Source organism: Miscanthus floridulus, chromosome 16 (assembly GCF_019320115.1).
Source record: "Miscanthus floridulus cultivar M001 chromosome 16, ASM1932011v1, whole genome shotgun sequence".
Lineage (NCBI taxonomy): Eukaryota > Viridiplantae > Streptophyta > Magnoliopsida > Poales > Poaceae > Miscanthus > Miscanthus floridulus.
The window spans coordinates 107,091,894-107,152,841 of NC_089595.1; the positions used below are offsets into that span (position 1 = coordinate 107,091,894).

Consider the following 60,948-nt stretch of genomic DNA (forward strand, 5'->3'; position numbering starts at 1 on the left):
TGTCGCCCGAGGCGTCGCTGTGCAGCCGAGGCAGTTTTTTAGTTTGTTTTCAGAGATTGGGTGAGAGGGAGCTTGTGGATCCCGGCGTCGGTGCGCGCCGTGGGATCGAGTGAGGGAGTCAGTCAAGGGTTTTGGACGAGACAGAGCTCACTAATGCGCGTCGTGGGATCGGGTGAGGCAGTTAGTTTCGGACGAGACAGAGCTCACTGATCTTGACGTCGATGCGCGCCGTGGGATCGGGAGAGACAGTTAGTTTCAGATGAGACAGAGCTCACTAATCCTGGCGTCGATGTGCGCCATGGGATCAGGTGAGGCAGTTAGTTTCGGACAAGACAGAGCTCACTGATCCTGGCGTCGATGCGCGCCGTGGGATCGGGTGAGGCAGTTAGTTTTGGACGAGACAGAGCTCACTAATCCTGGCGTCGATACGCGCCGTGGGATCGGGTGAGGCAGTAGTTTCGGACAAGACAGATCTCACTGGTCCTGGCATCGATGCGCGCTGTGGGATCGAGTGAGGGAGTCTGTGTTTAGACAAGACAGAGCTCGCTGATCCTGGCGTCGATGCGCGCCGTGGGATCGAGTGAGTTGGAGTCATGTTTTGGACGAGCTAGAGCTCGCTGATGCTGGCGTCGATGCGCGCCATGGGATCGAGCGAGTCGGAGTCGTGTTTTGGACAAGCCAGAGCTCGCTGATCCTGGCGTCGATGCGCGCCGTGGGATCGAGCGAGTCGGAGTCGTGTTTGGACGAGCCAGAGCTCGTTGATGCTGGCGTCGATGCGTGCCGTGGGATCGAGCGAGTCAGAGTCGTGTTTTGGACGAGCCAGAGCTCGTTGATGCTAGCGTCGATGCGCGTCGTGGGATGGAGCGAGTCGGAGTCATGTTTTGGATGAGACAGAGCTCACTGATCCTAGCATCGATGCGCGCCGTGGGATCGAGTGAGGGAGTTAGTTTGGTCGTGAGAGAGCTCACTGATCCGGGCGTCGATGCGCGCCGTGGGATTAGGTGAGGGGGTTAGTTTGGACAAACCCTGGCGTCGGTGCATGCCGTGGTTTCTAAATAGTTAGTTTAGGGGTCGGACAAGACCAAGACCGTGGGTCCTGGTGTCGGTGCGCATCGTGGGACCAAGCGGGTCGGAGTCGTGGATCTTGGCCTCGGCGCAGCCTGGGCAGCCGAGGTAGTTAGTTTAGTTAGTTTTCACGCGAGTTCGGAGTCGCGGTCCCTGGATTTTTGGAGCGCGGTCGGAAGTGAAGCCGTTACGCGAGTTCAGAGTCGCGGTCTCTGGATTTTTGGAGCGCAGTCGGAAGTGAAGCCGTTACGTGAGTTCGGAGTCACGGTCCCTGGTTTTTTGGAGCGCAGTCAAAGCGTAGTTAGTTAGTTAAAGATCGGACAAGGCGGTGCTCATGGATCCTGGCGTCGGTGCACGCCGCGGGACCGGGCGAGTCGGAGTCATGGATCTAGTGAGTTCGAGGTCGCTGTCCTTGGCATTTGTCTTGAGCCCCCGAGCCCTGTCGGGCCTTCGTGGGGGTCGACGTGAGTTGTGTGCGTTACCCCATCCGGTTCCTCACAACCGGAGGGGCTGAGTTTCGTCGCTTGTCCCGATCGCTCGGGCTCAAAGACTAGCTCGGTGAGTTCGCTAACGGGTGTGATCGAGTGGAATCCGGGTCCATCATTCAATGGGGTCGGCATAGCCCTCTTGTGACATTCCACTACTCCTTTACCTGCAACCCGGCAGATGCCTAGGTCGTTCCGGAGACCGACCCGGGTGGCCTAACGGCCTCCCCTTGATGGAGATTCTATGGGCCTGGCGAGAGGTTTAGGATCGAACGAGAAGGTTGAGATGACCCGGTCTGCCGAACCGGACGAGGGCCGCACGGTGCTCATCTATGGTTTTCTCCCCTAGCTCTGTTGGTCACTCATGTCGAATGAGGCAACCACCGCTTCGTGACACAACACGGAGCGTTCTGATGCATTTCGCTGCACGTGCGATGCTTAGTTCCCGAGCCCCCGAGCGGTTCAGGGCCTGAATCGTCCGGGAGGCATGGGCGTATGGAATGAATGTGCGTATGGATGTATGAAATGATTGTAAGGAAATAGAGGGGGTTGGTAGTGCTCACCTTGATGGTTTAAGTGATGGGGTTCGGAGAGCTTCAGTCGAAAATGTCCGACTGGGACCTGCGCTCGTCAATCGTGGGTGAGCCCTTGTGTGAACAGTTTTTGTATTAATGAACACATGCTCACCTTGATGACCTGAGTGACGGGGTTCAGAGAGCTTCAGTCGAAAATGTCCGACCGGGACCTTGATGACCTGAGTGATGGGGTTCGGAGAGCTTCAGTCGGAAATGTCCGACCAGGACCCGCGCTCGTCGTTCGTGACGGAGTCAGCATGGCCTACATGGGGCGTCCCTTCGCTTCCTACCCGTTGCACTTGACGAAGCCGAGGGAGCAGAACCGAGCGGATTCCTTGCGGTCGCAGTAGTATTTGCAGTAGTAGAAAATGTAAAAGTTAAGTTTTGGGGGAGCCCCGTGTAAATATTATGGTGTGTTTAATGACTACCGTCGGTTTTGTTTTCTGTGATGGAATTGCTCTGTTCGGGGGAGCATGTTCCCTTTTGCTCCTTAGTTTTCCCTTAGCATAATTTTGTTTTTTATTCTTTCTTTCTCGTACCTGCCCGTTTGTCCCGTAGGCCGCGACCTTGGGAGCCTGGGGCGTGGCCCGCGAGGCTCGGCTGCTCATAACCGTAGGGAAAGGCGGGGTGCGATCGGTTGAAATGTTTTTAAAGCAAAGCTACGTAAAGCAAAACTAAGGAACAAACTATCCCGTTGGTTGGGTAGGAAGGAATTCCACCATAGGTAAACAAAACAGGGAGGTAGTCATTAAGCATAATGATAGTAGTGTACCCTAGTGGAGCCCTCGAGCGCCCCGGGCCAAAAAGTGTTCGGGTCGGGGCGCTTTTGTAGGAGCATATACTAAGTAAATAATGGTAAGATTGAAGCTTTAGGAAAAACGACATAGCTGTTCCAGTAGTTCGGTGAGATGGGCATTGTTGTCGTCCTTCGGTCGGTAGGCGTCCGATCGGATCACTTCAACCTTCAGTCGTCTAGATCCTCGCCTGCTGCGCCCCCTTCTTTGGTCGTTGCTTCCTCGCCTTTTTCTTCCTTTGGCCTGCCAGCTTACCTCAGCAGGCGCTTGAGGAGCCGGCAGTCCTTGTAGAGGTGTTTGACGGGGTAGTCGTGATTGGTGCACGGGCTCTCCATGAGATCGTGGAAGTGGCCCGAAGGATCTTGCTGGGGCTACGTGCCCGTGTGATCGGTCGCAGCGTCCGACGCGAAGTTGGCCGGTCAACGGCGATCCTTTCTATTCTTTTTTTCCTCTGCGTGGAGGGGCCCTCGTCTTGACCCTGGCGCTTAGCCTTACCTTTGCCACAGCCTCTGTTGAAGCATGGTGGGAACGACGCTTGCTGGAGGTGTTGGACAAAGGTCCGTGGTCCTAGGCCATCAGGGCTGGGACTCTGGTCGCTGCTGCGTCTGTCTTGGTTCGGTCCGAGCCACGCGAATACAGGCGGTCGGTGCGGAGCGATCGCTGAGTCAAGACGAGGTGCCAGTGCAGCCTCCTGTGCCACACTCGGCGATTGTAGCGGCGATCGGGTGGAGCAACCCGTCTGCCGCGTTCTCGTTCCCCTGGCAGAGAGCGAGGACGTGTGTCGGCGTTGTGATATGGAGCACTCTGCTTGTTGAATGGCGGTGGTCTCCACTAGTGCCCAGAGGTTTTGGTGGATCGCCTGTTCATGAGGGTCGTTTGGCTCGGACAGGCCGCGTAGAAGCATTGCTGCGGCGGCGATGTTCTGGTTCACCTGAGCGAAGTGCGGGGGATCGTCCCCCCTATCCATGGTGTTGTGCTGGACCTGACGGGTACGCCCCCAGGCGCCGCTCGCCGGTCTATGCGCGCGGGGCGCAGTGTGGTGCGTCGGGCGTGCCGGCGCAGTTGGTGGCTGATGCAGCCGCCGTTGTCGTAGTTCATCCCTGTGCTCAAGTGTGAGCTCAGGGGTCTCCGTGTGAGGTCCCAGAGGGGCATGGGTCTGGAAGGACTCTGTTACCCCTAGCGGCTATTCCAGAGCGTCCGCCATAGCGTACTCCTGGGACGAACAGTGGCTAGGCGCCACGTGGCCGATGCTAGAGCCGTCACTCCCGACGTCGTCATCCATGATGTCGAGGAAATAGGTGGGAGCATAGCTCGCCATCCCCATGAACTTAGACGTGAGAGGGTGCGACGCCAGCATCTTTTGGAGTCCCTGGGCGTATGCGTCCACGGAAGACGCGAGGCCATAGGGGAACTTGTCGTACGGCGATTGCGTTGGGGACAACGGGGTTCCACCGGGTAATCGGCGGAAGATAAAGAATAGTAAGTAAATAACAGCATGTATATTACTCACAGCGGGGTTTGAGCAGAGAGTTTGCTCGGAAAGAAGCGCAAATGTCACGTCGTCGAAGCCATGCGTCCCGGAGTTGATGGAGGGCGCTCCTCCGACGGGTGCCAGGACGTGAGCCTCCTCACGGAGATGTAGCACGCCGAGCCGGTCGGCGATGAAGTTCAGGCTTCCGAAGAGGAAGGCCTAGGATGGCTCGAAGATGGGTGGAACCCGCATCCTAGCGGGTGAGAGTACGGGAAACTCCAGCGAGCCGAAGTGAATCGTATCGTGGCGGAAAAGTGGGCCATCCGATGACCAAAAAGTGTTGAACGTACAGCGTCTTCCCCACGGACGGCGCCAACTGTCGGTGCAGAAAGTGACCAACTAGTGAATATTTGTAGTTTTGCTGTACGTTGTGATCAGAGGTGGCCTAGCACTCAATGACATAGGATTTATACTGGTTCGGGCAACGTGCCCTATGTCGAGTCAGGGTCGGTCGGTGACTTTATTCCTGAGCCTAGGTGCTCGAAGTTTGCAGTGGGGTTACAAACGAGAAGGAGAAAGATAGGGTGTGCAAGAGGTCCGGTCGGCTCTAGTCAGAAGGGCCGAGAGTAACAGGAACTTCGCTATGAGCTAAGTGTTCAAGCGGGTGCTTGAGGTCCGAACCTAGCGGTTCTGTGGTTGTGAGCTATCAATCTAAGGAACTCTGATCAACTGGTCTCTGTCCCCCTTTGTTGAAGGAAGCGCACCCCCTTTTATAGATGAAGGGGACGGCTTTACAAGTAAGAGGGAAATGGTGCGTATGCTACCAAGCCTTGTTGTCCACGCCTACTGAGTCTTGTTGCCCACCCCGTCGGGTACCAGATAATGGTAGGCGCCTACAACACTGTTGATGTCACTGTAGAATGTCATATGCATACGGGAGGTCGTGCTGCCTTTTTCAGGGATGGTGGACGTCGGTACCTGCAAATACTGTTCGATGCCTAGAGGCATGTGAGGAGTCTCACTATGTTCACCCGATACGGTAAATCCTGGCGCCCATACCGCTATTGATGCCCAGAGGCACGTGGAGGGCTTTACCGTATGGGAGTTTTAGCGGCCCCTACAATACTGTAGAGGGAGATGTCGGCGTCTACAATATTGTTTGTGTCAGGTGGCCACAGAGTACTGTTCCATGCAGGGTATGGTCCCTAGTATAGTGGTTTTGACTTGTGAGCCTTGCCTTGCCTTTCTCCACACGTCTTCTGGTTCCTACCGAATGGGCGTCCCCGGTCAGATGGCTCCAGTCGGCTCTAAGTGTGCCGGTCGGAGAAGAGCGGTGAGCAGGGTTCCTACGAGCCTCGGTCGGAGGGACATGGGGTTGGAGTCGGAAGTAGCGCTTTGGGCTAGGCCTTTCGATCGAAGAGGGCATCCAGAGGCGGCTGGAGGTCGAAGCGAGTGCTTCGATCGGAGTGGTGGGCCCAAGGGGTCGACGAGCGGGTGCCGCTCCTTTCGGTCCAGACCTTCTGGTCGGCGACTGGGTCGTCCTTCTGGCCTGTTTTATTTAAACTCTTGGGCCGAGCCTGGCGCGGAAGCCGATCCTCGAGGGACCCCGGGTTTATGAACCCGACAATATTGTATCTTAGTTCTTGGTGAGTCATACTCCAGTGATATGAAAGCAAGCTGAAAGGTATAGAGTTTTTTGTTGTATCGATAACTGGTAACTTAACTTGCTCCACAACCTACCAAAAAGATAATCATAAATACCCTCATTCACATTTAGATGTTCGACGTGATCCATGCACACCTTTACATGTATCGGTGATCCTTAGACAATCACCTTTAAAGTTTAGATACATCACAATTGGAATTAATGCGGCTACATATATGGATGATAGCACTTCTAACTATGAGGTTATAGAAGGCGGGTGCTATAGTTCTTGCTAGGTCATGAATAGAAGTGGTTGATTACAATATGGGAACAAGTATTTGAGCACCAAATGCAATAGATAAACACATCATTTTTGTAAGTGGCAATGACGTAGGTCCACACACACCCCAAAAAAGTGAATCAACACATAGACGGAAAACCAGAGTGAGAAAGTTGGTTGGAAGTGTATTCTATTTCTCAGTGAGTCCAACACTCCAGCTCTAGTGATATAAAAGCAAGCCAAAAACTTGGGCTTTGTTGTATTCATGTATTGATAACTATCGACTTAACTTGCTTTACAACCTACCAAAAAGATAAACATCGCAGATACCCTTATTCATCTTTAGATGTTCCACGTCATCCATGCTCCTTCACCTCTACCTAATGATTTTTAGACAATCCACTATAAATTTTAGATTCATTGTGATTAGAATTGGTGCGGCTACACATATGGTGATAGCACTTATATTGTAAGCTTATAAAAGGCAGGTACTATAGTTCTTATTGGGGCACAAATAGAGTGATTCATTACAATAGGAGTATTAGTGTTCGAGCATCTGATGCAATAGATAAACAAATTATTTTTGTGAGTAGCAATAAGGTGGGCTGGCTCAACACCCACATGGAAGCTATGAGTGATTGGATGGAATTGTGTATTTTAGTTCTGGATGAGTCCAAGGGATATGACAGTGAGCCGAAAGCTAGAGCGTTTCCCTTGCATTGATAACCGACAGCTTAACTTGCTTTGTAGCCTACCAAAACAAGATAAACACCACATATGCCTTTATTCTCCTTAAGATGTTCGACGTTGAAGCGACCGTGACGCCTAAGAGGGGGGGTGAATTAGGCAACTTAAAAATTCTAACTCCTTTGACTATGGCTTCTTTTGCTAACCCTAACAAAACCTATGCAATAAATAAACTATCTAGATGTGCAACTATAGTTTTGCTAGTGTGTTGCTATCTCTACCGCAAACGTAGTAAAGTAATCAATGTAAATGCGGAAGCTAAAGAGCAAGGTAGAGATATGCAAACTCCCGTCGACGACTCTGGCATTTTTACCGAGGTATCAAGAAGCGCGCAAGCTTCCCCCTAGTCCTCATTGGAGCCCCTTGTAAGGAATCCCTCGCAAGGGCCAAGCTCCTGGTCGGGTAATTCTGTGGATAGCCTTGGGCCTTCCCCACGTGCAAGTGGGTCTCCGATGTGCCTCTCGGCAAGCCTCTCCCGGATGCTCCCCGCCGTCTTCACTATCAAGCTTCCGGCCGAAACGCCGCGGGCCTTGTTCCCTCTGGTATACGATGGCAGCCACACCACAAACATGGTTGGTGTGATCTCGCAAGACTTCAAGCCCCTCCGATATACAACACTTGTGCTCGCAAGCACAGGGTGGCAAGAGGTATGCAAACTTCACTAAACACTAGGCAAACACCTAGAGCAAGCGCATAAGCGGTGGTCTAATCAACCTAAGCACTTCGCAAAGCACTTATACTAATCACCTAATAAAACACTAAGCACTATGCATGTGGAGATCACTAAAATGGTGTATCAACACCCTTGGAATGTTTCCTCAGCTCCACACAGTCAAATGGCCGGTTGGGGGTTGTATTTATAAGCCCCACTGAGAAAGTAGTCGTTGGGGTCGAACTCCCGCAAAACTGCTACTGACCGGACGCTGAATCGTCCTGACCGGACGCGTCCGGTCGTCCCGACCGTTGAGCCGGCAATATACTGATTGGACGCTGGCCAGCGTCCGGTCGGCTGCCACCGGACGCGTCCGATTACAGATTTGTTGCTCTGGAACCTTACTGTACTCGATCAGACGCTATTGTCCTGTGTCCGGTCGGTTGCCGCCAGCGTCCGGTCCAGTGTCCGGTAGCCTGTCTGTCGAGCCACTTGCCTAGCTTCTGGTCGCAGCGTCCGGTCCTGCATCCGGTCACCACAGTGAGCTCATTTCTTCGCGATCTTGCATACAGCTTGGTTCCAATCTTCATGCTTGGACTTGGCTTGATCTTTTGGGTCTTCTCTTGTGCTTCAAAGGTCTTGCTTGAGGTGTTGATCATTGGATCATCACGTCGCCTTCGTCCAAGTTACGTCTTGCACCCTATTGAACTACAAAACAAACACTTGCAAATTCATTAGTCCAATTTGGTTATGTTGGTCATCAAACACCAAAATCCAAAGTAAATGGGCCAAGGATCTATTTTCCTTACAATCTCCCCCTTTTTGGTGATTGATGCCAACACGACCAAAGCAAGCAAATAATAAGAATTTAGAAGATAAAAACTACCTACTTGCTAGGATGCAATGCAAAGGGCAAGGTTATATGATACTAATTGATAGATACCAATTGAAACTTTACTTAAAAGCTTGTCTTGCCCTTGCAAATGTCCCCATGTGATATTATGGATTAAAGCCTAGCTTTCTTAAAAAAATTCTCCCATTACTTAGACTAATCCATAATTCACTTTCCTCCCTTTCTTGGACCATTACCACTTGGAGACATCAACTTGATGCTTGCCTTTGGTTCTTCAAATTCTCCCCCTTTGGCATCAAACACCGAAAAGGAAGACATTAGTAGCACAAGGGAGGGTCAAATTTCATGATCCTTTGTATATAGAGTGAAATGGATCACAAAATTTGACTCTCACATTATATAGACTAAGCCCCCCCTAAATATATGCATACATATGGTAGGAAGTGAAGCATATGCATAATTAGCAATTTATTATACAAGAGAGTTTAATCTATATAAAATATGGAGAAAGCATATAAATATGGAATGAAATCAACATGATGATGCTAATTGAAGAATAATGCTTTCCTCTAGGGACTCCATTTTCCTTGCAATGAGACTACTACACACAAGATAATCTTGAAAAAGTGTTAGTCTCAAAGCATCCAACTTGTAGATTAAGCTCCCCCTAAATTTGTGCACACAAGTGTTGAATACTTGTAAAATTTGTGCACATTGATTTAAGTATCAAAATACCACTTGAAAGATGATATTTGGGAGAGATTATCTATAATTTGGACTTTGGCACATATTAGATAAATAATTATAATACAAGCTACGTGTCGTGCTCCTAAATAATTTTACACCATGTAGGTTTGCTCCAAGGGTTGATAATGAAACCGAGCAAGCCTACCATATGATATACCTATTGAATGCATGACAGAAGATTAAACATGTAAATGCATAGGCATGAAAAATAACTAGATGCTTTAAGAGTATATCAATTGAAAAATAATACTAATTGAAATAAATACTAATTGAAAGTAATGACATCTAGTTACCTAACATGGGAAGGGGAAATTGGGTCCATAGTATTCACTAACCTACTTGGCAATGACTTTGTCCATCATGATGCACCCCATGAAATGCACCCAAACTTTGCCAAGTCTCTAAATTCCCCGTAGTCCGACGGACTTCTCACTTCCCTTTCAGAATCCAAACCTTCTTGGTGCTCTTCATGTTGGAAATGATTTCCTTTGGCACCCAAAAGCATTTGACTCTATTGTTGGCTTGCTTGTTCACCTTGATGGCCACCACCTTGTCATTTTTCTTCTTCTTCAAGAGATAAGGTGTGGAGGCCTTCTTGTCCACCTTGTTGGTGTAGGTGTTGGAGAGCTTGCTTATTTACTTTTTCTCCTTCTTCTTTGCTCCTTCCCCATTCTTCACCTTGCACTCATAGGACTTGTGACCTTCCTTGTGGCACACGTAACAAACAACGGTTTGTCCTTCATCAAGCTTCTTCACTCCTTTGACGGTGTTATCTTGATGAAGTTGGATTTGCTTCGCCTTGCCTTTCACTTGAGTCAAGTCCTTAGTGAGACGAGCTACTTCTTGCTTGAGTTGCTTATTCTCCTTTGCAACCTCTTGTGTGCATGTATCTACAACAACTTTCTCAACACAAACTTGGTTGCACAAAGGTGAGTCTAAACATAAATCATTACAAGAAGTAGAGGCATCCTTTTTAGACATGTTAGAGATAGAACTTTTCTTTTTAGATGCCTTGGTGGGGGTTGTGCTAACGGCTTCAAGATTAGTAACTTTATTAGTTAGCTCATCACAATGTTTGCACATGGTTTCCATTTTTGCAAGCAAACTATTATATGCTTCTTGTGAGCTAGCTAACTTTTCTTTTAATTTTTTATTTTTCTTTAAAAGTTGCTCATCATTGATTGTGCATGCATTTGTTGTTGCACTAGTCTCAAGTTTCTTAATTTTAGTAGATAGTTCAACATTGAGATTAGCAAAATTCTCATATTGTTCAAGCAAGGTTTTGTATGCTTTTTGTGAACTATCTAGCTTTTCTTTTAAACTTTTGAGCTTCTTTTGTTGACTAGTGCAAGCTTTAGCATAATTAAGATTTTCTTGCACAAGTTTATGATAAGAAGGCATATCATCATCACTATCACTCTCACTAGAGGAAGAGTTTTTGTTACCTCGTGCCATAAGGCACACACGAGAAGAGCTTGATGATGATTGCTTGCGGCCTCGCCTTTTGTGATGGGGTTCTTCTTCACTTGAAGAATTATCCCATGATCTTATTGATGTGAGGGCTTGGTTCTTGCATGCCTTCTTCTTTGTCTTGGGTGTGGGCTTGTTTGGACAAACTTCCACAAAGTGCCCCAACTCACCGCATCCATAGTATCCTTTCTTTCTTTGCTTATTTCTTTGATTTGTGAAAACTAAATCTTGAATTTAGATGGGCACACCCTTGACATTGAGCCTTTGGATCATCTTCTCCACCTTGTTGATCACTTTGATTGATTCTTCATCAAGATCGAATGTGGAGGAGGAAGATTGATCATCATCACTTGAATCTTCATTATCATCATCGTCCTCATCTTCGTCTTCATCTTCACTTGAGGAACTTGAGCTTGAGCTAGTCTCAACTTGCTTGCCCTTCATCTTCTTTTTCTCACTACAAGCGAGAGCTTTGCCTTTGCTTGATGAAGAAGCTTCTTCTTGACCCATCTTACGTGACATTTCAAATGCCACTAACTTGCCAATGGCTATGCCCGGGGTCATGTTGCTCAAGTCCTCCATGTTGTGAAGGATGGTAATGATGCTTGCATATTTCTTTTGTGGTAGCACGGAGATGATCTTTCTCATGATGTCCGCATCATCTAGCTTTAATAATTCTATAGAATGGAGCTCATTGATAATTAGATTCAATCGAGAATACATATCACGAACAAGCTCATCATCATTCATAGCAAAGGAATCATAATTTTGCTTAGCTAGATAATGTTTTTGCTCACGGACATTACTTGTGCCGTCATGGAGCTCTTGGAGTTTTAACCAAATTTCATGTGCCGTATTTAAGGTGAATACTTGGTTAAATACATCCATGCTAAATAATTCAAACAAGCAATTCTTAGCTCTAGCATTAAAATATATTTCTTTTTCGTCACTCTTTGTGGGCTTTTCGGGATTCTTAATGGGTTTCATCCCGTCACGAGTGACTCTCCATACACCTAAATCAACTGCCTCAAAGTGGCAAGCCATTCTTGCTTTATAGTAAAGGAAGTTAGTGCCATCAAATTGTGGAGGCCTAGCGGTATCCATCCCAAGCACTCTACAATAGCGTCGGCTTAACGGCGGTTAAGCCAAAGGTCCAAATATGAGCCAACATGCTCTGATACCAATTGAAGGGACCGTGACGCCTAAGAGGGGGGGTGAATTAGGCAACTTAAAAATTCTAACTCCTTTGACTATGGCTTCTTTTGCTAACCCTAGCAAAATCTATGCAATAGATAAACTATCTAGATGTGCAACTATGGTTTTGCTAGTGTGTTGCTATCTCTACCGTAAACATAGTAAAGTAATCAATGTAAATGCGGAAGCTAAAGAGCAAGGTAGAGATATGCAAACTCCCATCGATGACTCCAGTATTTTTACCGAGGTATCGAGAAGCGCGCAAGCTTCTCTCTAGTCCTCGTTGGAGCCCCTCATAAGGAATCCCTCGCAAGGGCCAAGCTCCTGGTCGGGTAACTCCGTGGATAGCCTTGGGCCTTCTCCACGCGCAAGTGGGTCTCCGATGTGCCTCTCGGCAAGCCTCTCCCGGATGCTTCCCGCCGTCTTCACTATCAAGCTTCCGGCCGAAACGCCACAGACCTTGTTCCCTCTGGTACACGGTGGCGACCACACCACAAACGCGGTTGGTGTGATCTCGCAAGACTTCAAGCCCCTCCGATGTACAACACTTGTGCTCGCAAGCACGGGGTGGCAAGAGGAATGCAAACCTCACTAAACACTAGGCAAACACCTAGAGCAAGCGCATAAGCGGTGGTCTAATCAATCTAAGCACTTCGCAAAAGCACTTATACTAATCACCTAATAAAACACTAAGCACTATGCATGTGGAGATCACTAAAATGATGTATCAACACCTTTGGTATGTTTCGTCAGCTCCACACAGTCAAATGGCCGGTTGAGGGTTGTATTTATAAGCCCCACTGAGAAAGTAGCCGTTGGGGTCAAACTCCTGCAAAACTGCTACTGACCGGACGCTGAAACGTCCTGACCGGACGCATCCGGTCGTCCCGACCGTTGAGCCGGCAATATACTGATCGGACGCTGGCCAGCGTCCGGTCGGCTGCCACCGGACGCGTCCGATCGCAGATTTGCCGCTCTGGAACCTTACTATACTCGATCGGACGCTGCTGTCCTGTGTCCGGTCGGTTGCCGCCAGCGTCCGGTCGCCTGTCTGCCGAGCCACTTGCCCAGCGTCCGGTCGCAGCGTCCGGTCGCTTGACCAGCGTCCGGTCCTGCATCCGATCACCACAGTGAGCTCATTTCTTCGCGATCTTGCATACGGCTTGGTTCCAATCTTCATGCTTGGACTTGGCTTGATCTTTTGGGTCTTCTCTTGTGCTTCAAAGGTCTTGCTTGAGGTGTTGATCATTGGATCATCACGTCGTCTTCGTCCACGTTACGTCTTGCACCCTATTGAACTATAAAACAAACACTTGCAAATTCATTAGTCCAATTTAGTTATGTTGGTCATCAAACATCAAAATCTAAAATAAATGGACCAAGGATCCATTTTCCTTACAGACGTGATTTGCTCCTTCGCCTCTACCCAATAACGATCCTTAGACAAACCCCTTTAAGTTTTGGATTCATAACGATTGGATTTATACGGCTACAAATCTAGGTGATAGCACTTCTGATTGCGAGACTATAGAACATGGGTGCCATAGTTGTTGTTGGGGGCACTGATAGAAATAGTTGACTATAGTAGGGCCACAAGCATTCAAGCACTTGACTTAATAGATAAATAAATCGTTTTGTGAGTAATAGTGGTTGAAATGCTCACGGAAGACGAGTAAAAAAGTTGGTTGGAATAATATTGTATTTTATTTCTCGATGAGTACTACTTGTGACATGAAAGCAAGCCAAAAGATGGAATGTTTTTTGTTGTATTGACAACCGACAACTTAGCTTGCTTCAGTACCAAAAAAGATAAACATCACAGATACCCTCGATCACATTTGGACGTTCGATGTGATGCACACTCCTTCACCTCTATCGAATGATTCTTAGACAATCCCATTAAGGGCATGTTCGGTTGTAAGGGATTAATTTCCCCCGTGGAACCAATCCACACAGCTGTAGGTGGGGAGATCGTTGAGGTGCAAGGCGCCTTTGTGGGGATTCGTTCCTCTACAGGTAGCCTCCGCACGTTCTGCTGCATGTAGCCTCCACAAGGATTCATTCCACGACTCTAGAGGCCTGGCTGGATTCCAGGCGAGGTGAAGGGGTTTCTGCTGCATGTGGCCTCCACAGGATCCTCGAGTGGGCTAAGAGTGCACACGTTTTAGGAAGGAACGGGGATTGAATCTAGTTCTGGGTACGTCCACAACCGAACAAGCCCTAAAGGTTTAGTACATCACAATTGGAATTAGTGCGGCTACGCATACAGGTGGTATATGAGTTTATAGAAGATCGTGTGTTATAGTTCTGACAAGGGAACGGGTAGAAGTGATTGGTTACAATGGGGAACAAATATTCAAGCACCCAATGCAATACATAAACAAATCATTTTTGTTAGTGGCAATGATATGTGTCCACACACCGTGAAGCAGTGGCTCAACATGCTCACGGAAGCCAAAACGAATGCCATAGATACCTTCAAAAATCTAAGTAAATATTAAAAATCAAGCACACCATTTTGCTTGAAATGGTACCGTAGCTTTTGTAGTTTTAGTTTCAAAACTACAAAAGCTACGGTTAAATTCTTCCAACGTTATATTTGAGGTTTCAGTTAACCTAATTTTTCTTATATTGATCCAAAATGAAGGATCTATGGACCTCCCAGAAACCTATATTTTTTCAAGTAGATGCTAAAAATAAAAGAAATCTTGTAATTTTTCAAGTAGATGCTAAAAGTCAATGACGACCCATTTTGCTTGGATCTAGCAGCATAGTTCATAGTTTTAAGATTTTGAAATTGTTCATAGCTCGGTTAAATTGTTTAGCCCCAAAATGTTTTCCAAAAAGCATGGAAAATCCATCTAAATTCTTGGTCTGAAAAAGTAGTGCTCAAGTAAAGTCCAAAGCCCCTTAACAAAACACATGCTTAAAAATTAGGTTTTAATGTGAAATCAGATTTAAAAGAGTTCAAACAAACTCAAAGTTTTCATGGATCAAACCATAATGTGTAGTGTTCTTGCAACAAGTGTGTGAACGCAATGTCAGCTCTGTATTTGATCCAGCGTGGTACCTTCGTGTGAGTGGTTTGTGGCCGAGGCCCATGTCCGAATTGCAATTAGTTTCTTCCGTTATGATGGCCCAAAAAGTACGTGTATTACGTAACGGGCCCCTTTACACAAGCTGCGGCCTGTTGGCTGGAATGCTAGGATCCAGTGTTGGGCCTTGACAAGAACTCAGATCGAACTATTCTCCGTTTGTCAATTGTAATCTAAAAAGAATTTGTCATTTGTCAATCGAAGTGGTGAGTGGTCAGCGAGCTGCAAAAACCTGACGAAATGAATGCAGGTATTTTGACTATTTGATGACATGGGGCTTGCAATTGCAATGCCAATCAGTATGCAGTTTGGACAATAATGCATGTGCATACACCCTGACACCAGCTGACCAGCTCCAAATCCATACCACACAATTCGGACATCCAGACACGACCAGGTTAGAGGCTTGCGGCGTCGCCCTCCAAACCAAACGCTAGCCTAACCACCATGCACGCACGTCGCCGTGAAGCTACTCATCGTGCGCGCCGGGCGAGCGAGCGCTCTCGCCCTCGCACTAGCATCGCAAGCAGGCAACTGCCTTTTTACTCCGGACCGGTAGCTTTTCTCTTTTCGTAGGCGAGGAATCCAGTTGCCCCCTCGCCTCCTATGCACCGCCGCGGCCGCCTCCGTCCAACCCTGTCGCCTCCTAGGCGATCTTCTTCCTGGCGACCCCATGATGTCAAGCAGCTGCTCCTCCACCGCGCGTATCTTCCGGGCGACCCCATTATGTCAAGCAGTCGCTCCTCCACCGTGCGTACCCGCTGGCTCACGGCAGCAAGGCCAACGGCAACGCCACCGCTGTCAGGGACAAGAGGGTCGGGTCCTTCAGTACTTTCTTCACCATCAACGATGCGCGCATCCCAGCCCGTGCAGACGGAGGTGCGCCGCCTCTGCCAGACCAGGTCTCGTCGGAGCCCGCGTCCACCGGATCCATCGAGCAAGGCCGCAGAATCCAGGTATGGTTGAGACACTCCCAAATCTTCCTATTGGATCGATTTATTTATTCCGTCTCCTTGCAGGATGCAGATCGAGAGAAGGTTTATCTGTGCCCTTATCCGATGCCTATGAATATGGATCTAAGTTGGCATATGTGGTTACTCCTTCCACCAATTAAATCCTTTGACTCGGAGGCGGAGGCATGCATCTGCTCACATCTGATGCTGGACCAGCGAAAAGATGCATCAATGCTTTTGTATTCATTACCAGACTCTATTCGTGTTCATCAATGTTCAGGTACAGTGCCTGGCGCTGTATTGTCTGTTTGCATGCGTGACTACTGCACGAATTTTCAGATATGAATTAATATTAATATATGAAGCGTATTCCTAATATACATGCAAAAATGCATATACCTTAATGCTAAGTTGCTTATATTATTGGTATTACGTATTTCTGTCACCGTTCCAGGTGTTGGTCTCACCATCTGTTTTCATGGTGTGCTGCATTACATGATTTCTGGTCACCATCAGGAGTGGTCCGTGGATGTCGTCTCTACAATGCTAGCAAGCAAAATGGCCTATTTAATTTAAATGTTCACTAAATACTATTAGCTTCTTGTCATATACCGGCCGACCGTAAATACTAATATATTTTTTTGAGTATATGCACATACTCTCCTAGATAGAGTATGTGCTCATACTCTGCCGCCATATATACCAGCTATATAACCTTGTGTTGTATATGTATCAATGCACCTCTGAGTATGTGTACCGTGTACGTACTCTGGTACTCATACTAATATATACGTGCTCCTGAGTCAACATGTATGTACTCATACTCCCTACAAACATGTATGGTTTCATACTCCTTATAAACATATGAAGCAGTGGCTCTCGGTGTTCCCGGTGCGATCGTGCATCACCGTGCGGGGGTGTGTGGCAGTCCGCAGGTGTGGCAGACCGCAGGTGCAGGCGGCTGCTGGCTGCATCATCGCGGCCAGGCACTCGCATGCAAGTACATTTGTTCTTCGTTGATATTTGACAATTTTGATTATGGTTTCAAAAGAGCAGCTCTGTTGGAGGCATACCAACAGAATATACCATCTATCCATATCTTGAGATATGCTACAGTTATGCAGATGCAAATAGTTATGAAGGCATGAAGCAAGAAATATTTATCAGAATGATGTCAGCATCTGGACCAGTAGGATTCTTGTGTCACCCGTCTGAGAGGTAAACCACTACTATTTTTTCTTTATTTTGTCATATCAATATGATGCACACATTATTTTAGCAAATTATAGACTAGGCATAACATTTCTAGAGAGGCCGGGCAATAAAAATTAGCAGCAAGGACTGGAGCTTTATTCTATGCTGCATGGCCATCTCATTAGTTTCTTCTAGATGCCGCAAAATTGTATTATTTACTGAAAAGGAAAGAGCTTTCCTATGTCTGTGGCAAAAAAAAAAATGAATGGTTGCTGAGGATATTGGAGTTGGACCTGTTTGTTTTCCGATATTATAGTTATTTTTTCAATTCTTCTTCTGTAGAGGAAAGATTTTTCCTATGTCTCTAGCAAAAAAAAAATGTATCTAGCCTGTTGTTTGAATGGGTGCTCAGGTGATTGGAGTTGGACCTGTTTGTTTTTAGATATTATAGTAATTTTTTCAATTTTCTTCTTCATTTGCAGTGCAATTTTAAGGCAGAATTTCTCTCCTTATTAAGCTCACAAAAAATGGTGCTCATTTTTTTTATAACTAGAAAAAAGGTGTTCATTGAAACCAGAGAGAATTTGAAAGAAGAGTAGCTATGATGGGTGGAGAGAATTTCGTTGTTCCTGCACATTGCTAAAACTTTTAAGGTAGCAAGTAAACATTTAGTTTCTTTGATTAACCTGGTTGTCTGTTACAGTTATAACACTAGCTTTACAACAGTCAATAATAATGATTGACAGACGCGTATGACAATTCTTATTTTGTGTTTTATGATTCAAAACCCACATGTGATTCATTTGTAATGCTCTGTTCTTTCCTATGATTCTTCACCTGATAAATTTCTAAACGCCAAGTAGTTAAACATTATTTGGTTTATCACTTTAGGGATGCCAATTTTGCTCCCCTTTTTATCCCAGGTTAACAATGCTATCGAAATGTTTGAGAGAATGGCGCATCATGGTGCCTGCGGTTGCGAGAAGAACACAAGAGACAGTGCCGACATCCTGGTCGCTCTGCCACATGACTTCTTCAAAGAGGTGAGCTTCTTTGAAACAAAAAGAAATAGAAGAAAGCAAAACTGTTTTTTTACTAATATTCAAGGTGCACGCTTAATGTTCACTATCTTCAAGGTGCTTCCCTTTTCTTACTAGAAAAAAAATTGTTTATGCTTTGATTTCATTAGGTTTCAGAGCTGAAAAGGACCAGGGAGTCCCCACTAAGCACAGTTTTGAGAATGAATTTTTGGCAAGAATTTTAATTTTCTATAGGGATAACAAAATATTGCCTTCGATTTGCTCTTAACAATTGTAAATGTGTAGCCAAATGACATTTTGGTTGGCTTATGTTTATATGAATAATTCTTATTCGAAGTTGTATTTCTTCATATTACAGGACTATTGTTTACAAAGTGCCAACTTAAGGGTTACTACTATGCAGACCTAGGTCATGAAAACTTTGAGTTATATGGCTCTAGTAAATACAAAACTTTGACACTCTTACACAAAAATTGTCATGATCATAGTCGGCGGATTGGAACCAATAATGGCAAGATTGTAGTAAGAAGATACGCTCCCATGCAGGCATCAAACTTCGTCAAACAAACTACAAGTTTTCATAGCCATCGACTTCTTTGTCCATCAACAATCAAAGAAAATCACTATATGGCATCGTCAAGCAGATGATGAGAGTGAGTCTAGAGGTAAGGTCATTGATCGAGAAAACATATGATGGAATTCACTATGATGATGAAGAGTTTGTAAAAAATGACATTGCTGTCCTTGTGTTTTTTATAATTTTTTTCATAAACACATGCGGAATATACATGTATACTAACAACTTCCACTCAAACAAATACGGAGTATACACTAACGGCAGGGACAGTAGAACTGGCGCTCCACTGGCACTTCAACATAGTTCTAAATGATCAAAAAAATGTTGGTTTCAAATAAACGTGGAAATACTAAAATAAGATGATAACGGCAAGCAAGCTAAAAAATAGCAAATAAAAACGACAGATGTTTTCTAGGCACGTACGTGCCGCATGTGCATTTTAACTGGTCCTGGTAAAAACACGGCCCCTTTCCGCTGGCTTTTCTCTTTTCGTAGGCGAGGAACACGCAACGAGAGCGAGCGAGAGCCCCGGACGGTCCCCAGGCGGCTTACTGTGAGCCTGAAGAAAACGCGAGAACCTCACGGCCCCCAGGCCTGTTGCACGTCCAACGTCGCCTTTAATCCCCCTGACAGAGTGACAGGAACCTCACGGCGGCGCGCATGGCCCAGGCGCGCGCCAGGTGTGAGACGGAGCGCGGCAGCGGCTGGGCATCAACGCCTTCCTCCCTCCCGCGCGTCGCCGTGGGCGCCGTGCGTCCGGCATCGGCGCTGGGGGGAGCACAGGTGTGCGCCCGTAGAAAATGCGAAAAGGAGGTGACGGCCATGGCCCGTCGCTTTCTTGGAACGCGCAAGCTACAACGATGCCATTGACGTCGAGGGGAAGTGGAAGGCGCCAAGGCGGGGGCGTCTTTTTCGCGCTGCAGGGACAAGCAAAGGGACATTGGAGGAGATTGGACATCCCCCGCCTGGTGGTGCCTGCATCCAGCATCCTTCTTTACCCTTACCTGGCCCACGCACAGTGTCGAATGAGCACGAGAAACAATGGATGGTGGTGGGCACGGTGATGACACCGCAGACAGTTGTGACGAAGAAGCAAAAGAGAACGTGTGGTATCTCGGAATCAATGTTGGACGCTCACATTGCATTGCCTCGTTCTTTTTTTTTTCTTCTTCCTTCCAGTGAACTCTGAATCTACTGCCTCGAGACGATCGACCACATGCGCGCACTCGGCTCGGCAGTTGCAGTTGTTTCTCACCAGTCACAAGATACCTTGCTCTTTCTTTCGACAGAGGGAGATGATTGATGGATGCTCCAGCTGAGTGAGATTCCTGAACCTCCCCATCTCCTCATAACCTCATCAGTTGACGCACGTAGGCCCCGTTCGCTTCGCTGAAAAAATAAACCGAAATATTATTCCGGCTGATTTATTGTGAGAGAAAAATACTGTTCCGGCTAAAAAAATAAGTTGAAAAGTACGAATTATACAAGTGAACAGGGCTGTCGGCGGCAGGCCGTACCGTGACGAAGATTCAGCACTAACGCACACTCTGTCACAGACCGACAGACGACAGAAAAAGATCGGCTGCTTCAGTTGGTTGCAACGTGATTTATCGATGGATCCCGTACGATGTCCTGGTCCTGCCGTTGGCGTTCAATTATCCTCGGCTAATCACGCTTGACTTACCAATTAAGCCAGCGCGACGCACGGCGGCCCTGACCACGATTTGCAAACCGATGCGTCATCTCAAAATCATCCGTTTTCCTGGCCGTGGTGGTCCATCGAGCTAGAAGCCTAGAACAAAACCGGAGACCCGCGCGCGCGCATCATCATTCCGGAGGGAGAAATCGCTGCCTGGCCTGCACCTGCATTGCGTCGTCCGTGGTGCCACGCCCACACGGTCCAAACGGGTCGGTCAGTTTGCTGTTCTCGGATTCCCCCAGCACAGGCATTCCCCCCGGGCCCGTCACCTTTCGTGCGCCCATGCAAAGTTTCAACCCCCTTTTCCCCCTTCCTAGCTACCAGGGTCCGGGACGACCATATCGGCATCCTCTCAGTCACAGTACGTTTGACGAATTATACCCAGCAGGTGCAGGCAGCAGGGCCGAGTGACCGACGTGCACCGTGCACGGGTTCCCTGCGGCGTCGCGCACGGCCGGCGACGTCTGCCTGCGCGGTACGATGAACCGGGCGAGCTCCATGGCGCGTCGGAGGCACGAGATCAACGCGGTCCATTCCGGAGAGGCGGAGACGGACTCATTTCAACGGAGGCAGATCGAGGAGGAGGTGAAGGTGGCCAAGACTGAAGAGCTCAGCTCACTGCAGAACAAGTGCAGCTAGAACAGACCAGTGTGAGGAGAATCGTCGGAGTAGCTAGCTAGCTGCCGACACTTCACCTGGTCAACCCTTTCGAATGAGCCACGCGGGCCCCGCCACCGCGCCGGGCATCGTCAAAAAAAAAGCAGGGGCGGGACGCAGAAGCTTCCGGCCTGAGCCTGCCTGGCGTATCTATCGGGCGAGCCATGGATGGGATGGACCCGATCGTCCTCGTCCCCCATGTAGGAAAGCAACGTGTGATCATTTCTCGCCCCCTGGCTGTAGCTGCTCATCATCAGGATTCAGGATGCGTGTGTGCGTAGAACAGAACGGAGCTGCCCGTGGCTGCCGCAGTCAGTGGCAGTGGCAGTGCCCTGACACTGACAGCGCGCGGCCGGCACGATCGACAGCGCACGCCCGACCCTTGTCCATGCACGCAGACAAGGCATCTGGGGCATGACTGCATGAGCAGCAGCAGCAGCAGCAGCAGGACGGATCGGACAAACGGATGTCTGTGCGCGTGCGTGCGTGCCAAGGCCCCTGCACAGCTGCAACGCAGCAGAGTCTATCCACTCTGCATGGTCTGCAGGGAAACTGCACACTGCAGTGGCACCATCCTTCGCAAAAGAAACACGTCTGCAGTGTTACGTTATGGCATATTGGCAACTGCATGGCCTCACTCGAGTCGACGCCCAACTCCTGTGCCTGACGCAATGGCCAACAACTGCTACTGATGACTGACGCACTGGCGCTCCGTTTGTGCGTTGCTGAGTCACCAGGCGCGGTTCTTAATTGCGTTTAATTTGCAGCTCTGAAAAAAAAAAAAACTACAGCGACAGCTTCGATCAGATCAGACAGGTTCTCTTCTCCTCCTCCTCCTCCCCCCATGAACTAACTGATGATGAAGGAAGCGGCGGTCCACATCAGGGAAAGATTTCATGGGAAGCAACCGACATGCATGCAACGCAACTACGCAAGGCTCGATCGGTCGCCATGCACCTCACAGCGTTCCCTTAGAATATTGGTTGCGCGAGCAAAGTGTGTGGCTGATGGGATAACATGATCTGGGCGAGATTGTTTGAGGTGGTTGCGCCTTTTTCACTGGGGAGTAATAATGCCTCCGATGGAGCCTGACGTCTACGGCGGCCGGCCGGCGACTCGGACTTCTAGATCGAGGTGGCATCCTGCGATCAATCGCCACAGCGAAAATTGCGCCTTTTTCACTGGGGAGTAAGTGCTTGTTTAGTTTCAAAAAGTTTCCCAAAAAGTGTTAAAGTAGCCATCATATCGAATTTTGCGATACGTGTATAGAGCATTAAATATAGACGAAAAAAACCAATTACACAGTTTGGTTGGAAATTGCGAGACGAACGTTTTGAGCCTAATTAATCCATGATTGAACACTAATTGCCAAATAAAAACGAAAATGGTATAGTAGCTAAATTCCTAAAATTCGCAAACTAAACACGCACTAATAATACCTCCGATGGAGCCTGACGTGACGGCGGCAGGCCGGCGACTCGGACTTCTTGATCGAGGTGGCATCCTGCGATCAATCGCCACAGCGAAAATTGCGCCTTTTTCACTGGGGAGTAATAATGCCTCCGATGGAGCCTGACGTCTACGGCCTCTGTTCAAGAAAGAATACGACTGTAGGATTAATTTGGTCAAGTTTATGATAAATAGTATTAATATTTATGTCTTCAAATAAATTTATTATAAAAATATATCATATAACGAATTCAATAATAGTTATTTTGTATAATAAATGTTATTACTTTTTTATATAAATTTAGTTAAAATTTAAATTGTTTGGCTCCTCAGAAGCGAGAATTACATTCTTTTGTGAACGGACTCTCATGGATCGCTTGGGGAAGGAAAAGAACACTGTGCAAGGAACCGGAGCTTCATCCACGCTCGATCGACAACGGGCCGGCCGGCCGGGCTCTGAACAAAAGAAACCGTGCTGTGCTGTTCATCTTCTTTTTCACTATTTGTTTTTCTGACGATGAAAGGCACTGCGATTCTGCTTCCTTGTCTCTTATAAAATTGTTGTTGGAAAGAAGAAAAAAAAAAGGAATCTCCAATCTCCATGCATATATCGTGATTGCTTGCTTGCAGTTTACATTAGGTCATTAGCTACGCCTATAGGGTCTGTACTACTAATAAGTTATGCCCAGCTGTACTGTCAGTGAAATAGTGGCGCAGTATGAAAATCTGCTCGGGTACTGTTGTACAGATATTCATTTTTATTTAGCAATTAGTATTACTAATTAGGCTCAAAACGTTCGTCTCGTGATTTTCAATCAAACTGTGCAATTAGTTTTTTTCATCTACATTTAATGCTCCATGTACGTATCACAAGATTCGATGTAATGGGCCGTAACACTTTTGGGAAAACTTTTTGGAACTAAACAAGGCCACAATCGTCAAGATTCTGAGAACAGGAGCTTCAACAGTTGGGCAAATCAATCGACTGAATGATTTGTCGGTAAGGTCGATTCGATCATAAAGTATATCACCCCTGAATTGATTCCCCTTCTAGATTGACTGCCTATATGGAATAAAATACGGTCTATCTGACAAGCCAAAAGTAGCAGCTATCAGCTGCTACCCCCATCACTGAGCCCTTGTTTAGTTCCACCCTAACTTCCAAAAAGTTGCTACAGTATATGTCACATCGAATGTTTGCGGCCCGTGCATAGAGCATTAAATATAGACGAAAAGAAAAACTAATTGCACAGTTTGGTGGAAAATTGCGAGACGAACGTTTTGAGCCTAATTAGTCCATGTTTGAACACTATTTGCCAAATAAAAACAAACGTGCTACAGTAGCCCCAAAATCCAAATTCCTACCACTAAACACAGCCTGAAAAAGATTGTGCAGGCTAAATAGTAATTCTGATTTCTGAACAAAATCGTTAGTTAAGTGTATAGTATAGACATAGACACATATATAAAATGCCAGTAACCTTGCAACTATAGGCCACATATATACATGCTTTCTTAGGTTAGTATAGGTTTTACACAGTAACTAATTTCAATTACTATATTCACTTTTAATTAACTAAGAAATAAAAAATGGACATTGTCGTTTGCCGTACCTTGGCAGAAACAAGAATTAATGAAGTGATTTTTATCTTCGAAGAAAAAAATTCTAGGGCCTTGTTCACTTTGCAAATTTTTTGAACCCGATGAATAGTACCACTTTCGTCTTATTTGGCAAATATTGTCTAATCGTGGACCAACTAGGCTCAAAAGATTCATCTCGTGATTTCCAACTAAACTGTGTAATTAGTTATTTTTTTACCTACATTTAATACTCCATGCAAGCGGCTAAAAATTGATGTGATGAAGAGAGTGAAAAAACTTGGAATTTGGATGGCATCTAAACAAGGCCTAGGGATAATTCTAGCCTTCGTAAGAAAAGGGCAGGCTAATTAAATTAGGTGGGCTAGCTATTAGTACACGGTTTGGTTTTGCATGGCTTGAACGAACGCTACCCGGCCGGCCATTGTACCGAACGGCTTAATCATGCAGGTTACTCACGCAAGGCAAGTGCACATCACGCTATCTGTTGTGATGGCAACGGCATGGCACTGCACACCAACCTCCGTCGCCGTGGACTCATAAACAACCAACATGTGGCTGCTCATATTTCTAGTTTTATATCATTGCGAATTTGATATATGTACTATATATTATATATGCGACCCCAAGTATTAGTTTGCATAACTTCAAAGAGGAGCCAACATGATGCATGCTGCTCCCCTCCCTTTTTATATGCTTTCCTTTTTCACCTTCTCTCTTTCCTTTCTAGAGGAGGCAAGTCAAGATCAGGGCCTCGAGTAAGATTCTAGCCGGATCTTTTTGTCCACAATAGGGACATGCACTTTGTAGACACTAATCGAGTGGCAATTCTACGTGTTCCCGTAGATTCGGCATACGACGTACAGCCTGTTCGCTTGTTGGTTTCAGCCAGGGCTTATCAGGCAGCCAACAGTATTTTCCTCTTTCCACCAGTCGAGCTTATCAGTCCAGAAACCAACCAGCGAACATATCGGTAGTCTAGTCATTATAATAACATTATCACATATGACATATATGCGGTGTGCTGTTGCTCTTTATCTTCGTACTCTTCTCCAATCGAACATATCAATCCATTAGGACATTGACACGGTCAGCCAGCAATGCGAATATCTATAAAAAGTATATTTTAAATGAAAATTGGTACTCCTTATGTCCTTTTGTACTATGTACGGCATTAATTTGTTCAATTTTGAACTAACTAACATCGTATAAACAAGGGTATATATACTATAAGAATACTTTAATGATTAATCTAGTATGCTACTCTTGTGTTGTCAAACTATATAAAATTTTAGACTCACACGTAAGTAAAATGTAAAAATAAGTTTGACTTCTCACAAATATATATAGACTTAGGTTTTCGACAGGAGGAAGCAGAAGGATTTGTGTAGTGTGTTGGCTTTAGATAAAGTACACACAGATAAAAGAACGTCGCAAGCTGCTACATATATTGATTGTACCATGATACGGTGGTGTATATTAGCATACAGTACACATGCAAACAACATATATATGCTACTACCAAGCATGCTGGAGTTTTCTTGAAGAAATGAAGAGAGCAAAAAGGTACACACACTGGAGTCGAGTCGTCATCAGTCAAACAGATTGATTGTGAAGAAGCTGTAACTGCATGACAAGCAAAATGATTATCGTCCTTGAATACACAGTTGGTGTAGTGAGAAGTATATAGGTGACAGTGCAAACTAACCGGTACGGTGATACTTGAGGCCGGTCGTGAATTAATTCCGAATCATTTGCATGCGGCTGCATCTGGAATTAGTAGTAGGTCGCGCGCTCTAGTCGTGCGGAGTCATTTGTCCATGAGTAGAAGCACTCACCGGTCAGTAACCGACAGCTTACACGTTTGGGCGAGATGATTAGTACACGGGCTTTTTAATTAAAGCAGCAGTCGCGATCCCCGTTCTCCCCGCCGTGCCTTGCCTTTTTTTTTTGTTTGGTTTGAAAATGGCACACACTGTACTGTGCGTAACCGCTGCACAGCTTGGTGGGACAACGAAAGCCCGCCTACCTTGGTGTGTGAAGTAGCTTCAAGCTTTGCCAAAGGAGCAGGACAGGCTGCAACGCATGCATGCAAGCCTATACATGGATGCATCATGCATTGCATTGCAATGTCCCAAAGATATCGCATCGGATGGGCTAGTGTAACGGAGTGCATATGCCACACCAACAACTGAAACAAACCGCTGCCACGCATATATACATTATATTCCCGATCGATTCTGTTTGCAGCTGCAATTTGTGCCGAAATTAAAGGGAACCAATAAGCAAGTGATGACGATGAGCAAAGTGGTGGCCGAGGCCTGTCATCAGCATCATATGCCGCTAAGCTCTCCGGATCTCGCATTACCCTGAGAGGCTGAGACTGAGAGCCCGCCTGGCATGGCGTGGATTTCCTCGTACGGATGATCCGGGGAGACCGATGCATCACATGCACGCGTCGGTTTCGCACGAACATGGGAGCGAACGCGCGCGCGAGAGAGTAGTACGTGGCCCAAACGCGAGCAGAGCAGCAAGCAGGGCAGCAGGTGGCATTGTGGCAATACCAACAACGAAGCGAGGCCGACGCGTCCCGCGGCGGGCATACGTCTACGTAAACCAACCAACGGCAACGGCCGCCTCACCAGCTACAGCTGGCCACGCCATGCAAACCAAAGCCACCGCCCCCATCGTCTGTTCAGCTCCTTGTTCGTCCGTTGTTGTTGTTGTTGCAGGAGTAGTCCAGCAGCAATTCTGGCAGTCACCATGCAGAGCGCGCGCGCGCCTACTGCTCCTAGCCTCCTGGGTACATACTCCTAGCTAGCAGCGCTTCGTACCTATCGATCGTACGTACGTACCTGATCGATCGTCCAAGTCTTGGACCATGCTGGAAGCAACAAGCGAGCATGCATGCCCTTGATTGGCCTCTATCTCGCGTGCCACGACCGCGCACGTACGAGCGAGCGGCCGTACGTACGTGTCCGGCCGGCCGGGACGCTGCACGCATGCGCTCTCGCGCGCGCGTGAGGCGCGGGGCCGCCCGAGCCCGAGCCCGAGCCCGAGCCCGCGACCGGCCACCTAACGGCTAACGCTAGCTAGCTCCATCACGTACGCAGCTTTCTCCAACTCACGGCGACCGAGCCCGCGACCGGCGAACGAACGGTGCCGCGAGAGCGTAGGCTCGCTTTCTCCAACTCACGCTTCCTCATCCCCTCCGACCCCCCTTGTGGTCGATCGTGGGCTTTGTGGCTTTGTGACAAGCACTCGGATCAATCGGCTAGTAGTGCAAGTGGTAGCCAGTAGGCGCTATCATTCGCCGTTGCTCCGCAAGCTACGTACGTACCTGCACCACGGCAGAGGCATCAGGAGGCATCCAGTAGTGGCAGCACGTTCGTAGTCGTACCTACTACGCGCTAGCTAGTACGTACTCCATACACACAAGTTGTGTGCGATCGATCGATCACCACGCATTGCCAGGCTACTATAGCTAGCGTCCGATCTCTCTCGATTGGTTTCGAGCTGTACAGCGACACATGTTTTCTTCCAAAATTTGGATGCATGGCTCCGATATGATCCGTGCACGGGCGGCCTGTCTGCAATGAGAAAACGGTTGTTTGTTGCCACCAAGAACGCGGCCGGCAGACCTACCGCGCTCGCTGGAACCCCCCGCAAAGCATGTGTTAACGTAACTACCCGTGCCAAAACAAAAACTTCAACGCCATCTTCTGATGCGCTGGACGACGGCAGCAGCTTTTTTGACCTGCCGCTGCTAGGCCGCTGCCGTTTTCTGGCCGGAACGCTGGGTGATTTTGGCGAATCGAATCGACCGATGGATCCATCGGTCGCAGGCTCGCGGCTGGTGGACGAAGCAAGCTAGCTAGCACATGGCCACGGCCACACCCGCGGTGCCGTACAGTGCAGGCGACTCGTGCGCGCCGTGCTGCTGCTGCTGCTTTCTTGCTTGCTTGGGTGTCTTTTTGCTGCTGTGGCTGTGCGCCTGTGATCGTATCCAACATCCATGTACTCACTCCTGCCTGTGTGATCACGCACAACTGCCGTCTGTGCAACATCTGTACGGCGACTGTACGCGCGCGCGCAGGCCTCCTTTTCCCTTCAAGTACAAGGATGAGATCGATGATCTAGCATCTGATGGGACCGTGCTGCCCTGTTGTCTCTTGTTCTTGTCTGCACCACATGATGGCTCCGCTCAACTCAAACCAAAGTAACCGTAATGCATGGTAGTATTTCATACTCACGTTCAGTACTCGGTAACTGTCAGTCTCAGGCTTCAGCTTTTCTTGCTTCGTTTTCTTATGTTCTTTTTCGGACATTTTAGTATTGAAGCCTTGAAGGACCAGCTATTGGTCTAGTGGACACGAGTTCCACGTAGTACGAACTTACTGAGTATTCTTTCACGCACTAAGGTCCTTTTCTGAAATCTGAATATATATTGAGGCAGCACTAATGCCAACACCCTGACGCATGCTTACTACCACGTCCACGTACTAATGAACAAGTGGCATGGTGAAACGAGAGCTGAAAGGAAGAGGACGAGGAAGGTTAAATTTTCTGAACGCTTTTACCGTTTACGCTAAACATGCACTGTTTGACTGTTGTCGACGTCGCTTCTTTCCCCGACACTGAAATGATTGGGCGAGCGATTCATCACAGCCATCCTTCAGAAGTTACCACCAGCTTAGTACGCGCATTTCCTGTCAGTTTTCTTTCCTTCTTTCCATCTCAACTACAGCGAGGTCATTAACGAGAATGACGCGCATGTGTTGGTACTTTTGCTTGAGTACATCTCACAATACACTGGCAATCGAAAGCCAATCCACCAGTAACAAATCTGCTCATGCATGTTGTACTCTCTGCAGAGGAGTACTCCTATACTCCTCCTATGTGTTTACTGTCAGAACAGATCGGATCCACTGCAGACGGGAGATCATCGAGAAGGCGAGATGTTAAATCCGCTGTCATCACTCCCTGAGGCTGCGGTGAGTGAGTCACTCAACGTGACGACCCCCAATTTCTTCCGGGACGACAGTGCAACCCCAACCGTCGGCGGCGGCCGCTATCGGCGGATTGACGGGGCAGACACCGGCGATCACCCGTTCTATTTATTTATTACTATATATAAAAAACTTACTACGTCAGAATCTGACGGGAAAAATCTCCGTAGACGAGGCCACGATCGAATGAGTAAGCTGTAGACGAGGCGACGAGGGCAGGGCATACATGTTCGTGCTGCAGGGTGACGGACGGACGGGATGGGACGCGGAGGTCGGCAGGGAGGCCATGGCCATTTATTTACTAGTACACTGTACACGCGACGTGATTGGTGAGGCCGATCGAGATTAGCGACGTGATTAGCTAGCTAGCCGCCTGGCCCAAGAGAGACCGGGCACTCGGGCCGGGCGCGCGGCTGGCTTTGGTTGGCCGCCGGCTCCGTGGCGCTCCGCTCCGTTTCCACAGTGGACCAGAGCACGCTGGAGGAGCGCTGGGCGAGTGAAAGGAAAAGGAAACGTGACGACGCGATGGGAGGAGGAGGTTGTTTCGCGTCGTACCAAGGGCGCGGTCGCGATTAATTAGACGTAACTCGCGAGTCCACGGGGCGCATTCATGGCTGGTTTTCTCTTCCACAGTTGCCATCAGCAGTGTTTAGTCACTCGTAACAGGGTGGCAAGATCCACTTACGGATGATTCAATAGTGTTCTGTGAGAGAACAAACTGAAACAAGTTGGAAGTAGTTCAGCCGAACAGGCTGATTAGAGGGGAAAATGTAGTACTAATGCAAAGGCCATGTCGCCAACTAACGCCGTGTTAAGGAGAGAGGGGGAGAACCGGAGAAGTTGCTCTCTTTCCTCTTTCTCTCTCCATTGCGGTGGCGAGCCAGGAAAGCTCTCTCTCTCCTCTCGCGTCCAGCACGGCGCACTATTTTAGGCCGCTATGGCGCCCACCATCTCTCAGAAACGGGAGGGAGTCGAGGTATCTTAAGCTCCAATTCACTGGTGCGCGCGAGCCCGGACGGGCGCACTGCACCTTGCTTAGAACCCACTTGATCGCTGCCTCACCTTGTTCGTCTCTCACCTCACAGGCTCACACCAGTGAGAGTTGAGTGTGTCTGTGTCTGTGTGCAGGGCTGCGGGCAACTAGTTCTTGGTACGCACGCTTCCCCATATATACCCCCCCGCCCATACATAGAGCTAGCCACAAGCAGCCACCGATCGCCATTGCAAGTGGCAGCGGTCGATCACCGACGTTGCCCGTTCTCTTAATTTGTCGCCGTCGTCGTCGGAGCAGAGAGAGAGAGCGCGCGGGAGGGGAGAATGGGACGGCTCTCCTGCGGCGGCGGCGTGCAGCCCAAGCTCCGCAAGGGCCTCTGGTCGCCCGAGGAAGACGAGAAGCTGTACAGTCACATCATTCGACACGGCGTCGGCTGCTGGAGCTCTGTCCCCAAGCTCGCAGGCAAGCAACACAACAAGCTTACACACTCTCACTGTTGTATCCATCAGTCTGTCGTCGTCGTCTTCCTTGTACACTGCCATCCATGGCGCGCCTTGCCTGAATTGCCTTCTCGCTCGTTGTGGTGCCGTGCGTGCAGGGCTGCAGCGCTGCGGCAAGAGCTGCCGCCTGCGTTGGATCAACTACCTCCGCCCGGACCTCAAGCGCGGCAGCTTCTCGCAGCAGGAGGAGGACCTCATCGTCGCTCTCCACGAGATCCTGGGCAACAGGTCGGTAACAGCCATCGCAATGCATTCGTCCAGCCTCTCCCGCGTGTCCGCAATGCGGCGGAGGGAGATAGCTAGCATTATCAAATTGGCAACTGTGTTCGTGGTCATGGCCGGCCTGATGGACTAAGCGAATTGTTCATGCAGGTGGTCGCAGATCGCGTCGCACTTGCCGGGGCGGACGGACAACGAGATCAAGAACTTCTGGAACAGCTGTCTCAAGAAGAAGCTCCGGCAGCGGGGCATCGACCCGGCCACGCACAAGCCAATCGCCGCGGGCGCCGCCGCGGAGGCGGGCGCAGCGCTGCCGGACGCTCGGGACCACGACCGTAAGCCCGGAGGAGCCGACACCGACGCCGACGGTCTCGCCCAGAGCAAGCAGCAGCAGCCGGCGGCGGCCGTGTTCGACCCGTTCCCGGTGACCGACTTCGGCTTCGACCTGGGCGTGGCGGCATTGTACGGCGGCCCGTACGGCGACGACGACGTCGGCAAGGCGTCGACGGACGCCGGGTTCGTGGCCGACTACAGCAGCGTGCTGGACGTGTCGGAGAACCTGGGCTACGGGGAGAGCTCCAGCAACAGCAGCAACTGGAACTGCGGCGCGGAGATGAGCAATGCCGTGCTCGACAGCGAGGTGCTGCACTGGGCCTCCGGCGCCGCCGCCGCCAAGCCGGAGCCCTACACGGAGCTGGAGCAGCAGCAGCACAGTGGAGGCTACGCCGGCGGGGGGCAGGCGGTGGACGACGACGCGCTGGAGCACAAGTTCTTGCAGCCCTGCGGCCAGGAGCAGAGCCTGGCGCATTTCGACTTCAACTTGGAATACTTCTGAACTCTGATCCTTTTTTCTTTTTCTTTTTGGCCCTTCATTCATCTTTGCCTGCCTTTCCTCCCTGAATTATCCACCCATTCCCCTACGTTTTTACAGACAAGAGGAAGAAGAAGACGCATTTGGAAGATTAGGGATTGTATACGTAGTAACCAATATGTTAATTTTGTCTAGCCCATGATACACACACTCTTTTTTCTTTTACTCCTTTTCCGTATACTCTGCTCCTGCTTGGTCAGAGGAACAGAAGACATTGGTACATACGAGATTATTGTGTACTACACTATATACAAAGGTGTTTCTTTTTTGTAAAGAATAAATAAATTAAACCTGCAGTTATTTCCCTTGTGAAAGTGAAACGAACTTCACTTGTAGGAGTACCACAGAAAGCACCTGTACTTATTTTTCCTGAATTTTTGACTCCTCTTGACGGCCTTACTGTTATTTTCTTACTCTGATCTCTCTCTCTCTCTCTCTCTCTCTCTCTCTCTCTCTCTCGTCGGGCTGGAGTACGTGAAGGAGTTAGCCAGGCTTGCTGAACGGTTCTTGCTTGTTTACGTTACGCCGGTTGCTGTCGCGCTTTTATCCTTTTGTCCTGATTTGTGTCTCACGAAACCAGAGTGGAATGGAAGGTGGTGGTCGCAGCAGCAGCAGCGAAGTTTGTGTTTGTGACAGCAGTGCTCTCCTCTCCTGCAAGGCAGGGCGATGAAAAATATTCAAACCAAAAATATAGCCGGCCATGCCAATGCAATGTGGTTTGGTTTATTATCTCGGCGACGGACGGACGGACGATGCTTGCAGCACACTCCCGTTGTTAAAGACGGCATTGGCTTGTGGGCGAATCCTCCCCCGGCTGCCCGGCAGCGTCCCTTTCGCCAAGGTCATCACGTCAGTCCTAGGATCGGAGGGGGCTCGATCCGCCCCTTCACGGTGCTCGACTGCTCGCGTCGCTCGGATAGGATCGACAAGGACAAATCCGATGGCTTCACTGTTGTTGACTAATGGCCACAGTTACGCGCGGCTACGATCCGTCTCCATTTCCACAGGCTACTACTACTAAGCTGGAAGCTATAGCTAGCTACTGCAGGGATGGACGTGTCCGTAGGGGAATCAATGGGCGCACGTCAGTTTTGTCGCTCGCCATGGCAATGGCATCACCAGATCACCTCGTCCGCTCGTCGTGCAGCTGCAGGCTGCAGCGGACGTCGGGAGGGAGAGCTGAGCTGTAAGCCTGATGTAGAGGGGAGAGCGTTGGGGCCAGACGATCTGGGCCGCCTTTGGAAGGCGAAGGCCTACTTTTGCGGGCATCATTTTTGGGCCAGCTCAGCCTCATGTGCGGGCAATCACGTGGCGGATAAACACCCCGGGGGCAGCCTCATGTGCGCGCTAATCGGGGGGTATTTATGAGACGACGAGGAGACACAAGTATGGACATGATGGAGCTTAGCTGGGGTGTAACCGTGTAAGCAAGTATAGAGCAAGCCCTCCAGCTTGGCACCGCTCCTTGCACTGCCAGCTGTCGCGCAGGCTTCACTCGTCGCGAGGCCCCTGCCGTCCGCTGATCTGCCTGTGTGCCGTGCCGTTCTCGGTTCACCCCTCGCGTTCACAGGCTCGCCGCAGCTACCAGCGGCACGGGCGACGGGCCGAGCAGAGCAGCAGCATGCGTTCTTGAGGCTGCCAGAAGATGAGGCCGCTGCAGCATGCGCCGCGCGGCGTGCCGCACCAATCTTGATCACAGACTAAAACGGTGCAGAACGGCGAGGACATCAGCGATTCAGAATGAAATCTGAAATGACACAAAGTCACTTGGCGAATAAAAGTATACAGATACAATGCTAATATCCAGAAAGGAAAACGCAGCTACATGTTATAATATAACAGCCTGTTCGGCAGCTCATATCTGGCTTATAAGCCTTGCTTATCTGCTAACGAACAATATTTTTCTCTCATACCAAATCAGCCAGCAGTACTTTTAGTTATGGCTTATAAACCAATCCAGCCAAAACAAACAGGCTGTAATGCTGCATCGAGCGCAGCTCACAGCTTCATGTTAAAAGCTCGCATCTTCTACAGAAAATTAATACAAAGGGTACTGTAGACCGGATTTGCGTCTTCCGAATGCTACCGTTAGCAAACAAACAAGGGAGAAAGCCACCAAAAAAAAATCACCAAATCCCTTGTTACACGGTGGTCCATAGGCTTCAGTGTGACGGAGTAGCTTGTTGATTTGTGTTCGTTTCAACGCGCAGACTGTTTTCACGACGGTACATAGACTTTGCGCCCTGAAGTTGCACAGAAACTGTTAGTTATATACAACATTAATCCAAAGTTCATGACCCTCGAGCCTCGAGCTCTTTTTGGGTCGCAGCAAAAATAGATGGAGCAGCAGAAAACACAAACAAAAACTTACTTGGAATATAGTTCCGAGCTTTTTCAACGCTTTGGCTCGCAACTTCAAGACATCTTTGGAGACCGTGTTATCTCTCAGAACCTGAAATATCAAAGATCATAATTTCTAATTTAATATGCATAGCGGCATGTACGTGCAATCTTTGATCCAAGAACTCTAGGGGCACTCAGGACTTACCGCTTGGCAGACGCGTGAAAGTGTCGACTCAATATCAACCACATTAATTTTCCAAAGTGAGCTAAGCATGGCATCTTTTTTCTCCTCAAAACTCTTCATAAGTTGCTCTTCACTGTTCTCACTTCCCTCCATCTTTTTCATCCCTTCTTGAAGTTGTATTAGAGAGATAGCACCTACAACGGAAACTCGTTACCAGCGATGAGACCACACATGGATTCAACAAAGCACTAAAGGGTGTCCTTGGAAGTACCTGAAGCAGCATTAACCTGTGATTTAATGTGGTGTCCTTTGTCTCTAACCCACTCAGCTATAAACGGTACACCCATATAAATTCTACTTTTCCCAAGTTCTCTTGCTGCTTGTCGCACATAAATATACCCAATAGTGTGAAGCATAGCCTCGCCAAACGCTGAAATTTTTGTTTGAGACAAGTTAAAAACTTGGAAAGCCAATACTAAAATATCATATGTTCAAGGAATAAAATATAGACATCAGAGGAATAACGCTAATCGGTGCAAAGCACAATTAAACCTATCAGTAGGGCGAAATCATGCTAGGTGTGTCATCTTCCCCAAGTAAGCGGGGGCGCGTGGGCGACTTTGACCCACCGCCATGGCCGCACCCACCTTGGCTGACGACTCGACCCCATCGCCCCAGGCCCGCACCGAGTGCTCCCCCACCTGTCGGTGACGAGAAGGAGGGGAAGCGGATCCGGGCACGCGATACGGCTGGCAAGGATTTGATCCACGACGAGGAGTTGGTAAATTTTTTCAGCCAGCTATGGGTTATTCATTCCCCACCCCCACGCCGTCCTAGGGTTCCAGTTACACCGGCGGCGGAGGGGACGTTGTGCTGGATCCGTAAGGATCTAGTCCAACGGAGGGCATTCAGGCCTGAGGATTGCTTCCCCGTGAAGAGCTCAGATAGGATCGACACCAAACCAATCTCAATCAGCTTTTCTCGGGAGATTTGGGGCAAGGACGGGAAGGAGGCGTACGCAGCTGTTCTCAAGCGAGGCATGGGTGACGGAGGGAGATGGGTCTAGCAACCGGAGCAGCGACCGCGTCCTCCACTGGAGCAGCGTCCACGCCCTCCACCACCAAACCAGCAGAGGTACCCGCAACCCCAAGCCTACCCCCAAATTCAGAATCAGGGAGGAAGGGATCAAGCTCAGGGACGCAGGACGCAGTAGAGACATGCGCGAGATCAAGCTCCACGAACAAATCAGCGTCCGCAAGCTAATCCACCTCCGCAGCGTCAAGGTGGGGGACAACAGAGTCGAGGGCAAGGCAGCCAGCAAGCTGGACTCTACCTTTCACCATTGATCCAAGGTACCGTAAACTCACTTGTTAGAATTGTGGTGAGCCTGGCCATTTTGTTGGCTACTGCACTCGACCAAAGGTCTGTTTCATATGTGGAGTTCCTGGGCACCATATGAATGACTGCCCACAATGGAAGATGGATCACCCAACTGCTGCTTACCTAGGAAGTGCTAGTCTGGGATTAGGCTTTTATCACGTTGAAGTTCCTAGTCTGGAATCTACTCAGTGGCTGAATTTGACAAATTGTGGAGTGGTTCAAGTCAAGACAGGACAGATTACTTTGGCTGAGTTAGAAGGAGAGTTATCTGAAATTTACTTTAGAGAATGGCCTTGGCAAATTAGAGAGCTAGAAGTGGGTAAGTTCTTAGTGAGATTTCCACCCCATAAGAAGGTGGCTGATATCAAGAACTACCCGTCCTTTAATTTGAGGAAGGAGGGAGTGCAGGTTGAAGTCTTAGAATGGATTGGGGACATACCAGAATATGGTGAGCTTCAAGAAGTGTGGGTTCAGATCTTGGGTATCCCTCCGAGATGGTGTCACTGGAAAGTTTTTGCACAAATAGCATCAGGATTTGGATTGATGATAGAGGTAGATTGGGCTACGCTGTTTAAAACCTTTTATGAGGTGGTCAGGGTGAAGGTGGCAGTTAAAGATGCCAGCAAGATACCTCATGAGAGACTGTACGAGATGAATTTGAAGCTGTTTCTGATATCAATCATTGTCGAAGGGGAAGAAGCTTCAGCAGAAGGAAAAAAGGATGAAGGAGGGGATGATGGTGATGGTGATGGCAAAGGTGAAGACAAGACAAATGATGACCTGAACAGTAACAGAAAGGAAACTGATGGAGCAAACAAAAAACCTGGGAATACAACTAAGACTCCCAACATTCAGCAGTCAAAACAGAACTCTGGGTACAAGACAGTTAGTGGTCTGGAGATGTTATCTGAAAGGATGGATTTCCTGAATCAAGAGGAACAGCTCATGAGGGCTATGGAAGAAGCACCACCACAGTTGCTATCAACTCAGGGGATGTTTCATGTGGGTGAATGTTCTGGGGCAAAAGATACAGCTGGCTGTATAAATTTGTCCTCGATGCTAGAGGAAAGTATGACTTCAGTGGAAGGCACAGTAAAGGAGTTGACTCCTGAAACACTTATGAAAACAACAGAGCTTAATGTAGCAGCCAATGCTACTCCAGCTATTCACATTGATGTGGATGATTGGAAAACACCTGAAGTGGGCATTAAGAATGACTCGGATTGCCACATAGTGGGGAACAAGTTCTACAACCTTATCAATGAAGAATCTCATCATTCCAAGTGGGAAGAGTTCAGAAATCTAGCTAGAGAAGGGATTACTGAGGAATGTTCTATGCTATTGAAGAAAATGGAGTTGGAAGACTCAGATGAGGAATATGACCTCTTGGATGATGTTATGGACGAGGGAGTGCAGCAGGAGGCAGCGGTTTCTCTGGGAGACTTGGGGCTGTTGAACAACAAAGAAGACGCACTGCCAGGAAAGGTATCAGATGAAGAAAACAAGAAGCAACAGAAAAGGAAACCTAGATGGGGACCTGTGGAAAGATTTCCAAGGCCAAGAAGAGAACAAGAAGATGGGCGCACTGTGCTGCAGAAAGCTCAAGATTTAAAGAAAATCAAGAACTTGGAAAAAGGTATTCCACCCAAATCTTTTGCTTTTGAAAGCAACGCAACTTTACTTCATAAAGCTCAGTGTGTTAATATTAGCTTTGGTAATGATACTATAGAAGCTAATAAATTGGTTGACCAATTAAAAGAAAATGAGAAATTGAGTTGTGAACAGTTTAGGGAAGAAAACCCTGAGGTTAATCTTCCTGGGGATTTAAATGTAGAAGTGTTAGATACTGATTTTCCACCTTTAGGTGAGATCGACCAAACTGATAAAAATGAGGAGAGTACACTGGTTGACCAGTCTTGGGCTCAAGTTGTCTCTACAGGCAAAGCCCAACAAAACACTCAAACTGTTATCAAATGATAGGTGCATTTTGGAATGTGAGAGGCCTGAATAAAGAAGGCCGGCTTCAAAGTGTTACAGATTTTGTAAATGAGAATAAACTTGATTTTGTGGGGTTCCAGGAAACAAAAAAAGAATCTACTAATGATTCCTTCTTAAACTATGTGCACAAAGGTTTTGCTTGGCAAACTTTGCCGGCTAAAGGTACTGCTGGTGGTATCTTAGTGGGGGTGAACAAGAGGAAATTTGAAACTATTGCTTGGAAGATTGGGTCTTATTGTGTAGCTGGTATTTTGAGGAATAACTTAGATCATTTTGTTTGGAGACTAATAGTGGTGTATGGATCTCCCTATGAAGAAGGTAAATCTGAGTTTTTGCTTGAAATAGAAAGCCTCCTAGCTAACTGGGATGGCCCAACAGTAATAGGTGGTGATTTTAATATCACAATTTCGACTAAGGAAAAAAGCAATGGTATAATTAATCATAAATCGGCGGATAGTTTTCAGGATTTAATTAATAAATGGGGTCTGATTGAGCTTAAAAACTCAACCAGATCCTTTACCTGGACAAATAACCAAGACAAACCTATTTTGGCAGCCATAGATAAGATTTTTTGCAAAGTTAATTTTGAACAGAAGTACCCCCTAGCTTTTGTTACAGCAAAAGCTAGAGCAGGAAGCGATCATGTTCCACTAGTTCTCAATTTCGGAGTGACTGAACCTAAGAAACCGAGCCTGTTTAGATTTGAGAAGTGGTGGTTAGAACAACCCAGGTTCAAAGAGCTAGTTAGAGATATTTGGAACACCCCTTGTGCCTTTGATGACCCTTTGGACATCTGGCAGTTTAAAACTAGATTGTTTAGAAAAAAAGTCAAGGGTTGGGCTATAAATAGCAATGCTAGCATTAGGAAACAGAAGCAGCTGCTCCTTAAGGAGTTTGAAGTCTTAGACATTCTTCAAGAAGAAAGGATCCTTACGGATAAGGAGAAAGAGAAGATGAAGAATATTGAGGGGGAGCTTGAAGCCATTTGGAGGCTGGAGGAGATGAAGGCTAAACAGAGGTCGAGAGACAGGAACATTAGAGAGGGTGATAAAAACTGTTATGGCGACGGGCTTTACTTCGAAGGAAGTACGGAGGAGATCGAGGAGCGTGAGAGCGTGCAAGGGTTCGGCGGGCAGGAGCCGTGATTGCGGTGGCAAGAGATGACGATGAACAGGGAGACGCCGGGCGCCCAAGGGTGACTTGTAGTCACAATCCCAGGCTAATTGTTTCCTTAATGAAGTTGGACTCTTATAGTCCTTACAACTCGACCCTGATACTTGACTCTGGACGTTAACCAACTCGACTCTTGACGCTAACAGACTCCTGCTACGAATCTGGACCAAATCTTCTAAGACTCTAACCCAAATCTGCTAGGACTCTAGATGAGCCTGAATACGACAGCCGATGGTGACCACGTTCCACCTCTCCCTGGTCCGGTTCAGGCCCTTCTGTTGTTGCGCCTTGCATAAGTCTTCCCCACCATAACAAAAACACAGCATATTTTCAAGCTGTGGCTAACCAAAGAAATAGGAAGAAATGTATTATTGGTCTAGATGGACCAGATGGTTGGATAGATGAGAATTCTAAGATGTTAAGCCATGCGGTAGTTTTTTACAAATCTCTGTTTGGTCAGGAAAAGAGTAGTGGAGTTAAGTTAGATAACAACTTTTGGGAAGAAGAGGAGCTGGTCACTTCTGGGGAAGCTGAGCTGTTGGAAGCCAACTTCTCCGAAGAGGAGGTGAAAGAAGCTGTTTTTGGGTCTTATGCTGATGGGGCACCTGGCCCTGATGGTTTGCCTTTCCTTTTCTATCAAACCTTTTGGGAGGTTATTAAAAAGGATCTAATGAGGTTGATTGATCGCTTTTGGGAGGGTAACTAAATCTGGATAGACTTAACTATGGTATGATTACTCTCATTCCTAAGGAACCGGAGGCCAAAACTCTTAAGAAGTTCAGGCCAATTAGTTTGCTAAACTGTAGCTTTAAGATTTTTGGAAAAATGCTAAATAATAGACTGATAGGTTTAGCCCACAGGTTGATTGCTTCCAATCAAACTGCTTTCATCAAGGGAAGGTATATCTTGGAAAGCGTGGTTGCAGCTCATGAGATCATCCATGACGTGCATAGGAATAAGGAGGAAGGGATTATGCTTAAGCTAGATTATGAAAAATCTTACGATAGGGTGAGCTGGAGCTTCCTTGAGGACATGCTCAAGTCTAGGGGTTTTGGTGATAAATGGATCAGCTGGATCAGGAGGGTTGTTAGGGGGGGCTCATTATGCATTAGAATCAATGATGAAAACAGTACCTATTTTAAACCTGGCAAAGGTTTGAGGCAGGGGGACCCTCTCTCCCCACTCCTTTTTAATCTAGTAGCAGATGTGTTTTCTAGGATGCTTATGAAAGCTGCCAAACAGAATTTGATTTCTGGTCTCATGCTTCAGGTGGTAGATGGGGGCATTATTAGTCTACAGTATGCGGATGACACTCTATTGTTTCTTGAAAACAATCTGGAAAAAGCAAACAATTTAAAGTGGCTGCTAATATGTTTTGAACAAATGTCAGGCATGAAAATCAATTATGATAAAAGTGACCTTTTGACTATTGGGTTAGAGGAGGATGAAGCAAACTGCTTTGCTAAGATCTTCTGTTGTAAGAGTAAGTGATTTTCCTATAAAGTACTTGGGTGTACCTCTTCATTACACTAAATTGAAAAGACAAGATTTACAACCCATCATTGATAAGATCATTAAAAGAATTTCTGGGTGGAAAGGTAGGCTTTTGTCCTATGCAGGACTTTGCTCAAAGCCTGTTTGGCAAGTATCCCAATTTATTTGCTTTCTGTCATTAAGTTTCCAAGATGGGCGATTGACATGATCAATTCACAAATGGGTCATTTTCTATGGAATGACAGTGTTGATCATCATAGGTATCATTTAGCTAATTGGCAGTTGGTCTCACAGAAAAAGGACGTGGGAGGCCTAGGTATTCCTGATATGAGGAGTCTCAACCTAGCTTTACTAGGATCTTGGATCTTTAGGTACCAGTTGAATAACAATGCTATCTGGAAGAACATAGTTGATTTCAAATACAAAACCAAAGATCCTAATGTGTTTTGCTGCCCAAATGTTGGTACATCCCCTTTCTGGAAAGGGGTAATGTGGGCCATGCAAGCTGCTCATATGGGCATTAAGTGGGTTATTGGTGATGGTAGGAAGATTAGGTTTTGGGAGGATTTATGGATAGGCAACACCAGTTTAGCTATTGCATATTGGCCTCTATACATTATTAATGAGCAGCGAGGAAAAAACTGTTCATGAGGTCTGGGATGGGGAAAATCTGACGTTAACTTTTAGAAGGAATGTATCAGCTAACACTATGAACCTTTGGTGGGAATTGTGTAATCTGGTTGAGTCATCCTCCCTCTCTGAAGAGGAAGATCATATTCTATGGAGTTTCACGTCGACAGGTAAGTATTCAGTGCAGTCTTTGTATGCAGTGGTTAACCACAGGGGCGTTGTTCCGCAGTTTGTGAGCTCAGTTTGGAAGATTACCATTCCACCAAGAGTGCAATTCTTTCTTTGGCTGCTATCTAAGAACAGATTATTAACAAGAGATAACCTCGCCAAACGCAGGGAAGTTAGTGACCCTTCTTGCATGTTCTGTAATGACCATGAGTCGATTAATCATCTCTTCTTTGATTGCTGTGTAGCTAGAAATATTTGGCTGACTATCTCTGAAGTGTTGGGTCATAATCTGGGTACCTGTTATGAATCTGTTGCCAGATTCTGGATTGCAAATAAGCGACACATGCTTACCAATATTATTTCATCGTCTGTACTTTGGTCCCTATGGAAACTAAGGAATGAAATGTATTTTCAGGGGATTACATGGATAGGGTTGGGAAGAGTTTTGTTCAGGATCGTCAAGATGGTGAGAAGATGGGTACCAATGTTCAAGCCGGAGATTGGACTGCAAGTGGAGGAGATAGCTCAACAACTGGAGATCAGAGCAAGCTCACCGCCTCAACTGCAGTGGAGGGACTCGACAGAGACAAGTTTATCATCAGAGTCGGAGCCATCGGGTGTTCAACCTTTAGTCTCAACAAGTGTAGCTTCGGGTCTGCCTAATGAGCTTTTAGATATCTCGAGTCAAGACTTGTTTCAGTGTTAAGGCCATGAGGCCATGGTTTGGGCGGGTGCGCCTGTACGCAGATGCTATTAAACTTTCTGGCTTTTGCTAATACAAAAGCGGGGTATATCCCTTTTCTCTAAAAAAGATATTCTTTTCCACACCAGTAAAACCAAATTTCATTACCATGGCAACAAAAATACAGAGAGTATCAGTTTAGTAACCATGAAAACATCACCAACACCATAAAATGTATCCATGCAAATGATCACAGAGGGAACATAAGCATGGACAGAAGCTACCACTACTACCAAAAAACTAAGCGAGAAAACGTCTGCCCAAAAAAGATCCTGCAAGCTTAATCGGGTTCCAAACTACACATAAAAAGATATAATCTATTCAAACGAAAGTAAATCTACTGTGTCTACCAGATGGTGAATAAAATCGAAATGAAGTATTTGCAAGACGCAGATGATGCCCTTGAAAAAAATCACACCTTGGTAGTTGTGCACAATAAATACATAATATCATGATGTACCTGCTTCGGATAAACGCCTAGCTTCAGCAATTGCATAGCTGACAAATTCATCCTTTCTCCCATCTACATATGGTTGAAGTCGGTCCTTCAGGCTCTGAGTAAGCTTTCGTTCTCTTTCTCTTTGTAACTCCTGCACCATAGCAAAGTTAATTAAGTTCAACTTATAATCGGCAATGTGAATACTAAATCGAACAATACCCCGGATGCAATTGATTTAGAAAAACAGCAGAAAGAACATACTTTTATCTTTTCTTGAACCTTTGCTCTTGCCTCTTGACTGTTTGAGTTTTCCTCAACCTCCACTGAAGCTATAGATGCTAGAGCAAGCTGGCCAACATAATCTTCAAAATAGTCACTTCCAAAAAGCATCCCAAAGACAGCAGCAGGATCCACCATGTTATCCCTGAATGAATTGTAAAACAACTAAGAAAGTAAGAAAATGATTACAGAACAGGCACAAGTAATTTACTTCCCTTTTTTTGCATAGAACCATGTGTAGCATTTTTATGAAAAGATTATGTTTCAAAAAGAGTGTTAAGATTGCAACTGAGCTTTTGAACAGCATCCGGTTGTCTGTCCTCCCTAAAACAGGCATTCTTTTAAAGCTCGCACATTGTGATGCTATCTAAGTAGGCCCTGTTCGCTTGAACTACTTCAGCAGTACTTTTCCGCTAACAAACAGTGTTTTCCTCTCGTAACAAATCAGCATAAGCCAAACCAGATAAATCACTTCAATCTGAATACTCATGAGCAGACTGCCTTTTTACAGAAAACATATACCTAATATTTATCAAATATCAGAAATGACTCGTGACTTACTGGGGAATACCCTCCTTTCCATACTTATCATAAGCCTCCTTTTTCCCAGGATCACTTAGGACTTGATAGGCCTCTCCAAGTTCCTGTTAAGATTAAGTGATTTAGTTAAATACTTTTAGCAGTCAAACCATACAGAGGTGATACTGATTCGTCCCGCAGATTATGCATGTACAATACCAGTCAATAGTTTGGGTATTTAAATCGGAGAAAGATCAAAATCAAACTAGTAAAAAGCAACATCCTATCACATTCAGAAAATGAAGCACCGTGAATATAACACTTTTTAGATGCTAATAACCAAACTTCACATGGGAAACTAAGAATAAATGCTACCCTTCAAAGCTATGGTACCCCTAGAAAAAATCAAAGCAAGCTTTAGAACATTGATAGTTTGCTTCTATAGTCAAAAGGCCTCAATGTTTGCTGGTTTCAAAGAATTTTATCTTCCGATGGACACAAGGCGTTCGAGGGCAGTCAATGGTTATATATACTACATATAAATAACGAATCGAACACGGAAAACCTACCTGGAACTTAAGTGCCGCGTCAGGGTTCCCGGGATTCTTGTCCGGATGCACCAGCTTCGCCTGAAGAAAACAGGCACCCAAACAATTGATTGAGAAAGGCGAGTTCCATAGCTACCTATCCGAGTCACAACACGCAACGGAAAACAAGAACAACCGAAGAGGAGCACGCCGAGGAGAGAGTGGGGGTCACCTTGATGTAATACGCCCTCTTGATCTCGGCGGAGGACGCGTCGACGCTGACCGCCAGGACATCGTAGTAAGCGCTGTCCTTCACCATGGCAGGCAGCTCCTCTCCTGGATCTCGCCGGCGGCAGCTCTCGAAGCTACAGGCACCAAGAGGCGGTCATTAATGCCAGCGGCAATGGAGGAAGCCGGCGCTTAATCGACGGGGAAGAAGGGCCGGATCTTTCCGCCACGAAAGAGAGGGAGAGGTCGATACCCGCGTCGCTAGGGCCTTCTGGAAGCCTCTGGAAGGTTCCCGGGGAAGTGGAGAACCGGAATGGAATCGCCGGATTTGGGGGAAATCTATCAAATCTTCTGGAAGCAAAGCAGGGACATTTAACTTTTTTTTTTTTCCATGGCACTACTTCGTTTCCCATTTTTACACGGACATTTACGTATTTATCATCGTAAATAGTAACACTTCTTTTTTTTTTTTGCCATTTTTCTCATAACATGCCAGCGCCTCTCCTCCCGCTGCTGCTTCTCTCTCCACTTGCTGACATGTGGGCCCCACCAATCAAGTTCATCTTCGATCTCTAGCCACCGGAGAAGGGGCGAGCATGCGTGCGAGCGGGGGACCATGTTCTTGTGGCCGATCTTTCTTATGGCCATGACGGCCACATACCTGAGCGCGTTAGACGTGCGCGCACGCCTCTAGGCGCCGCAGCGCCTCGCCGTGGTTGCCCCCGCTCCCGCCGCCGATCCAACCGCGCCCTACCACCTCCCGCTACAGCGCGGCGGCCATGGCGACGCGCGTGGAGGCGAGGTCGTGGGTGCAGGCCAGGAGCACCCACGGGGCGCGCCGGCGTGCCTTCGACCCCAACGCGAGGCCCGTCCGCTTGGCCCACACCTCAAGCACCGCCTCAGCGCGCGCCCGGGCTCGGGCTTGGGCTCGGGATCCAGCTCTCGGCCGGCGCGCGGGCCCCGCGCCTCCGCCACAGACGTCGCCGAGTCGGTCGTGGGCACGCAGGAGGTCGCATCGGACTCGTACCCGTCCTCGTCCGGCGCCGGCGATCCCGCGACCGCAAGGAGGAGGCGCGTGCAGCCACTGCGGCGGTGCCGCGACGCAAGGGAGTTGGTGCCGTGCACCTTGACGTCGCAGGCAGCACAGAGGAAGGCCGCGTCCGACGTGTAGTGCATGGCCGCGGGCACGCCGCAGAGCTCGCAGCAGCAGCCTACACCGCCGCCGTGGGGGTGACCCTTCCCCGCGCTTGTAGCCTTCTCCGGTGGCCAAAGGTTAAAGATAAACCTAACTGATGGGGCCCACCTGTCAGCGAGTGGAGGGAGAGAAGCATCAGCGGGAGAAGAGGCGCTGCCACGCTGACCGACTGTGTGGCATGCTATATCAGCGAAAATGATAAAATTAGAGTGTTACCGTTTAAGACGACAAATGCCCGTGGGACGCGCTGTCTGTCCGATGTGGCCGCGCTGCGGAGAACACAGGACAGGTTCGTGAGATAGGGGCACGCGTCAGTGTTGTCAGTTGTCACGTCACGCGGTGGCCACGCGGACATCGGGAGGGACATGGACGAACGTCACGAGGATGCGAGCTGTCTGTCGGGCGCGGGCCAGGTGATTTCTGGTTTCTTTTGGGGATGTGAATCCCGTGCAGGTGAGTACCGGACGAGATGCACAGCTAGCTTCTGCCCTATTCGCTTTGCTGATAAGTTATGATTAAAAGTATCGTTGGTTGATTTATTGTGAGAGAAAAATATTATTCGTTGGCTAAAAAATAGGGCTTATAAGACAAGTGAATAGGACGAACACAATGATATTTAAGAAATATACCTACTATATAGTTGTATAATAGAATAGAATTTTTCCCCCATCTTAAAGGATGATGAATTTCATTTCCATACCCGGAAGTCCAGAACCCACTAGACGAACCAAAAAAAACTTGTGCCAAAATAACAACCAGAGTTAACGATGACCGATATCTTTCGTGATCACCTTTTTTTTTTTTTTTTGCGATTGGTCACCTTTGAATTTTGATACCGCGTCTGCGATCATCCTAAGTTATTGATTGATGAACAAACAGGTGGAGTCGGTGAACGCGTCTTCTACGAGTAGGCCGACAAGCAGCTCCTGGGCGGCTGGGCCGTTCCTCCGCGGGCCGCGGCAACACCACAGTGCTAGGGAGCTGCGAGCCCACGGACAGCCCGCGTGACGGATAAAACAGGCGCATTGGGCTGGGCCAGGCCTTTCTGTGTGGCAGGATTGCTGTGGCTCCTCCTCCCCTGCTGCAGTGGTGGTGAACCCGGTGACTGGTGGGCAGTGACTGATGCTGTGAATGTGACGCAGTCATGCAAGAGCAGACACTTTATACTAGATGGACCGGTAAAAGACTCAAAACAGACCAAACCAATTTTTTAAGGATGGACTGTAGCTAACGAGACCACGTTATCCGGTTATTATTAGGCATGTACAACCCACATACCAAGTTACAGACACGTATACAGACAGATACGTCCTTCCGTGCATTTCCGGTCGTTTCCTCGAGATGCCGTCCTCGTGTCGCCGCCGCCCGTGCTGCTCGTGCTTCTGCGGTTTCATTTCTTCCTTCGTCTCTGGCGTTGATTCAGATCTCCCGACCAACCTCTCTTTCATCATGTCCTTGCTTCATCATGACAATTGAGTACAGTATATTGACAAGCCTGCATCTTCCTTGTCGAAAAGCTAATTCACCACAGCAGTAAGCCAGTAATAAGTGCAAGTCTGCAGTTTTCTCCAAGCTATACTCTGTGACAGTGATGGGATCAGAGTCTCAGGGCTATGGACGGACCGCTGCTCCTTGAACTTGAAGGTTGAAGCGCATCAGCTCTCGCCAACTGCTAACCTGATCTGGATGTCCGCATCCTCCGGTTGCATGGCAGCTGTGCCTAAACTCCTTTTTGCAACTCTTTTTTCTTTTTTTGCAAAACCCTTTTGTTAACTTTTTGTGTGAGCGTTTCTGCCTGCTGCTCAATGCAATATAATAGCGGAGTCCCAGCCTTTCGTCGATCTGTACACAACACAAATGCAACTGAGGCTTGCCAAACGTCGATCTGTACAGAAGCAAATGAATTGACAACTGAACTGAACTGTCTATCCTGCAGCTGATTCCAGTGCATCAGGGAGAACGCCGGCTGAAGTTGCCTGTCCCCAACTGTCAACTCCAATGCTTCCTTTTTTTTCATTATCTAAAAAAAAACTCCAATGCTTCTTTTATGTTTCATTATTCAAAATGCAGGGTCAAAGAACGAGTAGTCAGTGGTGTCGTGTCCTCTGGTTAGCAAATCTAAAAGAATCGAGCGTTCCAGCATTCTGTTCGTGAGTTGCATTAACACCCTTAATAATTATGAGTTTTCAAGAAAACGATTAAAGGAGCAACTGCCCCAACAGGGACCGTCCCCCTAATCTCCTCGAGCTAACGGCAGACAAATCGCTCATTATAAAATCGTCAGTTGTTTCGTTTGAGGCGATTATCCTATAAATCTATATTTCGTAGTGGATTCTGTATGTGCTCCCATTATGTCGAACAGGTCCAGCAGGCGTGTTATTCCCTGAGCACCTACCACTACCGTTTCTTGGAAAGTTCTTGGCCTTTGTGAATCCATGCATGGACCAAAAGCCGGATTGTTTATCCCCATTTGAAAATTTAAATGAATATTTGTTTGGAACCAGTCGTGTCTGTACTGTAAGCCTCTTTCTTGGTTCAAATGAACAGAGATTTTGCTAGTGCCTATCAGCTACTAGTAGTAGATAGGAAATGTCATCTATCATATCATCAAAATATTGCAGAATTCATGAATTATTGTAGGGTTACGTGGCTTTGATAAGCTTAGACCTTAGTTGCTTGCCAGTTGCCACTGCTAGGTACGCAGCTGATTCAACCATCTTTATAGATCAAAACTCGGTGCATCAGCATCACAATGAAGCAAGATTGGAACGTTCAACCGGTTACTCTTATATCGTTTGTGTCACAATCACCGGGAAAACCACGAGATCACTTGATTGATATTTTATATATGCGAATTGGCCGTAGGGATTTTCCTGCTTTATCTGTCCCTTTCACAATACTTTGGACTATTTTGTCCACAAAGAATGGAAAGGAGCAAATTCTATAAATAAAATAAAATGAGCCGTGAAAAACTCAGCCAAGTTTGGTCATGTACCACAAGGCATATGTTTCATCTTGGTCATATTATATATATCATTTATAACAAAGCACATGCTCTCTTTAGTCTTTCTGTCCTGTTACCATATCTTTTATAATATAACAAAGCATATGGTCTCTTCAATCTTTTTGTCCTTCAGGCTTTCATCAGATCACACTACAAACTTGTTTGATTTGCCAACAACCCCTTTCCCGTATGATATGATGACAGCCGAAAACTGCTTTAACATGGTTCACGGGTGTTTTGCAATCAGTGTAACAACTAAAGATATTCAGGTAGGTAGCGTAGGTTCAATGGAGCGGATGCACAGCACACAGACAGACATGGACAAAAAGTTTCCTCGATGCCGACCCCATTGATGTGCCCATTTGTTTGGTCACTGTGCTGATTGGTGCCAACAGAAAAACACAGGACAGTGAGCACTTCAAATCTTCAATCAGCAACTCTAGCTTATCTGCCTGTTCTTTAGCTGAAGAAAGCACATTGGCACTCGGCAGGCTACTGTACTGGGATAGTGGCAGTTACTCGGCCGTTCGTTGTTTGGTTTCTGGGCTGATAGGATCGGTTGATGTTGATTTGTTATGAGAAAAAAATACTATTGACTGGCTGATAAGCCCTAGCCGAAACCAACAAGCGAACATGTTGTGCATCTCAGCAGGAAATTTACTGATATTTTAATGGTAGTTACATTTAGAGTTCAAATCTGTGGTGCCGGATTGAGACATGGATATTACCGCGGTGAAACCATCTATGAGCTCTAGGTAAACATGACTACGTATCTGGTATTAGCATTTTTTTTCTTGGTCTGTTTAGGAATAGGCTACCGTTATATAAGACAAGACAATATAGTATGGCCAAAAAAGATCCTTGTTGTAGCCACGAAATGTAAAGCAAATTATACTACTAAGGCCCCCTTTGAAACATAGAATAGGAAAAAATGATAGGAATAGGAAAATTGTAGGAACTGAGGTGTCTTGTTTCTCTAATTCCATAGGAATTGTAACCATAGGAAAATACATGAGGAGGCCTTTGGATGGGCAAAGAAAAAACGTAGGAATGTTAAAGGAATCTTAGGAGCAAAAATAACATTTCTTTCTTTAATCAACCTACTTAATCCATTCTACTCCCTTGATTAGGCGCCACCAGCAACCATTAGTCCATTACGTGCTTCGTTCCTCGTGCACAGGATTCTTTCCATGAGCTCCAAGTGGATTCTTTTTTCCTCTAATTTTCCTATGGAATTGGAGAAAAAGGAAAGTTTCCTTTAGATTTCCTACGACCATTTCCTACCATCCAAAGGCTGCTAAAGGAATTCATTCCTATGGAACCTTAATCCTATGTTTTTCTTTTATTTCACCTTCATTCCAAAGGGGCCCTAAGTTTAGTCACATCCTTTTGGTAAAAACAACATGGCATGCAGCAGCCGCAATTGATCAAGAGAGACAGCAAAAGATTACCAAGGTGACAACAACACACGGGTCAGGGCAAAGTAACGCACGCAAATAAAATAAGGGTCACCTTGGGAAGCATGAATTCCGCACGAATTATATATAATTTTTTATCCAAATCAATTCATGTTTACTGGAAAACACAAGAAAGAGAATTTTTTCCTGCCTAAATGGATAGAAGTGCACAGGTGGTATATACTACTACTACCTCCGTTTTCGTTTACTTGTCACCGAATTTTTACTGTAGCAATTTTGACCATACATTTTTTTCTACAAAAGATTTTTTTAGATACATCAAGTTTTCACATATATGATTCTTTATTGAGCATACTTTATTAGTGTTATATACATTGAAGTATCTAAGATTTTTTTAGAAGAAAAAATAGATAGTCAAATTTACTACAGTAAAAAGTTGCTGATAAGTAAACACAAACGGAGGAAAGTACTTTACAAAGAATATTTCATCATCACATATTTAATTCCAATTTGATTTCTGGAGAAGCTTCATTCTTATCTTAAAAAATAATCACGAGATGAGACACGAGAGGAGAGGAGTTTGTCCAACTCCAACCAAACGAAACCAATCTCTAATCTGACCTGGCCAACTCCTCTTCCACGCGTCACATCACCGGCACACGTTCCTTGAACGCGGTCTACGGTTCACGGCACTGTTCTGTGGGTCCCCCCGAAATCGTGCCGCGACACACGCTTCCACAGAACCTCCAAATCCAAATGTAAGGGGGTGGTCGGATCTCGTGACAAAAATCCAGGTGTCACGTAAGATGTGTATAGATATTTGACGACATGAATTTATTAAGCCTAATCTATCTATTAGCATATATTTACGGTAATATTACATTGTCAAATTATAAACTAATTAGGCTTAAAAGATTCGTCTCCTAAATTAATAATAAGTTGTGTAATTAATTTCATAATTAATCTATATTTAATACTCACTGCATGTAATGACTAAAGTTTAGGACCAGAAATCAAACACCTCTAGCCTAGCCTACCAGACGCCTAAAGGCACCTGGGTGCACCGGGTCCATGGACTGGACACGCGCGCTCGACCGTTCGGCTGTTCCGAGTGTATGAACCGGGTCCACCTAGGAAGTGGCCGGAACCTCCTCTTCTCCTCGCATCTCCCTCCGGAGTCTCCCCCTCCCACCCATTGAAAAGCAGAGCGGCAGAGGCTGGCTCTCCCTCTCCTCCTGGACACAATCATCAGCTCCCGAAATCCAAATTGAAACAGGTGAGAAAGAACCCCACGAAATCCCCCGAACCGTTTCCTCCCCTGGGTCTGCATGGATTTATGAAACATCTTTATTGGAATATAGTTGAAGTTTCGTGTTTTGGTGCACAGTTCATCAATTACAGTGCTTTTCTCCTGAATGGCCGGTTGTAGGGGATTCTGAGCTTGGCGCTTGTCCCGCGGACCGTTTTTGGTGCCGACGGAGGGGATGTCAGGCCCCCTCGATCGATTTGCTAGGCCATGTGAGTATGAAGTGCTTGTTTCCGTTGGGACACGATCAATCGGTTCCCGACGAATTAGTGCATGCTATTGGTTCATCTTTTTCGTCCTTGTTTCTTTCAAATTTATGGAGTTGAGTAAATTTCTGTTTGGGTAATAACGCTCTTATGAGGGCGTAAGATTAAATTGTTCTTGCATGGTTATAGTTTAATAGGTTTATTAGGGGCTAGGAAAAAAACCAACGCCCTTTTGTTATTGAAAGAAATCCCAATACACAAGTAGATGTTTACCAACTGCCTAAGCTTTTCCTGTTCTCATCAGAGGACTTGAAGCTTATGCTTGAAGCTGGCCACACCTTCAAGGATAACCACAAAATAGAATCTCAGTTAATGCAGAAAATCGACATATAGCAATGTTGTAACATGTGCAAATTAATAAGTTCATAAATCATTCAACCAGTCCATGTCCCAACTATTATTACCATGTACTGTTTGTGTCTGAAGATCTGTTAATACCTATATTAACTTCTCTCTTCCTCTCTCTAGTTTAGCATCAATCTAATAGTCAGGTTGCAGTTCTAGCTCCCTGTAAAGCACAATTTTCTGTCTATAGTCTAACCCACCTAATAGTAACTGCTGCTACGGAACAAAATAGCTTTCTTTGCTTGGATTTAGATGGAAAATTGAGACATCCTGTGCAGGTTTTGAAGGGTTTGTGCATAACGATGAAAGGAAAGAGAGCAGATCTGATGCAGACAACTCAGAAGGAGATAAGAAGACTAAAATCGGATCTTTCAAGAAAAAAGCAATTAATGCGGGGAACAAATTCAGGCATTCCCTGAGAAGGAGAAGCAAAAAGAAGACTGAAAGGGGGGATTCTATCAAGGACATAAGGGACGTTAAAGAGCTTCAAGATGTTGAAACATTTCGACAATGCTTAATTGATGAGGATTTGCTGCCACAACAGCATGATGATTATCACATGATGTTAAGGTACAACACTTCTTGTTCACAGTTCCTTGTTCGCAAGGTTTTGATTTCTCTTTATGCTGCAATGCTGCATATATTCTTCCCCTTTCATACCTTACTAATAGCCACACACTAAACCCTGCACATGTGCTCAAGAGGCCATGATTAGAAGAAAGTGGCCGCCATCCTAGTTGACTGGGCTGGGATTCTCATTTGATCTCATTTGCATTGCAGGTTCCTAAAAGCACGGAAATTTGAAGTTGAGAAAGCTAAGAATATGTGGTCAGACATGCTTAAATGGAGGAAGGAATTCGGGGTCGACAAAATAGAGGTAAAGTTGAAGTTAAAATAGCATATCATAATATGTCATAGTTATCAATCTTGCAGATTAATCTCTATTTTGACCCTTCTTGGTCCCACACCTCAGGAATTTGACTACACCGAGTTGGATGAAGTTACGAAGTATTACCCACAATTTTATCATGGGGTAGATAAAGAGGGAAGACCTGTCTACATAGAGTTAATAGGAAAAGTTGATGCAAACAAGCTATTACAAGTGACAACTTTAGATCGGTATGTGAAATACCATGTCAAGGAGTTTGAGAGGTGTTTCCAGATGAGATTTCCAGCTTGCTCCATTGCTGCAAAAAAGCATATAGATTCGTCCACTACTATTTTGGACGTGCAAGGCGTGGTATGCTGCATTATATTATAGCCAAATATTGTTCTTTACAATATAATGCCACATTGCTAAGAGTTAATACTTTGTTCTTTACTTCTTTGTAAATTAAGGGTTTCAAGAACTTCTCAAAATCTGCCAGGGAATTAATCACACGATTACAGAAGATGGACAGTGATAACTACCCAGAGGTTGGTAACACTGTCAGGGATCCTGAATGACAAGTTTTGTTCCAGCATTTTGAAAAAAAAATCAAAGAATATTTCTATTAATAATTTTACTAAAATTCAAAAGAAAAAAAAATACTTCCTTCTTGGCACTATGTTTATCTTGGCCCAACCTTACAACCCCTAATGCATTTTGGATGCTGTTACAGACACTGTGCCGGATGTATATAATTAATGCTGGCCAAGGCTTCAAGATGCTATGGAGCACAATAAAATCATTCCTTGATCCAAAAACTGTTTCCAAGATTCATGTATGTAATGCTTTGTTAAGCATTGATTTGATTGCGTCTTTCTTGAGTAATTTGATATACATATAATAGTCAGTTAGTGACCCTTTCTCATTTTCTTTTGAAGGTTCTTGGGAATAAGTACCAACAAAAGTTGCTCGAAATAATTGACGAGTGGTTAGTATTTTGTTTCTTGGCCGTACATTTATGTTGCTTACTTCCATTCTAATTTCTGCTTAATGCATGATACAGTGAATTGCCAGAATTTTTTGGTGGCAAATGCAACTGTATTGAAGGTTGCCAAAGATCTGACAAAGGTCCTTGGAAGGATCCCAACATAATAAAGGTAAATATCCCGTCACTTGACCCCAGTCCCAAAGTATTATGAAAAAGAAAACATGAATAAATATCAAAGAAGAAAAAGGATATGTTTCCATATGAGACTTTCAGCTGGACAATGTCTTCTGTTGCTAACTTGACGCATCTCCAACTTGTCCAGAGAGTCCTCAATGGTGAGGCAAACTACGGCAGGCAAATTGTGACCATATCCAGCACTGATGGAAAGATAATCAGTTATGCTAGGCCAGGGCACCCAACTGTAAGTCTGAATGCTTGAGTGTAGAAATTTCGAGAAACATCATTCTCAATCCTCAGTCAGTACTTACTCCATTATTTTACTGAAGCAGAGAAAAGGCAGTGATGCATCAGCCGAGTCTGGGTCTGAAGTGGAAGACGTAGCATCTCCTACTGCATCAAGGAACCTGATTACACATCCTATTTTGACCCCTGTTCACGAGGAGGCAAGTGGCTAACCCTGTACTGTTTAGTGTATGAATAAAAACCTGACACTACTGGTATAATCTGGGAATTATTGGTGAAAGGACACTAAATTATAATCATTCTGTAAACATTCATTGAACGAGTGATGGTACTACACCCCCTTGTTTTCTTGTTCCTTTTGGTAATATGGGATTTTCACCAGTTCGCTTTCCTAACAAGTTGAAATATAACTTTGGGCTACTCATTTTAAAATGCTATTGCCATTTTTGTTATTGTCTACCGTACCAGACTACCAGTATTAATGTGTAACCTCTGTTGCTACCTCCAGTCAAAATTGTCAGCACATGGATCTGCATTTGTTGCTCATGCTTCTATTGAAGAAAGCATTCCTGTTGTGGACAAGGTTGTTGATGATGGATGGGGTAGTCCCAGAGGTAGTCTACAAGCTTCTTCAGGTATTCTACGTTGTTATGTAATTGTTTTTTTTTATTGTGAATCTCTTGCCTATAGTTTTTGTTCTTCATTTTACACTTGTTCAATTTAAGTTAGTCCATGTGTGTTCCCACCGAATTTTTTCTACTATTTATATATAGATAATTAAGCTAGCAAAAGTATCTACTGATGTACTTCATCAATCCTTAAAAAAGTTAACTCCTATGTCAATGTGCTTACATTTATACCAATGTTTTGAGCTTTTGGTTGAGTACTTCTTTTCTTTACTTTTTATAAAAAGGAACTTTGAGGGACTCAGCTTACAACTTAAGCTGGAAAGTGCCCTATAGTTTTAGGATGTAGTTCTCAAAATTACAGAAACATGTGATACATATGCAAGAATATTGTTCTGTATTACTTTGTGCTGAACCCTGAACCTTTTATAATTCTCCACACCAGGTTCATTGTCCTCGAGAAATTTACATGGCACATTTGAAGGACTCCGAGCTCAAATTATCACATGGCTGACATTCTTGATCATGACCCTTTTTGCCATGCTTTGTTCTGTCCCAAGCAAGATGGCTAGAAGGATCTCTAACCAATCTAGTAAGCATGACAACTATCGTGTTGAGTACCCTCAAGAACAGGAGTACAAGGAGGAGTTTCGACCTCCATCTCCTGCCCCATCCTATACAGAAAAGGATGTACTTTCATCGATGCTGAGACGGCTCGGTGAGCTGGAGGACAAGGTGCAGGTGCTTGAAACAAAGCCGTCCGAGATGCCATTTGAAAAGGAAGAATTGCTCAATGCAGCCGTCCGCCGTGTGGATGCATTGGAAGCCGAGTTGATTTCCACAAAGAAGGTAAGCTTGTTCTGTTCAAACCTGCTGGTTTCCATCTTTGATCTCAACTGGTACAGACTAGAACTGTCTGTTAGACTGTTACTCAATGACAATAATTAATACATGAAAAATATTGTTCTAGCCCTTTTTTCTGATAAATGAAATAAGGCTGTAGATGTTGGGATAGTGTTTATTCCATCATATAGAGAAAAGGAAATACTAATAAGGTCATGAACTTAACTATCTACTCCAACTTCCATGAGCAGGCCCTTTATGATGCTTTGATGCGACAGGATGAGCTACTCGCATACATTGACAGACAGGAGCTGATCAAATTTCGTGTATGTTACTGTTCTCCCACCCTTCTTTCTTTTTTCATCTTTCGAGATATAAAACGTGTATTATTATGTTTCCACTCTCTTAAGTCTGATCATTAACTTATTGACCTTGTTAAGGTAAAGCTACTCACTCCCATCTACTGTAATTGATTGTTGTCCCCTATGTATGCCTTATGCAGAAAAAGAAGTTCTGCTTCTAAGATTTGACCGTGGAGCAGCTGTTCATGTCCGGTTGTCCGGAGCCGTTCGTGTATTTTGGATTGCGGCTAATATGTTGAATGTAATGTGTCCATCTGTAGGAGTGTGTAACAGTGTAAGTATAGTAGGAAAACAAAATAGGTGCGTTGTGCGGCTTCGCTCCCCCTCCCCCACATATATCATGTTCCGAGTTCTCCAGGCCTACTGGAACTGGAACGACGAGTTGTTCAGGTCAACAGTGTGTTGTCTGGATTCGTCAAAAAAACAATGTGTTGTCTGTGTGGTCTAGCACTTGTGTGCTAGCCTAAATTGTAATCTTGCAAGTTGGTGCATAGCTGATTGCGTGCTAATACGTACGTAGTTGTGAATGAAACCGCATGTGCTCGTGTTTATGTAAAAAATAAAATAGCAGCAACAAAAAAGGGCCCCTCCCCTGCAAAGATGTGGCGTAATCTATTTTTTCATGCGTCTATTCATCGGCCATTCGGTTAGAATTATATCATGTAGCATAATATTTTCATGCGATCAAGTTTTAAGGGTTATATTTTTTTAAAGCGTATCATATAGCCGTATCAAACGGCTGCAGACGTACTACCTCCGCCCCTAAATAACCATCGTTTTTGCTTTTCTACAAACAAATTTGACTAAACTAGCAAAAAATAAGTAATCAAATTAAAGCACGACTTTGTACCCCAAAAAAAAAAAATTGAAAGTTTTTTGTCCAATGCAAACCACACAAATATTTAGTTGTAGATATATCATAGCTTTAGTTTTCATACGATGCATGTATTGTTACAGTAATATCAAATTATGTGCTTCCTTTGATGAGGATCCACAAATAATATGTAATTCTAACATTTGATTCAAGTCGATAAGGATTTAGTTGCCGATATGTGCTGTTTTGTACATGGATGATTATGAAAGAGACGTCTCTCTATTTTACATGTTGTGGCACTCGTTAGGGTAGCGCTGGTGCATGCGTACAATGCAGAGACACATCAATTTAGACTAGACTGGATTAACTGAACAATCAACTGAACCAGATTTTAATAATATGATAAGTTTTGTTCTTAATCAAAATTGCATTAACAACTTGAGTGTGGAAATCTTTATTTTATAGAGAAAGATAGATTAGATTGGATGATAGATTATGTAAGATTTCAGTCACGGATATTTATTATAGAGAGGGATAAATATTTTAAAGATCCATGATACTATATTCGTTATTCATTATTTTTGTTTAGTAAAAATGAAGAACAAAATCACGTACACAACGGAACGTGGGTTTCCATCTAACGAAGGAAAAAAAGAACAAAAATGGAACCAGAAAAGGATACTCGGACAGAAACGTATTCCACGCAAAAACAAACAGAAGGTTCCACGATGGTCGAGACCGAGACACTTTAGGATTGAAAGGATCAAGATGCCTAAGAGATGGGTGAATTGAGTTAATTCTAAAATTCTTTGTAATAATTAAACCCAATGGTTAGCCCACTTTACCCCTTGTGCCTAGAAACTGTTTCTATTGTTCTACCGCATAAAACTTTAGCAACCTATGTTTCAATCCTACTCTAGCATGACAATTCTATGAATGTAAAGACAAGAATTGAATTGCTCAAAGTAAATGATTAGAATAAAGAGAGAAGGAGGAATGCGGCGATGTTTTGCCGAGGTATCGGAGAGTCGTCACTCCCCACTAGTCCTCGTTGGAGCACCCGCGCAAGGATGTAGCTCCCCCTTGATCCGCACAAGGATCAAGTGCTCTCTACAAGTTGATTCTTCGACACTCCGTCGCGGTGAATCACCCACAACCGCTCACAACTTGAGTTGGGTCATCCACAAGCTCCGCCGGATGATCACCAAACTCCCAATCACCATCAAGCCATCTAGGTGATGGCGATTACCAAGAGTAACAAGCACGAACTCTCACTTAACCACGACAAGCCTAATGAGAAGGGTGGATGCACACTTTGCTACTCTTACTTTCACTAATGAGGCCTCTCTCTTGGATTCTTAAATCACAATCACCTCATTAGGACCTTGCTCTTCTTGGCACTCTTAAGGGTGTTTCTCAGCTGTTGGAATGAGCAAAAGTAATCCCTCAAGTGAATAGAGAAAGTATTTATACATCCTCATTCAAAACGAACTGTTATGTGCCACTGCGGGGTGATCGGACGCTTCGATCAAGGTGACCGGACGCTCCGATCAGTTCTTCCCGCCACCGAGCAGTTAAGTTATGACCAAACATTGACCAGCGTCCGGTCAGCACTGACCGGACACGTCCGGTCATGAAAACTGCCCTCTAGAACCTTACTGATGTTGACCGGACTCTAGCACCCAGCGTCCGGTCACTTTGCTGTTCAACGTCTGGTCGGTAGCCGGAACCTGACCAACGTCCGGTCAGCACTGACTGGACGCGTCCGATCAGGATTCTCCCTCTCTGGACCCTTAATGGAGTTGACCGGACTCTGGCACCCAGCGTCCGATCACATTTCATTCAGCGTCCGGTCGCATCCAGACGACTTCACCTTAATCAAATGAACTGACCGGACTCTGCGCCAGCGTCCGGTCACACCGGAACCAGCGTCCGATTAATATTTGACCCTCCATTCACTTCCAACTCGTAATCATATGTGAATGAAGTTTGCTCCAATTGATCTAAGGGCTACTTAGGAGCTACCTAGTGCTAGATTTGACAAGTGTGCACCACACCTAACCCACTAGACTCACCTAGGTCAAGCTACCCGTCCATACCCCCCTTAATAGTATAGCCAAAGGAAAAACAAAGTCATAAACTACTCTAAGTGTCTCTTCAACACCAAATGACACTTAGAACTAGTCCATCCTTAACCTTGTCGTCCATCCTTTGAAAATCGAAACAATTTCCATTGTAGGGGCATGACAACCGTGATTGCCCAATCAATTGCCATTACCATAACCTAACTTAATTGCATCAACCAAACACACGTTAGTCGCAGTAATCTCGTATTGTCATTAATCACCGAAACCCAACTAAGGGCCTAGATGCTTTCAATCTCCTTTTTTGTGATTGATGACAATACAACCTTGAGTATGTAAAAGAGATGAGGTTTTCAACATGCTTGGTCCATATAAGCTTTTTACAATAAGAACAAAAGAGTTAGACAAGCTTATATGACCCTGTAACACCTCAGGTGTTTGTCACCAGTTAAGCAATGGGTTTAAGCTTAAACATGACAGATTAAGAGACGATGGAGATGTCAAGATCAAACCTATGGAAATAAGCCCCAACCTAAACTCGGATATTGCACCCTTGCTTACATATGGACCCTTGTTAAGATTATGCAAGAGTAATTCTAAACATGCTTCTTCCATGTACATTACATCCACATGCATCCATCTAGACCCGTGGAAAAGTTTCATGAAGTTTGGAATCAAAAAGTCACATAAAATGATAAGTCATATCTTTGCATGAATTGCTTTATCAAGTGAATGGAAACATATGAAATCAACCAAACCTTGTAACCTTGCTCAAACAACTCTAATTGAACTCTACAACAAAAGTTATGAAGGGTTCGTGTTGAGCGAAGGTGGTGAAAATGTCCGAAAATAATGGAAACCCTATATTTTGTAGCAGAAAGGACTTTGCGTTGACCGAGAAATAAAGTCGACTTCTGGACCAGATATGAGGTTTGACCAAAAATGAAAGTTGTAGTCCATATCATGTAGAACAAACTTTGTTTTTGGACCAAGAGCTGGATCAACTTGGAAATAAGTCAAACAGAGGCTCGAAGTTGGAACCTGCTGCTGATTTCAACACTTAGAATTATTCTAAGTCAGTTTCGCTAAGCAACAACGTTGGCATTCCGCGTTCTCCAAATTTTGCTAAGCAACTTCAGTTGATCCAAATGTAAAAGTTGGAGCTTACATGATGGGGAAGAACATATAAGAAGATGGCACCAGTTGCATTTCATTTCGACCATCAATTTTGGATGTTTGCTTGTCGCTGTCAAATCACTGACACTATCAAGTTTAGTACTAATTATATGCTAATCCAACAGCCTAATGGCCGAGCACCCTTAATCAAAGTCGAAGAGCATTCTGAGGACAACAATTTTTCTATAGGCGCCAAGGTCCGAATCTGCACCGAATATGCCGAAAAACGAACTCCAAGTAGGGCTCCATCGCGCGCGCCACGTGCTCGATAGTTTGTCTGCGTGGACGCCATGCACCAGAGCACGTCCTGCCATGGCCGACGCGCGTCCTACCTCGTGCCACGCGCTGCTGAACGCCCTTCTCCTCCATAACAGAGCGCCAGGGCTGCCCCATCCCTCGCCCGTCCCTTCTCGCTCTCTCGCTCACGCTCTGGCTGCACCAGAGCGATGCTGCCATGGCCGCCGTCGCCGAACTTCCTTGCCGTCGCTGCTCCCTCTCCTGCAGCCCCTCCAGCGCCGCCACCGAGCAGTCCCATGGATGCGTGTGGTCCCACCGGTGCTCGCGCTGCCCTTCTCCTTGGCCCGCCGCCGCCGGCGCTCGCCTGCCGAGGATGGCCGCGGTCACAGCCGCCTGCTCACGTGGCCGGTCCACCTCGGGCCACCTCTCGGCCATCCGAGACCACCAGCGGGCGCGCGCGGGACCCCTAGTGCTCACCCGCCCCTCAGCCGCCGACGACGTGCCTTCTCCGGCCGGATTCCGCGAGCTCCGACGACCTCTCTGTTCAAAATTCGCGTCAGGGACTTCGCGCGACAATTCGACAAAGTGAAGGGGCCTAACTGCATTGTCATAGACTCATGTGAATAGTGCGTGAGGACTGGTTTGTAATTATTTTGCAGGAACTTTGGAAATTCATAGTAAATCGTAGAAAATTCGTAAAATAGTAAATGAGGACTTTTTGGAATCCTTGTGAAATTGTCTATGCAGTGGATCTATAATATGGCATGTTTTAGTTTAAATATTTTGCGGTAAAAATAGATTTGTGCAGTAAGGTTTTAATGCTAGTTGAATTTGTTATTTTTCATAACTATAGATCTAGGGCTCCAAATGAAGTAAAATTTTTGTGGCATGCTACTCATGTGATAGTTGATGTGTGGTAAAAATTTCATGAGTATTGGATGAAGTATGAGTGAGTTATAGGTTTATCTTGCTCTCACATGAATTCTTGCTTTAGCAACTTGTCTTTTTCGTAGAGGTTGCTATACCTATCCAAATGGAGTGAAATTTATACAGTA

General features: G+C 46.2%; 5 protein-coding genes and 1 pseudogene across 11 annotated transcripts; 4 read left to right on the forward strand and 2 right to left on the reverse strand.

The window, feature by feature from the left end:
• The first annotated feature begins 15,516 nt into the window (after window positions 1-15,516).
• On the forward strand, window positions 15,517-18,953 carry LOC136513742 (uncharacterized). 6 transcript variants are annotated; one of them, XM_066507701.1, is made up of 6 exons: window positions 15,517-16,029; window positions 16,093-16,306; window positions 16,900-17,026; window positions 17,143-17,244; window positions 18,144-18,263; window positions 18,619-18,953. In XM_066507701.1, exons 2-6 carry the CDS (start codon window positions 16,132-16,134, stop codon window positions 18,644-18,646), a joined length of 552 nt encoding a protein of 183 aa, XP_066363798.1. In that variant the 5' UTR covers window positions 15,517-16,029; window positions 16,093-16,131; the 3' UTR covers window positions 18,647-18,953. The 6 variants fall into 6 exon arrangements, 3 of the variants coding, with proteins under 3 accessions (XP_066363798.1, XP_066363799.1, XP_066363800.1); XM_066507702.1 differs by having other exon boundaries at window positions 16,900-17,022; XM_066507703.1 differs by having other exon boundaries at window positions 16,100-16,306; window positions 16,900-17,022.
• Window positions 18,954-30,090: 11,137 nt separating this feature from the next.
• Window positions 30,091-32,157, forward strand: LOC136512503 (myb-related protein Hv33-like). Its single transcript, XM_066506467.1, has 3 exons — window positions 30,091-30,706; window positions 30,843-30,972; window positions 31,117-32,157. Exons 1-3 carry the CDS (start codon window positions 30,568-30,570, stop codon window positions 31,796-31,798), a joined length of 951 nt encoding a protein of 316 aa, XP_066362564.1. The 5' UTR covers window positions 30,091-30,567; the 3' UTR covers window positions 31,799-32,157.
• A 1,430-nt stretch (window positions 32,158-33,587) lies between these two features.
• On the reverse strand, window positions 33,588-44,331 carry LOC136512589 (chaperone protein dnaJ 10-like). Its single transcript, XM_066506553.1, has 10 exons — window positions 44,192-44,331; window positions 43,943-44,075; window positions 43,753-43,812; window positions 43,226-43,308; window positions 42,647-42,809; window positions 42,407-42,536; window positions 34,633-34,791; window positions 34,383-34,555; window positions 34,206-34,286; window positions 33,588-34,077 (listed from the first exon to the last, which is right to left on the reverse strand). Exons 2-10 carry the CDS (start codon window positions 44,027-44,029, stop codon window positions 33,997-33,999), a joined length of 1,017 nt encoding a protein of 338 aa, XP_066362650.1. The 5' UTR covers window positions 44,030-44,075; window positions 44,192-44,331; the 3' UTR covers window positions 33,588-33,996.
• LOC136512588 (uncharacterized) lies at window positions 34,811-42,209 on the forward strand. The gene is made up of 2 exons (XM_066506552.1): window positions 34,811-37,377; window positions 41,620-42,209. The coding sequence occupies exons 1-2, from the start codon at window positions 35,817-35,819 to the stop codon at window positions 41,865-41,867; spliced, it is 1,809 nt and encodes a 602-aa protein (XP_066362649.1). The 5' UTR covers window positions 34,811-35,816; the 3' UTR covers window positions 41,868-42,209.
• Window positions 44,332-44,608: 277 nt separating the features above from the next.
• LOC136511213 (B-box zinc finger protein 32-like) lies at window positions 44,609-47,150 on the reverse strand (annotated as a pseudogene).
• Window positions 47,151-50,697: 3,547 nt separating this feature from the next.
• LOC136511563 (phosphatidylinositol/phosphatidylcholine transfer protein SFH8-like) lies at window positions 50,698-56,114 on the forward strand. Of its 2 annotated transcripts, none has more exons than XM_066505607.1 (15): window positions 50,698-50,831; window positions 50,985-51,073; window positions 51,751-52,042; window positions 52,253-52,349; window positions 52,446-52,712; window positions 52,811-52,888; window positions 53,074-53,175; window positions 53,279-53,328; window positions 53,404-53,497; window positions 53,651-53,749; window positions 53,838-53,951; window positions 54,260-54,386; window positions 54,823-55,226; window positions 55,472-55,546; window positions 55,723-56,114. In XM_066505607.1, the coding sequence occupies exons 2-15, from the start codon at window positions 51,040-51,042 to the stop codon at window positions 55,741-55,743; spliced, it is 1,854 nt and encodes a 617-aa protein (XP_066361704.1). In that variant the 5' UTR covers window positions 50,698-50,831; window positions 50,985-51,039; the 3' UTR covers window positions 55,744-56,114. The 2 variants fall into 2 exon arrangements, with proteins under 2 accessions (XP_066361704.1, XP_066361705.1); XM_066505608.1 differs by having other exon boundaries at window positions 50,715-50,831; window positions 50,943-51,073.
• Window positions 56,115-60,948: the final 4,834 nt, after the last annotated feature.

Coding starts and splice junctions, on each gene's coding strand:
- LOC136513742 (XM_066507701.1), top strand. CDS start 16,132: ATGCCTATGAATATGGATCTAAGTTGGCATATGTGGTTACTCCTTCCA. Junction 16,307..16,899: donor TCGTGTTCATCAATGTTCAG/GTACAGTGCCTG, acceptor CATATGAAGCAG/TGGCTCTCGGTGTTCCCGGT. Junction 18,264..18,618: donor CACATGACTTCTTCAAAGAG/GTGAGCTTCTTT, acceptor TTCATATTACAG/GACTATTGTTTACAAAGTGC.
- LOC136512503 (XM_066506467.1), top strand. CDS start 30,568: ATGGGACGGCTCTCCTGCGGCGGCGGCGTGCAGCCCAAGCTCCGCAAG. Junction 30,707..30,842: donor CTCTGTCCCCAAGCTCGCAG/GCAAGCAACACA, acceptor CCGTGCGTGCAG/GGCTGCAGCGCTGCGGCAAG. Junction 30,973..31,116: donor CACGAGATCCTGGGCAACAG/GTCGGTAACAGC, acceptor TTGTTCATGCAG/GTGGTCGCAGATCGCGTCGC.
- LOC136512588 (XM_066506552.1), top strand. CDS start 35,817: ATGAATGACTGCCCACAATGGAAGATGGATCACCCAACTGCTGCTTAC. Junction 37,378..41,619: donor AATCAAGAACTTGGAAAAAG/GTATTCCACCCA, acceptor ATGTATTTTCAG/GGGATTACATGGATAGGGTT.
- LOC136512589 (XM_066506553.1), bottom strand. CDS start 44,029: ATGGTGAAGGACAGCGCTTACTACGATGTCCTGGCGGTCAGCGTCGAC. Junction 34,792..42,406: donor TAGGCGTTTATCCGAAGCAG/GTACATCATGAT, acceptor CAAAAATTTCAG/CGTTTGGCGAGGCTATGCTT. Junction 34,078..34,205: donor AGCTCGGAACTATATTCCAA/GTAAGTTTTTGT, acceptor GTGCAACTTCAG/GGCGCAAAGTCTATGTACCG.
- LOC136511563 (XM_066505607.1), top strand. CDS start 51,040: ATGTCAGGCCCCCTCGATCGATTTGCTAGGCCAT. Junction 53,176..53,278: donor AAACTGTTTCCAAGATTCAT/GTATGTAATGCT, acceptor TTTCTTTTGAAG/GTTCTTGGGAATAAGTACCA. Junction 55,547..55,722: donor AGGAGCTGATCAAATTTCGT/GTATGTTACTGT, acceptor TGCCTTATGCAG/AAAAAGAAGTTCTGCTTCTA.